Genomic DNA, 72,089 nt, shown 5'->3' with positions numbered 1-72,089 from the left:
GGGTGATATCCTAAGAATAAAGAACTACCTTCCCAGATCCTCCACAGTGGTGCCTAACTGGTGTGCTATGTTATCTATACCATCTGCCTTGCTCTAATACCTCATGGTGTGTGAGTATATTTCCTGAACCCTGCCTATTTACGTTTTGTGCATCAATAAATCTGTTATTTAGTTCATCAGTAAGAGCTCCTGGCATCCACCTGCTTAATTATTGCACTTTCACATACACGTTGCAGTGGGAGGTGTAGTTGCCAACACCCTCAATTTAGTAGCTTCCACTTTCTGAAGGCTCATTTTGAAGACAGAGAGTCACATGTGCCCTGTGCTCTATCACGAGCCGGACAGTTTGACTATTACAGGCAAATAGGGGAAAAGGTGATGTACCTTGCTAGACAGTCAAAATGTTACCCTGTAGCCAAATAGGGGTTACACTTGTCTTTACTGTCCGTTACGCAAGACAACATAAGGGTTTGACTTCACTATTGTTGAGTTATTAAGAATAAGACCCTCAGCCTCTAATATTAGGATATGAATCGCATTGTGTGCATTGCACTGCAGATATTCAAGTCTGTTAGTGTTAGAAATTCTAACTGACAGGATGAGAAGTGACAGGTTGGCAAAATCTTTTTAGGAACATTACATAACAATTATGTACAAAAGCAGACCTGTTGGTGAACAAATACCTACATGACCTATAGGTAACTTTTAATGTACATCAATATTTTGAAGAGTAGTTCTTTAGTGTCAGTATCACTTTTATCCATTGTTGTTTGGCCTGTTTTTTTTTTCTTCACATTATTATTACCCAGGCATGGTCTAACATCATTGGGGTATGACCAGTTAAACAACAGGCAATTGCTATCAATAGATCAATAGATATAGTTGCAGCAGGAACAAGCCCATAATTTTCCTTATAGTTTCTTGTAAGGCACGTCAGCTGTTGTTCAACTACAACTTCTAACATACCTTGATAGCATATTGTCTGCTGAAAAAATCTCACATTAGAATAGTACTCACATTAAAGTCTATACATAAACTTATAAACGGACCCCGTACTCCGTTGTATTGAAAGAGATGCTACTATTGCTGAAGTACGGTGACCACATGATTTGGAAAGATCATGGATAGAGATAAGAAATGAGAGTTGGGCTCTTGGACACAGGGAGATTAGTCACCCGCGACAAATCTCCCTGTTCGTGGGCGACTAATCTCCCCGAAATTCTATCCCACCAGCGAAAATGTAAATTGTTGCGGGCAACTAATCTCCCCGTGTGCCAGAGCCCTTAGTTGGGTTTTATTGGGATATAGGGGTTCTAAACCCACAAAAAATAAATTGATTAAAACTACTGAGGGTTGCTTCTCTAAACACTTTTGCAATTTATATTTTGGCTTCTGATATATTTGCAGTTTTAAACTGCTAATACCAGGTTGTTGGCTCAACAACATCTCTAGGTTTTACTGACTATGCAGGCAGAGTCCCTTACTTTTAAAGACAGCAGTTGAGAATAAGTCCTGGTATTAGCATTCTATAACAAATATCTCAAAAACCACTTAAAATAAATTACAAATGAGCTGAAAGAAGCACCCTGTGTAAGTTAACATCAATTTATTAATTTTTAATGGTTTAGTTTAACATGAAAGGGGCAGTGGCCTGCTAATATTTTGATTTTGAATGGCATTCCTTAGACTAGTACAGCTTTATGATATATTTACCATATAGGCCACTTTTTAAAACATTTTTGTAACCTTTATTTTTTTATAGCTTCAATTATGGATTATTGTTTATCTTGCAACGGTCTCAATTCCTTTTAGGGCAAGAAAGGAGGCAAGAGGGGAATAAATATTTGGAATGCTAGGGGCACCTCCTTTCATAAGGGTCCAGGGCAGCACAAGCTATAAATACACCTGTGATATTCACTATGATAATGTACATTCACTTGCTGCCACAAGCATATCCTTGTAATGTACAACACATTCTTCTTTCATGGAATATCTGTACAGACTGCTGCTTGAAAGTCACCATTGATCTGGTTGTCCATCTGGCCACAGGCATTTGCGCTTGTTTATTGTCACGGCTTTTCTAGCACTCATGACTGTTTATAGTGTAACTCCTCAAGACTCCAGGGAGGTTTGTGCCTCAAAGGGGCACTGTCATCAAAATAATGACATGTATTCTAGTTACACTAGTGATTTCTATTCACTACTTGTAAAAATGTTTGCTTTTAAGATGAACTGCTAAATTTTATTGCAGCGTGCTTGCAATTTTCTCTGATATCTGTAGGCTTCTGTAACATAAATATCCATCCAATCACTTTACAGGGAAGCCTTATATTAAACAAATTTATAGCTAGGGATGCTATATAAATGATAATATTCATGACTGATTGTAAAATATGATAATAATTATATGCAGTTTATGTTAGCTGTTTTGTGGCAGTCGATAGAAAATAGGATAGTTTAAACTAAACATCAGGGAAAGGAAATATGACAGATACTGTATACTGGAGTATACAACATAAGGATCATGCATAAAATTGGAAAATAGCATCCAAGAGAGGGACATTATTAGCTTAGTTCAGAGTTGATGAACTGAAGGCTCACAGCTTAGATGTGGACCTCAAAAATATTTTTGTGGCCCACAAATTGCTCAAGACCTCCAGTGACCAATTGGACAAATTTGTTATAATCCAGGCAGCCCTCTAACATGTAACATGGTAAACAGGACACATTCGCTCATCACTAGTGGAAAGTTATACTCGCTGCCATCCAGCTTTTGCTAAAGTACTGCGTTCTAAACTAAGTTCTGTTGGTCTTAGTTAAGTCTTTTGCACATGGATAGGGACCGGCTACAGGATCGGGGACAGAGGGTGGTTGTTAATGGTATTTTGTCTAAGTAGTGTAAAGTGCTCTGTGGGGTCCCTCAGGGTCCTGTACTGGGTCCACTTTTGTTTAACATGTTTATAAATTACTTAGGGGAGGGTATTATAAGTAATGTATCAGTGTATTAGTGCAGATGACACACAAGTCTACAGCCCAGTCAATTCTATCCAGGATGTGGCATCCTTGCAGCAGGATCTCGACAAACTGGCAACATGGGCAGCTAAGTGGCAGATGAGATTTAATGTGGATAAATGTAAGGTCATGCACCTGGGATGTAAATATGTGCAAGCCCCGTATACCCTTAATGGGACTGAACTTGGCAAATCCATAATGGAGAAGGACCTTGGAGTCCTTGTAGATTATAAACTTGGCTGTAGCAAGCAATGCCAGGCAGCAGCTGCAAGGGCAAACAAGGTATTGAGCTGTATTAAAAGGGACATAGATTCACGGGAGGAGGGGGTTATTCTTCCACTTTACAGAGCACTGGTAAGGCCCCATCTAGAATATGCTTTCAGTTTTGGTCTCCAGTGTTCAAACAGGACATTATTGAATCAGAGAGGGTACAGAGAAGGGAAAAAGCTGGTTAAGGGGTATGCATAGTCTCAAAGAAAGACTGGCCAAGTTAGGGTTGTTTTTACTGGAGAAGAGTCACTTCAGGGGGGATATGATAACTATGTATAAATATATAAGGGGATCATATAATAACCTCTCTAATGCTGACACAAGGCCACCTATTCCGATTACAAGAAAGGAGGTTCTTTTTTAATATTCAGAAATTATTTTTTACTGTGAAAGCTGGTATATTAGATAGCTTCAAGAAGGGGTTGGATGGCTGTTTAGCAAGTGAGGGAATACAGGGTTATGGGCAATAGCTCATACTTTTTATGTGGCTTTCTACACCGTTCTTCTGGCATGAACAGTTTTACACAGTATCATAGGCCCCTATAGACATGTCATCCTGGAAGTGGGGTAGGTGTTGCTATAGAACTGACTTGATTTTGTGGAATTTTGATCTGGAGGTCTCTTGGCACCTTAATGTGCTAACCCAGTGATCCCCAACCAGTGGTTTGTGAGCAACATGTTGCTCACCAACCCCTTGGATGTTGCTCTCAGTGGCCCCAAACCAGGTAGTTATTTGTGTATTCCTGAGTTGTTGGCAAGCTTTGGTTTAATAAAAACAAGATTTACTACCAAATAAAGTAAGCTGATAGTGTGCATAAAGGCTTCCTAATAGCAGTGGTGTAGTGTGGGCTTTCGTCGCCTGGGGCCGACCGGAAATTTGCCGCCCCTCTTTTTAGTTATTCTTAAAAAAAATAGACAAAATAAAAAAAGCAGCATTAAATTTTTTTTTTTTTTTGATTGAATTTGAAATGCGGTGCGCATGTCATAATTGTCAAAAGTGGATTTAGCTGTGCGTCCGTGGCTGCCCATGGTGGCAGGGCCGCCATCAGAAATCACGGGGCCCCTCCCATCAGTACAGGACACACAGACATAAAAAGTATTAGGGTCACCCTACCACAGTGCCCCCTAACACTATGCTGGCCAGGCTCCCCTAACGCTATTCTGGCCACGGTCCCCCCATACAACTGCCCCATAGACAGTACCCCCATACACAGTGCCCCCAATTGCCCCATACACAGTGCCCCCCACACACATTGCCTCCAATTGCCCATAGAAAGTGCCCCAATTTCCCCATAGACAGTGCCTCCAATTGCCCCATATAGTGTCCCCATAGACAGCCCCCTCCACACAGTGCCCCCAATTGCCCTTAGACAGTGCCCCCAATAGGAAGTGCCCCCATACACAGTGCCCCAATTTCCCCATACACAGTTCCCCCATAGACAGTACCCCCCAAAGACCTTGCCCCCCCCACAGAAAGTGCCCCCATACACAGTGCCCCAATTGCCCCATACACAGTTCCCCCAATAGAAAGTGCCCCCATACACAGTGCCCCCATAAACAGTGCCCCCAATTGCCCCATACAAAGTGCCCCCAATAGGAAGTGCCCCCATACACAATACCCCACAAAGACCTGGCCCCCCCCATGGAAAGTGCCCCAATTTCCCCATAGACAGTAGCCCCCACACAGTGCCCCCAATTTCCCCCATAGTACATACCCCCAACAGACCATCGGCGGCGGCGCCTTCTCTCTTACAGGCAACAGGCGCTTCTATAAGGTTGTGCCTCGTCGCTGACTTGTGACGTCATACGCACGGGCGCAACCTTATAAAAGCGCCTGTTGCCTGTAAGAGAGAAGGCGCCGCCGCCGCCCCTTCTGATACGCCGCCCGGGGCCATGGCCCCCTCGGCACCCCCCTCGCTACGCCACTGCCTAATAGCCAATCTTAGCCCTTATTTGGCACCTTCATGAACTTTTATGGTGCTTGTGTTGCTCCCCAAGTCTTTTTACATTTGACTGTGGCTCACGAGTAAGAAAGGTTGAGGATTTTCTAGCCTGCCCATTCCCCAGCCAATATTGTTTGGGCAGGGTGATTTGCCCCCAAACCTGTGCAAACAGGCCGCCAACATGGTCTGGGGCCACTAAATCAGCACTGAATGTTGGCAGGTGTATGGCTATTTAATTACAATACAGTATTTCACTGCCTGTTTTTTCTCCTAGTGATAGGCACAAAGGTTACATTATGTACAGACATTTTGGGCACTTGTACCGGGAAGGTATACTACTATTTATTGTACACTGCTGTGGAATATGTGAAAATAATAATAACACTTGGTGTAGTGATTCAGGCAAGCAAACCCCCCCCCCCCAAAACACTGGGGTATAAAGTCTACCATGAACCAAATCAAATTAAAATTTTATTCGTCACATACACAGTCATACACATTATGATATGCAGTGAAATGCTTAAACAACTACTATTGACCTCAATTTTCTAATTCAGTCTTTTTTTAGCAAAACTGAAAAAACACATAAAACAAGTCCCCCAGAAATGTGTTCAAACTTTAAATAACTTGCAAATTTTGTAAAAATGGGACTGGTATTTAGGGGGTGTGGTCGCAAAAATAGGCGTGGTCAAAAATGTGTAAAATGAGGGAAAATGTAAAATTAGGGTATGTAAAATTGAGGTTTGGATAGCACTGGCATATATTATAAAAAGTGTCAGAAGTTAGAATCTACGGCTGTATCCAGAGTATATTATTCTGGGGGTTAAGACTGATTAAGCTAATGATGTAATAGGCATTCCTAAACCATCATTGGATGAGCTGCATGTGTGGTAAGTAAGCAGATCAGAATATACTATATATAGAATGTTAAGGGTAAATATAAAAAGTGGGTCTGTATATTGAACATGATTCAAGGCCCAGTATAAAGGGTGAAGTGAGAATTTAGGGGTTTGCAAATGCAAGTGCAGTGTGCCCTTTTTACACAGAGTGCAGCATTTTCCCTTACAGTTCCTGCAACATTGCAGTTGTGAGGGGAAGTTTAGTCAGGTTGCCGCACTGGGAACCCTGGAATTGCCGCCATTATGAACGTGGCATTTGCTTCAGGCTTTCCCTGTGTTAGTAGGTCGGAACAGGAGAATTTTCTGCAGAACTGCTTCAGGACCCAGACTGTAGAGGTGTAACCTAGACTGGATTCTGAAGGTCTGCAGATCTCTAACAGAGCTCCATTTACTGCATTGTGGGTAGAAAGTCAAATTGTGATATTGCAGTGGATTTGGTCAACATACCTTTTTATTCCAGGCATTTGTGTGTCGTAAAAGGCCAGTTTTGCTTCATGCATGCACTGTAATTCTGATGGGCCACAACGTTCTGCATTGTGCCCACTTCTACAAATTGTTCAAGGTGGGCATTGTAAGCATCTAACTGGGATTAGCCATTTAGCCAATGACTCAAATTGTGTACAACTGTAATCTATGTAGGAAGCATGGTTCTTACAAGACAATCTGGGCAAACTGGCTGATTGTATGTTTGGTATCTGTTACTGTGCCCTATGGCATTATCATTTTAGCCCCCCCCCCCTAACTTTGGCAATGAGACCTTTTTCATAGACATATACTGTAAGTGCTTATCAGTAGCAAGTGCCGCACTGTGCCCCTATAGCTCTTGTACCCCCAGCAGTGGAAGGGGAGGGGCCTGCTGCATGGATGGAGGTCACACCTGTGCCCCTATAGCTCTGTACCCCCAGCAGTGGAAGGGGAGGGGCCTGCTGCATGGATGGAGGTCACACCTGTGGCGCTATTGCTCTGTACCCCCAGCAGTGGAAGGGGAGGTGCCTGCTACATGGATGGAGGTCACACCTGTGCCCCTATAGCTTTGTACCCCCAGCAGTGAAGGGGAGGGGCCTGCTATATGGATGGAGGTCACACCTGTGCCCCTATAGCTTTGTACCCCCAGCAGTGGAAGGGGAGGGGCCTGCTGCATGGATGGAGCTCACATCTGTGGCACTATGCTCAGCTGTCACACTTGTAGAGCTCAGTGCATGTTCATAAGGTGTGGGGAGAAACTCAGCCAGACACACCTGCCTTTGCTCTATTACTTCCTGCGCATTTTTCACATATTTCTAAAGCTGCATTTTGGATTTGTAGTGTTGGTGAACGTAATCAGAAGAAACTTGAGTCATTTTCTTGGCATCTTTCTTCCTCCCACCCAGGTCAAAATGTCTTCTCAAGCAAATATCTTGCAAAGGCTTTAATTGTAGTGACATTTTCTCAGTAATCCACTTGGCAGCTCTGCATTTATTGGACCAGCTTTGCCAAAGGTCTGTGCAGAAGTCTAACTGATTATGAGCTTTCAGATTTCTTTCTAGGTATGATATGTTCAGGAGCAGGGTGGCAGTGGTTTGATTTAATTTCCAAGCTGAAGAATAAATGCTTGGTGCATCGGGTATATAATCCTATATTATATTAGAAAGGAGTAAACATAAGATCTCGTGCACGTCCGCAAGTGCAGTTCCGGTCCCTGAAATTTTCCCATGATCAAGTTGTGCATAAAACTACTTTAATTAAGGAACATCAAAATGCATATTTCAGTCGCACGCCAAACACTGGAAATGATGCCTGGCAGGTTTAGATTGGCAATGAAGTGCAGCTGCAATAATTTTGGAGAATCTCATTCAATTGAGGTAGGAACAATGCAATTGTGTCAAGACCATCGCCCCTTTGCAACTTCAATGATGCTGTTGTAGGGAAAAACAGTGATTAATCTCAAAATTGCACTTTGCACTTTGCTCTTTGCACTTGCAGACGTATACGTGCCATCTAGACATTTCTGTGTGTGGTCAAACACAATTAATGTTGTGCAGACATCTAGTGGTTATAGCTAATACAGTCTTATTTCTAATCTAATGCTGTGCTATGCTGACATCTAGTGGCAGTAATTAATAATCTCATTTTGAAACGTACTGTGCTGTCATTTTGTGTCAATGATTGGTAAAGAGTTGTTTCTAAAGTGTGTTCCTTTTTGGTTCTTTTTCCCTTTTTTTTAAACCACAGACACTTTTAAAGGCATGGGTAACTCTAAGTGCGATATAAGTGTGATTTCCTTAACCATGAACAGCACATCAGCAATGACAATACTTTATGTGCTGTATCCCATGTGTTTGTGAATTAATCTGGAACATTCTATTGCTCTCACTGAAACCCCAAAGTACATATCATTTGGCAACAGTTTCTCTCCCTACTCTTTTAACCTTTAGAATAAATACAGTTCTAAATGTGTAATTGCCAGGAATCTGTCTCTTTAAAGGGGTTGTTCATGCTTGAATAGATTTACTTAAATATATCAAGCAGGAGTGGGCTGAAATGTTAGGCACCCCCAAGTGACTTACATTGCTTACCTTGTACCCCGGGCTGGTGGCCCGTTTGGAGAAAACTGCACCAGCCTGGGGCACCTGTAGCGGAGCGCTTCCTCCTTCCTACTTGGCTCGCGCGCATGCGCAGTAGAGTGAAAAGACGAACTTCAACTACAAAGTCAGCTTTTCACTCTACTGCGCATGCGCCGGTCCCGGGAATTCGCCGCAGAACGAAGCAGGAAGAAGGAAGCGCATCGCTACAGGGACCCCAGGCTGGTGCTGTTTTCTCCTTTGGGGTCACCCCAAACTAACATCAGGGTCCCCAAACTTTTTACACTTGGTCACTAGGGGACTGCAGTTTTAGATTTGAAAAGTGGGCGGAGCCACCAACAGCCAATCAAATTTCACCTATTGATTTTTATTGGTTTGATGCCAGATTTTCCAAACTTTGCACAGTCAGTCACTGGGTGACTACACTGGGTTCTTTGTTTTTTTTTTTTTTTTTTTTAAACTGCAAAGTGGGAGGGGCCAACAGCAGCCAATCATATTGTACCCAATGACTTTTATGGGGAAATTGAAACTGCTGCCAAACTTACAGCTTTGAGGCTGCACTCCCCAAACTTGAATCACAGTCATGAGCTCAGCCTGAATGAAAATTGTTGGATGCCCAAAAGTGGGCGGAGATGTGAACAGCCAATCAGATTTTACCTATTGACTTGGCGGAAATGCCATTCTCACACCGGGGTCCCCAAACTTTGCAGGGTTAGGCACCAGGTAACTGTGGTTCAAGGTAAGAAAAAGTGGGCGGAGCCACCAACAGCCAATCAGAGTTTACCTATTGACTTTCAATGGGGAAATTCAATCTGCTGCCATTCTCACAGAATTAACACCAGGGTCCCCAAACTTTTCACAGTTGGTCACTAGGGGACTGCAATTTTAGTTTTGAAAAGTGGGAGGAGCCACCAACAACCAATAAGATTTCACCTATTGATTTTTATTGGTTTGTTGCCAGGCTTCCCAAACTTTCCATAGTCAGACACTGGGTGACTACGCATTTAAGGTTTTTTGTATTTTTGTATGTGGGCGGGGCCACCAACAGCCAATCAGATTTCACTTATTGAATTTTATTGGTTTGATGCCAGAGTTCACAAACTTTGCACAGTCAGTCACTGCATGACTTTGTACTCAAGGTTAGAAAAAGTGGGCAGGGCCGCTAAAAGCCAATCACATTTCTTTCATTGTTTTCAGTGGGAAAATTTTAACTGCTGCCATTCTCACATGTTTAATGTCAGGGTCCCCAAACTTTGCACAGTTTGTCACTAGGTGACTATGTTCCAAGTTTAGAAAAGTGGGTGGGGCCAACAACCAATCAGATTTCACCTATAGACTTCTTATGTTTAAATTTTAACTGCGGCCATGCTTTAACTATTAATACTAAGGTCTCCAAACTTTGCAGAGCTAGTCACCTGGTAACTGCGGTTCAGAGTTAGAAAAAGTGGGTGGAGCCAAAAACAGCCAATCAGATTTTACCTATTGATTTTTTTTGGTTTATATTTAAAATGTTGCTTTGCTCACACTATTTATGTCAGGGTTCCCAAACAAGTGGGAGGAGCCACCAACAGCCAATCCATTTCCACCCATTAGATTTCATTGGTTTATATTTAAACTGATGCCATTATTTAAATATTAATTCCAGGGTTGTTAAAGTTTCCAGAGTTAGTCACTGGGTATTTGCCATTCAAAGTTAGAAAAAAGTAGGCGGAGCCACCAACAGCCAATAACATTTCACCTATTTACTTTCAATGGTGAAGTGTAAAATGCTGTCAGCCTTACAATTTTTATGCCTGAGTCCCCAAAATTTGCAAAGTTGGTCACTGGGGGACTGCAGTTCAAAAATAGGAAAGGTAGGTTGGGCCACTAACAGCCAATCAGATTTCATCCATTGAAGTTTATTGGTTTAAATTTAAAATGCTGCCATTCTCAAACTATTTATGCCAGGGTGCCCACTGGTTGTCACTGGGTGACTTCGACTCAAGGTTAGAAAAAGTGGGCGGAGCCACCAATCACAATTCACCTATTGACTTTTTTGGTTTAAATTTTAACTGCTGCCGTTCTTTAACTATTAATCTTAGGGTCCCTAAACTTCACAGAGTTAGTCACTGGGTAACTGCAGTTCCAGGTTAGAAAAAGGGGGTGGAGCCACCAACCGCCAATCAGATGTCGTTGACTTTCAGTGGGGAAATTTAAGTTGCTGCCATTCAGACACTATTAAAACCAGGGTCCCCAAACTTTGCACAGTGGTTTTTACTGTATAACTGTGGTCCAAGGTCAGAGAAAGTGGGCAGAGCCCATTCAGTGACTTCATGTTTTTCAACCCAACATGAAGTTTGTTCTCAAATTTAGCCTGTTATCTGTTTCTGAAATGCTGTCTTCTGGGTGAATTCTTTCCCTTGGCAGCCTCCTGGGTTCCATTAGTGTTACAGCTACTGAATTGTAAGCTCTGTCGGGCATAAACCTCCTTCCTCCTGTATTTCTTAGCACATGGCTCTTTTTAGTTTTCAAAATAAAATTGTAAAAAATATTTAAATAATAACACTGGTATAGCATCTGTTGTCTGAAACACTTGTGGCATGAGGTTTTCCATAATCTAGATGCCCATACCTTAAGTCTGATAAACTTATTTAAACATTAAATAAACCCAATTAGATTGTTTTGCCACCAATATGGATTCCTACACCTGTACTTACAGAATGTAGGAAGATTAATATGGTGGCTTTTTTAAATAATCAAAATCAAACCCTATAGTATGACATTAAAACCCTCTTCATTACCACCTATGGCTAATTAGTAATAGGTATTATTTTAAATGGATAGCTAGCTACAATGTAATTGTCTCTCTTGTCTCACAGTGGAAAATGGACATCATAAGGACAAGGCTTCACCTCCTGATACTCCCTAACTTGTATGGCTAAATAATGTACAAGATAGGGAGCAGGTGGGGGGCTACATGCTTCTCCCAGCTGCCTGTCTTGGCTGTCAGGACACTAGGAAAAAACCCAGTAGTTCCCAAACATCATGAGCCAGGCTGACCTATACCCAATTCCTGTCTGCCCCCACTACTGTCCCTCCCCTGATTGTGACAAAAGTAAGTATAAGGTGTGAATTGGGTGTAAGGGGCTGGTGGTAGGTTTGCAGGTGGGCCTCCCACTCCAGTGTCGATTGTGCCTAGGGAGTCAGTTCCCACTGCCTTAGGCTGTATCGATGTATGTGTGATGCCAGGACCCATTGCTTTTCACTGTTAAGGTCCCCATACACGGGCCAATAGTAGCTGCTGATATCGGCCCGTGCAGCTAATCGGCCCATGTATGGGCACTTCCGACAGGCTGCCTGACCGATATCTGGCCTGAAATCGCCCACATCGCCAAGCGAGCGGATCTGCCAGTGTATGGGGAGCTTTAATAAGGTGCCTTGTGTGTCAGACATTTTAAGGTAGGAGGGGACATTTAAAGTGGGCATGACTTGATATTTTAGCAGGCCACATATCGCCTTTCCCAAGGCCCCTATACCAAACACCAAGTGCTGCCTATGGCTCCTGATAGGATGGTGCAACAAGGGAAATTGGTGGTACTCATAGCATTACAGTGGCAGAACTCCCTGCAGAAATAGTAACACACCAAGTTTAGACTAAACCTCTCTACCAACAACACCAGTTTTACCCCTGTAGCATTTTGATCACCTCCCAGAAGTATACATCACCCCCGTTACACAATTGCTTAGCCACCAGGCAGGCACTGGAGCCCATTCCCCTTTCAATATTCACCGTACACATTCAAGAAAAACACAGAGACGTGGTTATGGCTAAATCTGTTGGAATCACAGGATTTATTAAAATAAATAGCTATAAATAAAAGAGGGTTGTACATTCTCTTATGCCAGCTGCGACTCCCAAACATGGCTCAACCAAAGGGCAGGGATTGGGTAGTGCGCCCATGGGAAACCTACCTTCTCCCTCTCCCTGACCTTTAGTGTGCAAATATGGCTCTAGCCCCGCCCTAGGGGTGAACCGATACCTTCTGGCTAGGCCTGCACGATGGAAGGAGCTGAATTGATGCCGGGAGCAGCAGCTGGCTGGAATGCACAGGGCCCTAAACAAACAATGATCCAGAGAAAGGCAAAAAACCATCCACTGCGGGGCCAATCTGCAGTAAATGGGAAAAATTCCTTTCTGACTCCAAATGGCAATCGGTTTTACACCCTGGATCATTGGTATGTGTTGCAAAGAAACACAAGAAATATAAAAACACAAGCAATAATTGGGGGTGGGAGACAGGGTGAGGGATCATGGAGGAGGGTCAGGGAGGAGGGTTAGGGAGGCAGAGGGTTTTAGACATGGGGAAATAAACCTGTAATGGCTCTTCTGGTGGAACGCTGAAAATAAAAGAAAAAACTGGTTTAAATATTTAAAAAGAGAATTACAGACATGCATTTATTTTTTTAGGATATTAAAAGCTTAGTCTGGGTCTACAGCTCCTTCCTAGAGGATGGGGCAATGGCACTAAAATTCAGCCCACTTTATAATCCTGTCATTTATTATGGGTGGTAGCACATAATTATTTTACTGAGATATTGAAGGAAAACTAATATTTTAGAAAATCCATTTCAAAATTTAGATATCCAAGTCACAGAGCTGCTAAAAAGCTAAAGCAGCCCTGTCAGAGTTAATATACCTCTCCCCAAACTGAGCAATTACATCTATAATCTCAGTTTGGGCAGAACTCTGTTCTAAGCCAGCAACCTCATACAACCTTATGCCAGCAAGCAGCAAGCCAATGTCAGCAAGCAGCAAGCCAATGTCAGCAAGTAGTGTGTCTAGTGCCAAACTTCTTTCCTGGTGCCTGCCCTGTTATGTCACAGGAGCGTCAAACTTAGCGCCTTTTATTACGTAAGGGGGTTAGTCTTCATGATTATGCAATCCTGAGGGGATCACTTGGTATAATTAAGGTTGTCTAAAAGGTAATATCTTTAAATAGATCCGTTACCCAAATCCTGCTGAAATTCTTGGCTATGGCTTTCATAAGCCTCCTCCTGGTGCTGAGCCTGGGCACCTCCACCACAGGGGGTTCTTCTGTTTCCTCTTCTTTGATTCTGATAAAAAATGTAAAAATCAGCAAGCGTTTTATTCTGTTTCAAAAGGTTTCATAATAAAAACATTATTAATGATGGCATTATATAATTTCAGCCATTCAGCACGATACTACTATTATACCTGCAACAAAACTGTGTCCACTGTGCAAAGTTGGGTAACTACTGAGCTAAATTTGCTATAAGTTACAAGCTCTGCTGTAGGGAAATTTTAAAACTCCAGTTACAGGGTTGTTCTATTACTGCTTACTTCAGAATTCTGACCACAAAGATGACAATTTTATTGCAATACAGGTGGTTAGCAAAAAGCAGGACTAAGTAAATGTCACATGTATAATACTTACTTAGCAGCTTCTTCCAGCTCCTTCTGCCTTGCCACGATGCTATTGTGCAAGGCTTCGAGCTTTGGTCCCAAAACCTGTAAGCAGGAAAAAAAAAGGGGGAAAGAAAAATACAGCATTACATAATGCATGCATACTGTATGTGGTGAGGTTCCTGCATTACCTTGCAATGAACAGTATTGGGGAAATTGGTATACTGTATATGCCTGCATTATAATTTACCCTTTGAAAATTTTTGGCAGGCTGAGGGCCAAAAAACACCCCAGGTACTTGATGCCCATCGGCTTTGATAACATTAAGTAACAGGTACTGTCTTATTGGTCCATAAGTTATAAGCTTTCTGGATAACAGGTATCAGATAACTGAACCCATACCAGTATGCAAAACTGGACTGGAATGGAGTGTTTGTCCATAATATGTAATTAGCAGTTTGTTATGGCACTACCCTTATCTACAATATTCCCCTGCGTAGAAGTACAAAATGCCTATTTTTTAACACAAAATACTACACAGTGGTCCCTATAGCCTGAGTGTGCCCTGCAGAGTTCAGCAACAATCACCTAGGAAAATCTTTTGGGACAGTAACAGTGATTAAGGAACTTACTCTTCGAGCTTGCTGCGTCTGCTCGTATTGGAAGAGGATATGGTCCACCTCGTGCTCCTCCTGTGCCAGAAGAGACTCTATATTAAACAAGGGCCTGAATTGTACCAATTTCATTAATGTGCCCCTGTGGGCAAAACTGCTAACAAGAGACATGTCATTTAGAGACACATATATAATGGCAGTTGTTTGGGATATGGTGAGTAATAGATCTCCAAAATAATTATAATAAGGGAAAAGGTGATACAGTATATAATAACCTCACTAATAATAATATAGATAACAATAAAAGCACTTACTTCCGATAAAGCCAGGACTTTGTGGATGCTGTATAGGGTAGTCTCCAGTTCTTCAAGTTGTTTCTGTAACATAAAGGAATGTGCCAATGTAAGAAAAGAATCTAATAATCAGAGATTATCACACAGACCCATGTAGTTTATAGATCCTGACTGGTTGGCCAGAGGAAAAGGAAAGTTGCAGTAGCAGGAATATGACACAATGCCACTCTGAAATTTCTATTCTGCTTCACTTATTTGCAGATTTTATTTGTAGGGGGCCTTCTGCACTTTATTGCTATTCCAGGGCACAGAAGCTAAAACTCATGTATGTTCCCCTTTTATTGGTTTCTGCCTACACATATTAGCTTTACATACACTGACACATGGGTCTAGTTAACCGCATTATTATTTAAACTGGATAATTGGAACAGTTTTAGTTGTATTCAGTGCAGCTCTGGGTGTACTTATCTAATACAATTTCTTAAGCCTTTTGCCATTTCATCATATGGACAAAGATGCACATTTACAGGTGCCAGAGCTGGCAATCTGAAATGCTTTTCTTTATTCCTTACCCGATAGGCATCCATAACAATGAAGAGGGCCATGTTCCGCAGATGCTCCACATCGTTGTCAATATAGTATTGACTGATGAAGTCTTCCCTAAAAAGTAAAATCCCAATGAAGCATTAATGGCACTTACTATCCACTATATTTCTACTGTACAATATGGGCAAGCATAAAATGTCCCACAAAGCATTGGGGGGGCGGTTCTGGAGCAAAATATTATATTTGGCTCCCTGTTTGGGTGTTGATTATTGTTTTTAATCCACACTCACCAGCACACCCTGGCCTTACCACGTATCTTCCACCTGGTGCACAATAGTTAGAGAGGTGTAACCCTGAAATGTTATACAGTTTGCAACTAATAAAATAGCAGGGTTTATTCTGCTTAGATAAGCCCTGTTGTGCCAGTATTTTTGCGCATTTTGAATTGTTTTTAACCAGGTTTGAATAATCCAAATATAAATCATCTAAGAAGAATTCATTTTTTTAGAAAATAGTATTTTTATAAGTAGCTAAAGAAGGAATATTCGGCTAGAATGGGACAATTTGCTTGTGCTGAGCTTCCCAAACTTCTTACAATCTAATGAGGGAAAGATAATAGATAAGATGATTTTCATGATACTTACATTTCGTCTGTGGCTTCTCGTTTCCAGATGTAGTGATGTTCTGCAAGGAAAATACATTGCCATTAAACAATAAGCAAACAGAGGGAAACTATTCACATATAATTTTCTCTAAAGAAAAATGCCCCAAAGACAACAGATCACAAGTAGATAGCAGTTAGTATCACTTCCAGACATAATCCATCAGTACTAAGACATCAATTACTTCTGCTTTAATTCTGTTGTCCAATAAAAAACATAGCAGCATTCTGTAGGAAAAGAGCCCCCCTCCATCCTCTGGTAATTACACCATTATGTCCCCTGCCCCAGCCATCCCGCCATTTGCCTGAAAATCCTGAACAGCATAAAGCTCACTGAAATGTTTGTGGGGTTAATACACTTCATGGGTGTGGCTGGGTGCAATGGAGTGTTACTAGAAGTTCAGCCATATTATTTACCATAGTAGTCGAGAATGGCCTCGTCGAACGTCGTCTCCTTTACGTAGTCCTCCAGGACAGCGAATAGCACCTGTAAGTGAATGGAAAGAGCATTAAGGACTCAATTCTAGACACATCTGAATGTTGCCGGGGCAGAGACTGTACCTGTGGGTTAGTGTGTATAGTATAGCATAAGGGTGTTACGGAAGGGGCTGAATCTGTGGCATAATGTGCATTATAAATGAATGATTGCATGAGGAAAAGCAGTGTAACCCAAAACCTGGAGTGGTGTTAGTACTGTATGTACATAAACATAATCAGTGCCTGCAATGAACTCATGGTTGTATTGTATGGAAATAACGAGGATTATGCTGTACTGGGTATTGAGGGAAATACTGGCAGATGAAGTAAATATGCATCATTAGTATAGTTTGTATAATAAGCAAAGATGTTCTTAAAGGAAGGTTTACCTGTGGCATAGGGTGTAAAGTAAGGCAAGAGAGTTTGGGATGAGGTGTCTGTACTGAGATAGAAAGTATAGTAAGGCAAATGTGGTAAAGTGTTTAAAGTAAGGCAAGAAAATGTCAGGGGAAGGAAAGTAGGATGGTGTGTATAGTAAGAAGAAAGTGATTCCTTACCTTAACGTCTAGCATTCTGCTGTCGCTAAGTACAGCCACCTAAAGGCAAGAGATACAAAGGGGCATTATATTGGCAGAACAGACACAGGTAGATTCAACAATACAATGTGTGTGTTTATAGCTTTCTATTCTCAGTCACATTTTGCATCTTTTTTTCTTATGTATGTAAGTATATTTTTATTGATTATGTGCTACCTATGTATGCAGCACTTTACAGCAGAATAATATATCAATTAATATAAATAATAATAGAGTAACAGAACAAACAGGGGTCAATACAATGATAAATACTAATAAATACTAGGTACAGTTACATAACAAGTACTAACTGTAAGGAGGCAAGAGAAAGGAGATCCCTGCCTCATTGTGCTTACAGTATATCAACATACCAGCAGCACTGTTGCACCCAGAGATATATGCCCCTTATTCTTGAAGGACCATGAAATGTAAGATTACTCAGAGGTACCAATATACTCGGCACCTCAGGTAACTGTAATCTTTAGCCTTCTACCCCAGGCTATCAGCAGAGCTGGAGGAACTGGGCCCAATTTGCAAGCCTCCCCTTTTGAATGTGGGGTAGATTTGATAATAAAAGCCCCCATAATATCAGGAAGATTACCTCTTAAAAGAAGTGAGCTAGACGGTGCTGTTGGAACCAGAAGTGCCAGATGGTAAATTCTTCTGGTTCGGGTATTGAGGGCCGGCACAAGGCCGGGGAACCCAAGGGAGACCCTCAGTAGATAGTGGCTTTCCCCAAGCTCAGATCAGAATCGAAAAGATTGAACTTAAGGGGAAGCCAGAAAATCGCTCACAAATCGCTTGTAAAAGCACTCGGTAGCACAGACCGCAATAGGTTCAGCAGGAACAGCACTATAGCAATCTGTAAATAGAGACAAAAGTACATAAATATATAGAATACTGAGTAGAGACCTGGCTATTTTCCCTTATTGAATTGTATGAGGCCTATTAAATATAATAATAGCCTATGATTAAGTGCGCATGCACGAAACGCATCAGGCAGAGGGGTTTAACAAACATGAATAAAGGTTACGTTTTACTGAATTTCCTGACTGTCTGGGGTGCTCTTTTGGCCATATTTGCAAAACTATTAAATATAAAAAACAAGAATACTAAAATTAATTTACTTAAAGGTCACAGGTTTTCAGACTTTTCCGTTTAAAGCATCCCCCCTTTGTGAGGTGCAGTTCAGAGCCCCAACTATAACAGGCTTACTGATATATTCATTACATCAAAGCTTGAGCCATTCTGGGCCTGGATTTATAAACATAGGTGCTAAATTAAACGGATGGATCAGAGCTGGGCAGCAATTTGGGGGCACAGGGAGTCCAACCCTAAGGGGCCCATCATTTCTAAAAACAATTAAAACAGTCTAATATACTATATATAAATATATATATTTAGCATATTTTGTATTTTATGTTTTTGATGGCAGCCCTGCCTCACTGCCAAATACCTGTGTCTCTCAGTCAGCGCCAGCATTAAAGTCATCTCCAAAGCCCATTTTTAGAAAAAAATGCCCTAATAAACTAAAAGCCAGTTCCTGCTAGTCTTAGGGGTACAGCAGTATAACAATTTCCCCCATTTTTTAAATAAAATAAGGATTACAATGCCAACCAACTGTGTAGTAAGTGTAGTAAGTAGGAGACAGGCAAAAAAGGGGAAAATACACTCTGGGCCTGGATTTATAAACATAGGTGCTAAATTAAACGATCACAGTTACCTATAGCAATCAATTACATCTTTGCTTTTATTTTATTGTATTGCTGGGTAGCCATAAGGAGAAGCAGATTTTTCTGTCACTTCAACAATTTTATTCAGTACAGCTCCCAACATGTACGCTACAGCCCCCCCCCCACTGCGCCCAAGGCAATTTTGTACAATATTTTAATGTAATATAATAACAGTGTATTAAACAGGGCTATGGCTAAATAAGTGTAATTCTGTTGGAAATAATATCCAATTTAGATTACTGCCTTAATATTACTTTGCTTTAGGAAACCGTTAATGGATCAGAGCTGGCAACCATTTGGGGGTACAGGGAGTCCAACCCTAATGGGCCCATCATTTCTAAAAACAATAATTAAATACAGTCTAGTATACTATATATAAATATATATATATTTAGCATATTTTGTATTTTACGGAGAAAAAAGTGTGTTTTCGGTTGCAGCCCTGCCTAACTGCCAAATACCTGTGTCTCTCAGTCAGAGCCAGCATTAAAGTCATCTTCAAATCACATTTTTAGTAAAAAATGCCCTAATGAACTAAAATCCAGTTCCTGCTAGTCTTAGGGGTACAGCAGTATCACAGTTCCCCCCATATTTTAAATAAAATAAGGATTACAATGCCAACCAACTGTGTAGTAAGTGTAGTAAGTTGGAGAGAGGCAAAAAAGGAGAAAATACACTCTGGGCCTGGATTTATAAACATAGGTGCTAAATTGAACCATCACAGTAACCTATAGCAATCAATTCGATCTTTGCTTTCATCTTATTGTACTTTTGTTACTAAATGATTGCTTTTCCCAACTGCCCTTGTAAAATGTAGCACCTATACTTTTAATCAACTCTTTCAGCATCAGAAAAGCGGGTAAAGAAACAGCCACAAACACCAAATCTAATTAATTTTAGGAGAAAATATGTGGGTAGTTGATGGCAGCCCTGCCCAACTGTCAAAGATCTGTGTCTCTCAGATGAGGCCAGCATTAAAGTCATCTCCAAAGCCCATTTTAGCAGAAAATTGTCTCACTGAACTAAAAGCCAGTTCCTGCTAGTCTCAGGGGTACAGCACTATCACTATAGCCTCTCTTTTTTTTAATAAAATAAGTGTTATTTGGCAAATAATCTCTCTGAAGGGAAGATCACTTACCTCTCACCACAATGCTCACCAACTGAATAACTGCCAAAGCCAGCGCTGTGGCAGTTATTCAGTTGGTGAGCAGTGATGTTACAGAGTGAAATGTACCCTGTTCATGAGTGAGGTTTATATGCCATTAGTTTGCCCTTATATGTGCAGAACCTACACAGCTTATTGTGTACACGAACATTGGAACAATGCTTTGTATGTGTGACCGTTTGAGTCACTACATTTACTGTTCTGTTGGAAGGATCCATTAATTCATCAGCCATGGGTTATCTACCTGCTGCTGCTAAATAGAGAGCAAAGATGGGGGATATACGCACCCTCAGGAGTAGGAAGGGGTTTGGCCTCAGATAATGAAATATTATATACAAGTTATGTATGGAGGGGGTCAGTTTCCTTCTAGCAAGGGTACCGGTGGGGGTAGGAACAGTGCAGCTTATTGATTATTCTGACCAGGCCGCTTCATAGTTGGTCATTAAACTACTCAGAAAGTATAAACTATTGCATCTTGGGAAACAGGAAGTGTTTCTGCATCCAGAGAGATGTGTCAGTAACATAATATGTCACACATTTTACAGAACTCCATAAAAAATATAATACACACACAAGTTTTTTTTTTCCACCATACTTTTAAGTCCTGTGGTTGCCCTGCTTTATATGACAGTCTATATTTATTCTCTCTAATAAGTAAATGCAGCTATTTTTTGCATTTGTGCAATAACATTTTTAAATAAAATAAGGATTACAATGCCAACCAACTGTGTAGTAAGTGTAGTAAGTTGGAGAGAGGCAAAAAAGGAGAAAATACACTCTGGGCCTGGATTTATAAACATAGGTGCTAAATTAAACGATCACAGTTACCTATTTTTTTGGGCAAAGGCACACTTGTTTCATGAAAAAAATCACGAGGCACACCACCATTAGAAAATGTTAAAAAATGTAACTCTGTGCCCAGCAGCAGTGCCCCCCTAGTACATTGGTGCCCAGCAGCAGTGCCCCCCTAGTACATTGGTGCCAAGAGCAGTGCCCCCCTAGTACATTGGTGCCCAGCAGCAGTGCCCCCCTAGTACATTGGTGCCAAGAGCAGTGCCCCCCTAGTACATTGGTGCCCTGCCTACGGCACACCAGGCAACATCTCGCGGCACACTAGTGTGCCGCGGAACAGTGGTTGAAAAACGCTGACCTATAGCAATCAATTAGATCCTTGCTTTCATCTTATTGTATTGCTGGGTAGCCATAAGGAGAAGCAGTTTTTTAGTTTTTTCTGTCACTTCAACAATTTTATTCAGTACAGCTCCCAACATGCACGCTACAGCCCCCTCCCCCCCTCCCCACTGCGCCCAAGGCAATTTTGTACAATATTTTAATATAATAACAGTGTATTAAACAGCCTGAATGAAAATATGATGATTGTTGGATGCCCAAAAGTGGGCGGAGCTGTGAACAGCCAATCAGATTTTACCTATTGATTTGACGGAAATCCAACCTGCCGCCATTCTCACAGTAATAACGTCTGGGTCCCCAGACTTTTTACACTTGGTCACTAGGGGACCGCAGTTTTAGTTTTGAAAAGTGGGCGGAGCCACCAACAGCCAATCAAATTTCACCTATTGCTTTTTATTGGTTTGATGCCAGGGTTTCCAAACTTTGTCAGTCACTGGGTGACTACGCATTCAAGTGGGAGGGGCCAACAACAGTCAATCAAATTTTACCCAATGACTTTCATGGGAAAATTGAAACTGCTGCCAATCTTGCAGCTTTGAGGCTGCACTCCCCAAACTTGAATCACATAGTCATGGGCTCAGCCTGAATGAAAATATGATGGTTGTTGGATGCTTAAAAGTGGGTGGAGCTGTGAACAGCCAATAAGATCTTACCTATTGACTTGGTGGAAATCCAACCTGCTGCCATTCTCACAGTAATAACGCCGGGGTCCCCAAACTTTGCAGGGTTAGGCACCAGGTAACTGTGGTACAAGGTAAGAAAAAGTGGGTGGAGCCACCAACACCCAATCAGAGTTTACCTATTGACTTTCAATGGGGAAATTGAAACTGCTGCCAATCTTACAGCTTTTAGGCTACACTCCCCAAACTTGAATCACATAGTCATGGGCTCAGCCTGAATGAAAATATGATGATTGTTGGATGCCTAAAAGTGGGTGGAGCTGTGAACAGCCAATAAGATCTTACCTATTGACTTGGTGGAAATCCAACCTGCTGCCATTCTCACAGTAATAACACCGGGGTCCCCAAACTTTGCAGGGTTAGGCACCAGGTAACTGTGGTACAAGGCAAGAAAAAGTGGGTGGAGCCACCAACACCCAATCAGAGTTTACCTATTGACTTTCAATGGGGAAATTAAATCTGCTGCCATTCTGAAAGTATTAACACCAGGGTCCCCAAACTTTTCACAGTTGGTGAACTAGGGAACTGCAGTTTTAGTTTTGAAAAAGTGGGCGGGGGCATGGGCGTCCACAGAAGGGGGCAAGAGGGGGCACTTGCCCCCCCCTGGAAAAGTAGCAAAAAAAACAAAAACCTTACTCCGTTTCTGCACTTTCCCCTCAAGCCCGTTTTTGCTGTGCTCCGATTGGATCTTTCTTCTTGTGGATTCACCAATCAGAGCACAGCTTCCTTGACAGACAGTAAAATTGACCAATCAGAGCACAGATGCACACAGGGATCGGGAGATTTTGCAAACTGGAAACAGAAATAAAGACTGAAAAGATGAATCTGCAGCTGTAACTTTACCTGAGAACCAACTCTCAACTTTTGCTGCAGTTTTCATCCCACAGGTACTATACACAGGTACTATACAGTTCTAAAGAATCACTAGCTGACATTAAATTGTTTAATTTATAATCTATCCCCTACCCTAACACATGGAGGGTAAGTTAACTCTTTCCCTCTGAAAAAGCTCATTGTGTGTTTATATATGTGTCGTTGTTTTTTGCACTTACTATTTTTTTTTTTTTTTTGTCATTGTTTTGTTCATTTATAGTAAGTTACAGTGGGGCCAATGTTGTGTATCAGTGCCAGTGTTATAGTGCCAGGGCCTGAATATCTGCCATCAGTACCCACTGCTTCTCATGGCATATAATGTGCTGGTTTTGTAACTACGGACTGTGTCTCACTGTATATAATGGGGAGTCAGTACCCACTGCCTTTCTTGCTATAAAACTAACATAAACACATCTAAAGGGGTGGTTCACTTTTAAGTTAACCTTTAGTATGTTATAAAATGGCCTATTCCTAGCAACTTTGCAATTGGTCTTCCTAATTAATTTTTTTGAATAATTTGCCTTTCTCTTCTGCCTCTATACAGATTTCAAATGGGGGCCAAAAAATATTGCTCTGTGAGGCTACAATTTTATTATTATTATAATTTTGTATTACTTATTTTTCCAAGTAGGCCCCTTAACTATTCATATTCCCATCTCTTGTTTAAATCACTACCTGGTTGCTAGGGTAAATAAGACCCTAGCAACCAGATAGCTGCTGAAATACCAAATGGAGAGCTGCTGAACAAAAAGCTAAATAACTGAAAAACCATTAAAAATAAAAGTGAATTCGAATGCGAACTACCCCTTTAAGCTAACTGATCCCAAACACAAATGTTTGCAGATCCCCTAACAGAAGTGCGCGTATGAATACTTTTACTACTAATACTAAACATTTTAGGGTAAAAAAAAAAAGCACCCCCACCCACACTTTTGTACAGTATCCCTGGGAGTCAGTGGGAACGGCAAGAGGTAGTTGGGAGGTTAACTTTTTACGTCAGCAGTGAATCCACTAAGTGTCACATTAGCTATAGGTCAGTCTGTGTATGGGCCATATTTAGCCTCCCCTAGTATCATCCTGCAAAAAAAAAAAAAATATATATATATTTATCTGTTGCAGGATGATGCTAGCTTACTTGCCCCCCCTTGGAAAATTTTCTGCGGACGCCCATGGGCGGGGGCCACCAACAGCCAATCAGATTTCACCTATTGAATTTTATTGGTTTGATGCTAGGGTTCGCAAAATTTCCACAGTCACTGCGTGATTTCGTACTCAAGGTTAGAAAAAGTGGGCGGGGCTGCCAAAAGCCAATCACATTTCTTTCATTGTTTTCAGTGGGGAAATTTTAACTGCTGCCATTCTCACATGTTTAATGTCAGGGTCCCCAAACTTTGCACAGTTTGTCACTAGGTGACTATGTTCCAAGTTTAGAAAAGTGGGTGGGGCCAACAACAACCAATCAGATTTCACCTATGAACTTCATATGTTTAAATTTAAACTGCTGCCATTCTTTAAATATTAATACTAAGGTCTCCAAACTTTGCAGAGCTAGTCACCAGGTAACTGCAGTTCAGAGTTAGAAAAAGTGGGTGGAGCCACCAACAGCCAATCAGATTTTACCTATTGATTTTCAATGGGGAAATTCAACCTGCTGCCATTCTCACAGTATTAACATCAGGGTCACTAGGGGACTGCATTTTTAGGTTTTAAAGAGTGGGTGGAGCCACCAACAGCCAATCAGACTTCACCTATTGTTTTTTTTTTGTTTAAATTTAAAATGCTGCTTTTCTCACACTATTTATGTCAGGGTTCCCAAACTTTGCACAGTCAGTCACTGGATCACTACATATTCAGGGTTAAAACAAGTGGGAGGAGCCACCAACAGCAAATCCATTTCCACCTATTAGATTTCACTGGTTTATATTTAAACTGATGCCATTATTTAAGTATTAATTCCAGGGTTGTTAAAGTTTCCAGAGTTAGTCACTGGGTATTTGCCAAAAAAAAGTGGGCGGAGCCACCAACAGCCAATCACATTTCACCTTTTTACTTTCAATGGTGAAGTGTAAAAAGCTGTCAGTCTCACAATTTTTATGCCTGAGTCCCCAAAATTTGCAAAGTTGGTCACTGGGGGACTGCAGTTCAAAAATAGGAAAAGTGGGTTGGGCCACTAACAGCCAATCAGATTTCATCCATTGAATTTTATTGGTTTAAATTTAAAACGCTGCCATTCTCACACTATTTATGCCAGGGTGCCCACTGTTTGTCACTGGGTGACTTTGACTCAAGGTTAGAAAAAGGGGGCACACCCACCAACCACCAATCACAATTCACCTATTGACTTTTATTGGTTTAAGTTTAAACTGCTGCCGTTCTTTAACTATTAATTCTAGGGTCCCCAAACTTTGCAGAGTTAGTCACTGGGTAACTTTAGTTCCAGGTTAGAAAAAGGGGGTGGAGCCACCAACCGCCAATCAGATGTCACTCGTTAACTTTGAGTAGGGAAATTTAAGTTGCTGCCATTCAGACACTATTAAAACCAGGGTCCCCAAACTTTGCACAGTGGTTTTTACTGTATTACTGTGCTCCAAGGTCAGAGAAAGTGGGCGGAGCCCATTCAGTGACTTCATGTTTTTCAACCCAACATGAAGTTTGTTCTTAAACTTCCCTTTCTAGTTGACATTGCCCTTGTTTTACAGTAAATTAAAATAAAAATAAAATAAGATTTGGTATAGCATTTAAACCGGTGTGGTGCTTTTTTCCCGTTGTATTTATAGCCTGTAGATTATTTTCTGTAACACGTAAGTATTCCATCTGTGGGCCAGTGGGGACTTGCTTATATTTATTCTTTAGCTATGCTTTTCCCCTCTTTTTCGCTTGGGGCGGGGGGGTTGTTCTTGAGTGGGATTGTGGGATTTTAAGTTTCGGGATCCACGTCAATCCATTTGTCCCATATTTTATTAAATTTCTCAGGACAACCTCTTCGCAAGAAGGTAATTTTGTAAAGGGGGATGTTTTTCCTATTAGTCGCTCCCAGGACCTTATAGTTGGTCTTAGTTGGGATTTCCAATTTATAGCTATACTCTTTTTTGCATATAGGCACAGTATTGATAATAGGGTTCGGTCTGCCCTTTTGGGAATAAACTCATCCATCTGGTTCAGTAGTAATACCCTGGGGTCGAGTGGTAGTTGTAAATCGGTTTTTACCCTGATAGTATGTATTACCTGTTGCCAAAATTACTGAATTTGTGGGCATGACCATACCATATGTATGAATCCCGCTGGATTATGACTACACCGTGGGCACTTCGGGCTTTGGGTTGGATTCATTTTGTGTAGTCTCAGTGGAGTAAAGTATACCCTATGTAGGAAATTTATTTGGGTCATTTTGTCTTTGCTACTTATTACCCCATCAAATGCAGAATCTAGTATATCATCCCAGGCCTCCTCCGTGAGCTGGGGGAGATCTTGCTGCCATTTTGCATACAACTTGCCCAGAGATTTATTTCCTAACTGCGATAATTGCCTATAGAAGTGTGACAGAGGTTTTTTAAGGTTAACATCGTCCCGATTCTATTCCCCTGGGGTTTGTGTCAATCGGTTGGTTGTTGAATTGGGCTGCTGTTGCGTGCCTCAGCTGTAGGTATCGGAATAACATTCTATTGGGAAGAATGTATTTTTGTTTGAGGTCTGGGAATGACAGTAGTTTGCCATTTTCCATTATGTCAGCAAGGTATTTGATGCCATATTGTGCCCATAGTTGGGGGTCTGGTATGGTGCTGAAATGTTGTAGGTGTATGTTACACCAAAGTGGGGTGTGGGATGAACAGTGCTGTTGATTTGTTGGGTAGTACTGGAGCACTTGTTGCCAGGCTTTAACTGTTGATTTCATTAGGGGGGAACATTTTTTGTTGTATTTAGTACCTCTGTACAGTAGATTTTTCAGTTCCTCCAGAGATCCCAGTATTTGTGCTTCTAGGAGGGTTGCTGCATTTGTCAGAGATGGGATGACCCAGTTATGGGCTACTGTAAATTGTGTTGCCAAGTAATATGAGTACAGGTTAGGGGCTGCCAGTCCTCCCTGGTCTGTAAGGAGTTGCAGCGTTCTCAAAGCTAGTCTGGGGAGGCCTTTGTTCCAGAACAGTGTCAGCATTAGGCTCTTTAGTTTAGTAAAGAGTCTATTTGGTAGGAGTAACGGGGCTTGTCTGAGTATGTAAGTTAGTTTTGGCAGTATGATCATTTTGAATATATTTATTCTACCTATTGTGGAGAGGGGAAGTTGAGCCCATGTTACAACTCTGGTTTCCATGTATTTTATTATTGGTTGTATATTAAGTTCGGCAAATTTGTTTAGATCAGTTTGTATCCATACCCCTAAGTATTTGAATGCTTGTACCCAATGTAGACCTTGTATGTGTGGTGGGATGTTGTTTGGGAAAGTGTCTATTGGAAAGATTACTGATTTGGACCAATTGATTTTCAGTCCTGAGTATTCCGTATGTGTATTTATCACTTTAAGTGCTAATGGTAGGGCGTGTTGCTGATTTGCTAGGTATAGCAATGTATCATTCGCATACATTGATATTATCTCTTCCCTGGGACCCAGTCGCAATCCGTTGTTTGTTAATGCTTGTTTAATTCGGCTGGCCATGGGTTCCATGGGCAGTGCGAATAATAGTGGGGAGAGCGGGCATCCCTGTCTTGTTCCTCTGCTAATTGAGAAGGGATCTGAGATCTTGTTGTTCGTTCTCACTTTTGCTACTGGGAGGTGGTATAGAGATATATCATTACAAGAGATATGAATTGTATTGCTGATAGAGATATATCATTACAAGAGATGTGTATTGTATTGCTGATAGAGATATATCATTTACAAGAGATATGTATTGTATTGCTGATAGAGATATATCATTTACAAGAGATATGTATTGTATTGCTGATAGAGATATATCATTACAAGAGATATGAATTGTATTGCTGATAGAGATATATCATTACAAGAGATATGAATTGTATTGCTGATAGAGATATATCATTTAAAGGGATATGTATTGTATTGCTGATAGAGATATATCATTTACAAGAGATATGAATTGTATTGCTGATAGAGATATATCATTTACAAGAGATATGTATTGTATTGCTGATAGAGATATATCATTTACAAGAGATATGAATTGTATTGCTGATAGAGATATATCATTTACAAGAGATATGAATTGTATTGCTGATAGAGATACTGTATATCATTACAAGAGATATGAATTGTATTGCTGATAGAGATATATCATTACAGGAGATATGTATTGTATTGCTGATAGAGATATATCATTACAAGAGATATGAATTGTATTGCTGATAGAGATATATCATTTACAAGAGATATGAATTGTATTGCTGATAGAGATATATCATTACAAGAGATATGTATTGTATTGCTGATAGAGATATATCATTACAAGAGATATGAATTGTATTGCTGATAGAGATATATCATTACAAGAGATATGTATTGTATTGCTGATAGAGATATATCATTACAGTGCTACAAAAGGATTACCCACTTTTGTGATGTTATTAAGAAGTGGTTACTTACTTGGCTCACAATTGGGCGGTCTAAAGTCATGGAAGTCATGAAACACATAGGGCGTGATTGAACTCTTGTGGGATGAAGATAGTGTGCCAATGTATAATGCTGCGTCGTTCTGCCATTCAGACAAGCAAGTTAGTGAGTGCTGGTTGGTGAAGCCTCAACAGATCCCTGTACAGTTCCTATTTCTCTAATTAGATGAAAGTGCAGTCAGACCCCGGACACAAGTACTTTTTGGGAAGTATGGAGCATGCCATTTATTTTTCTAGCACTTGCACCCAGGGTAATTCCCCAACCAGTGGCTCATGATCAACATGTTACTACCACCCCCTTTTGATGTTGCTCCCAGTGGCCTCAAAGCAGGTGGCCATTTTTACATTTCTGGCTTAGAGACAAGTTTTGGAAGCCCAGAGACTCAGTGTTATTCCAAGCAGAGCCTCCTGCAGGCTAGTAGTCTATATGAGGCTGCCAAATAGCCAATCACAGTCCTTATCTGTCATCTCCAAAGAACTTTTTTCATGCTTGCGTGGCTCACCAACACATTTTACATCTGGGTGTGGCTCACATGTAAAAAAGGTTGAGATCCCTGTTCTAAATGATCGCTACTGTGTTTGTAAATATAAATAAATATAGTTATATTAAAGTATTATTTTTAACTGTTTGGAAGAAGGGTTTTTCTACCTATATGCACAATACACAAGAGTTTTTTGGTTGTCTGTTGGTAATTGTATCATTTTAAAACCACTGTCGCCATATTTTGTTTTGAATAAGAACCTATTTGCTGGGACTCTGCAAACTCTGTATCACTAGTTAGGAATGGTACCCACTTACCTGTACTTCTTAGAAGGGATTAGAGCTTGCAGTTTCAGTCTTGATGTAGCATCATATTCATACTGAGGGTCCATTGTTTCTCCATGATCAAACTGGTCATTTACTGATGGCAGGACAGTGTGCAAAGTACCAAAAACAGGGAAAAGCCACCATATTCTCAGTTTGCACTCTGCCCCATCGGCAGCACATCTGTCCATGGATCTGAGCGAAAGGACCTGTGTTCCCTGCATTAATAAAGCTCATTGGCACCATTGTATTTAACAGGGCAGATGGGGAGGCACATACTGTAGGTATGCACTAAGGGGTGCGATTTTGCTCTATTCCATTACACGAAATGTATTCTTTCTTTTGCATGACATTCCAAAGGACTGTATTCATTATTTTCTTTTGGCTAAAATTCCAGGATTACTAATGCTCTTATTTTTATTGCCTTTGTACAGGCAGAAAAATCGTTTGCATTTTATAGCTATCTTAATGACTTGGAGCAAGGTGTGTTATTACAGCTCACATAATCTTTTATGGCATTTTATAAACATTTCTGATATATATATATAAATATATAGCTTTTCCCCATGAGGATCACAGCATTTTACAACCCATCTTTAGGGAGCCATGTTTTAAAGGTCAAGGCCTGATCCTTACTGATAAACAGCTGCTACCTGCATGCTTGCCAACTTCCTCCTATGTTACGTCAGTAGTTATTTCTCTGTCTTAAGAAATGTTCTTCCTATACAAATGTCCTTGGTTTAAAAAAAATAAAAAATGACAGATATCTATGTTCCTAAGGCCAGGATGCTCACTAGATAAGCTACAGTTCATGAAAATGGGTGATAAAAACAATAACAGTGTAATCATGTCCATCTGGTATTATGTGTGGAGGAACTGTCACTCTATGTTTATTTTAGAGCAAGTCTTGTGTCACCTACAGGCCAAGCAGAAAAGTGTCCTTATTCAATGCTAACACAACTGTGTACCTGTATGGGAACCAGTAATAATGTCACCTTGCAATTATTACTGAACCAGTAAAGATGTTAGAAAGAGATATTGGGGATCAGATGACCATGGTTACAACCTCACTGCTCTCATTGTAAAGAAGCATCTACATTGCTTCAAATGAAAGCTGATATTTTCTATGGGAAGAATACCTCTTTCTCCAGAGAAAACAACCCCAAACTTTACAGTTTAACCTCATAGTTAAATCTTCCATCCCCTTTATCAGTTTAGTTGCAGTCTCTGCACTCTCTCCAGCTCATTAATATCCTTCTTAAGGACTGGAGCCCAAAACTGCACTGCATACTCAAGGTGAGGCCTTACCAGGGATCTAGAAAAATTATGTTTTCATCCCTTGAGTTAATGCCCTTTTTTATGTAAGACAGCACTTTATTTGCTGTAGTACCACCAAATGACTGTGCCTAGAATTACACAGCTTTTTATCCACACCCCCCCCCCCAAATCCTTCTCAGTTAAGAAACATACTAACATATTAAGTGTGTAACAACTAACTATAAAGTTGCTAGATGCAGGACATGCCTTCTGATTCCATGGAGGTTGTTCAGAGATGCTGTACAATGCAGCCCTTGGCCAATTTGTTGGTCTGGTTCCCATATTTATATATACACACAGTAGATCTATTGCATTATGCTGTACAAATAGGAATACTCTCTCTGCTTATATCATAAGATTTTTTTTTTATGCAGTGTATAAAGGTACAGAAACACCATAGTCAAATGAGTATCACTGCCCTATTTGATAGTTTCCTGCTGGGAATGGACTCTGGACCTGCTGACTTCCAATAGATGCAGATTTATTTTCCCCTTTCTGCTAAATTTTAACTTTGCCTACACACATTAATGCAACACAGCAACAGATACCAGTCAGTCTGATACTGGATTCATAGGATTCTCCCAAGATGACTTGCACTGAGCGTTGGTCCTCCTGCAATGGATTCTTCCTTCTGATATTATCGTTATTGGCTATTGCATTTAACTTGACCCCACTGATTGCAGATTATGTGGAAGATGGAAGACTCTTTGTTAGCCCTATCTCATGCTACGAGTGGTGGCTGCCCGGTTTGGTCGGAGGAGGACTACTGGTAAGCAGGTTTTCTTTTCTGTTTGACCCCATCTACATAAGGACGACCAACTTGGCAGAAATAGCTTGCATCAAATAGAACCCTTCCCATTACCCTGGAACGTTTTTGAATAGGGCTCAGCACAACCTAGGTGGGATCTTAGATTAAGTTGGTCTCTCCTTTACGGAAGAGCAGTGGGGCCACCAAAAAAAAAAAATCTGTTGAATTATGACATTTAATCTCATAATTATGACTTTAAAATGTCGCAGTTATGACTTTTAAACTCATAATTATGACTTTTTAAAGAGTCGGATTTTTTTTCTGTTTTAAAAGTCATAATTCAACAGAATTTTTTTTCTTTTCCGTACTCCTTTCCCTACCACCAGCACAGAAGTGTTTTGGTGTAGCTATTTAAGGATCACAGAGACATTTAATGGGGGTCCAGTTATGTTCTAATAAGGTAAAACCAACATGAAAGTTAAGGCTTAAGGCTATTATCACTCAACTTTTGTTAACATGGCTTCTCCTGAGAAAAGATGAAAAGAATAATCACGACTTATGTGTCCAGAAGTCATTTAGACACAAAAAAGCCTAAGCTATTCCATCGGGAAACACCAAGAACCCTATTTCTTGCACTCTAACCACCAAGTAAATACATTAACTAATCAAGGTATGAAATGTCAATTTTACATTACAAAAAAGTGCTCTGTAGTGCGGAAAAACAAGGCAACACTATTGATTGACTTCTTTCATTGATAATGGGTGATCTAGTCGATAACTATAACAGAGTTAATAAGTACAGCACTATAACCGATAATGAAAGTCTCATGAATTAGAACATAAAATGTATTTACAATTATTTACAATACAAATGTATTTTGTTAGGAAAAATTAAAATTGGATAAAGGAAAAGCAAAGAGAACTGGGCTATTTTGAATGCTAAACAACATGTTAGATACAGCTGCAGTGCTATTCAGAAACCATATCCAGATGTTGGGTTTTTTGTCTGAAGAAAAGCAACATTAACATCTTTCTCTAATACAACTCACAGGTCCTACCGGCTGTATCAATGACACTGGCTGCAAGGAAGAAGGGGAGCTGTAATTCCAGAGGAGGGGTAAGTGCTGGACACATTCATAATTGATGGCCCATATATTAATGGATTTGCTCAGGCAGACCTACACTGTATTGTCACTGTGAATTGTGACAGCCTGTGCTTCTATCCCACCCCATGTATAACCTATAACAATATGGGAGCTTCTATCCCACCCCTTGTATAACCTATAACAATATGGGAGCTTCTATCCCCCCCCCATGTATAACCTATAACAATATGGGAGCTTCTATCCCACCCCATGTATAACCTATAACGATATGGGAGCTTTTATCCCACCCCATGTATAACCTATAACAATATGGGAGCTTCTATCCCACCCCTTGTATAACCTATAACAATATGGGAGCTTCTATCCCACCCCATGTATAACCTATAACAATATGGGAGCTTCTATCCCCCCCCATGTATAACCTATAACAATATGGGAGCTTCTATCCCACCCCATGTATAACCTATAACGATATGGGAGCTTCTATCCCACCCCATGTATAACCTATAACGATATGGAAGCTTCTATCCCACCCCATGTATAACCTATAACGAAATGGGAGCTTCTATCCCACCCCATGTATAACCTATAACGATATGGGAGCTTCTATCCCACCCCATGTATAACCTGTAACAATATGGGAGCTTCTATTCCACCCTATGTATAACCTATAACAATATGGGAGCTTCTATCCCCCCCCATGTATAACCTATAACAATATGAGAGCTTCTATCCCACCCCATGTATAACCTATAACAATATGGGAGCTTCTATCCCACCCCATGTATAACCTATAACAATATGGGAGCTTCTATCCCACCCTATGTATAACCTATAACCTATAACACTATCCAATAACCAATATCTCTTGCTGGCATGCAGATTTGCAGTGGCTCAAAACATGGTAGTGGGATAGTATGTAGCTAGTTTAGTGCACCACAGCAAATCCACACCAAACATTTTAAGCTATTCTCAGCTATAAGGCCATAGACTTTCAAACTAATGTAAGCTGTTGGGTTAAACAACATTATGAATTTTTGGCTAGGCTGCTCAGCGCAAGAGAGCATTGTGACCAACCAGTATAGCTCTTTGACTCCCTTTGGCACAGTTTCCCAGAAATATGTTAGTGACCCCAATATTACATCACATATTGGCCCCAAAAATATGGGACATTGGCTCTAGCATTTCATGACACTGTGGCCCCATCAGTATACTGGACCCACAAAATATGGCAAAAATTGTCCCCACCATTTGGGTTTTGTGCTGCCTGTGTCTAGCACTCATCATTTGCTCCCATCTGTTTAAATGTTCTCATTTGGGTCATCATCTAACTCAATGGATCAATCCTATTTGGGCATTCATGTTGATAGAATCATTGGGCAGTATCAGCTGTGGGTCAGTCACATTGCAATAAAGCAGGCTGTATTATGGGTTACCATTGTCATTAATTACTTTTTATACACGTCAGCAAATGGCTTCTGGTCCTTGAACAATACCTGATTTTTCCCAGATGCTGGCGTCAGCCCTTCTGAGTGTGCTCAGCATTATCGGAGCTGTTTACTGCACTATCATCTCCCTCTTTGCGGTTGCCAAAGGCCCTTTGGTTTGTGAGACTGGAAGCCACGAGCTGAGCAGTTGTGATTACACCTTAGCCAACCTCAGGTAACAGCCAGCTTTCCTTTTGTCTTTTTGCCAGAATCCATAAAAACATAAGTTGACTTATTGCTCAATGGGGCACATTCAGACTGTATGCTACCTATTTTGGGCAGGGGGCCTTTCACTGCTTTGTTACCATAGCAGAGCAATGTTTATTTTCAAGCAGCAAATACCATGTCATCTCTTTGATCAATGCAGCACAGCCATCTCTAGCTTACGTGTGCTTATTAGCAGGTGCTCCTACTAGTTGTAGAATTCTTAGTGTATCAGATGGAAGTGTGGGACTGGCCAGACTGGGGATGACTTTGACTTAGCTGGCCAGCCTGAATATTTTGGTAGATTAATGCACAGAATGTGTTTACATTAATTTATAGTATGATTTAGCGAGTGCTATTCTGATGCAATTTCTTCATTTTTTATTATTTGTGGATTTAGCTTTATGATCATCAACTCTCCAGTCTGGAATTTTAACAGCTATATGGTTACTAGGGAACCCTAGCAACCAGGCAGTGGTTTGAATGACCAACTGGAATATAAATGGGATAGGATGACCAGATCACTTGAAATTTCAGACATGTCTAATAAATCAATGTTGCAGGCCAGCACTGATTGCATTTTAATTAAACTACAATCAGTTCAGCCCTGATGGCTGGAGTTTCAAGAATTGTCCTAGAATTTTCAAGTGATCTGATCAACCCAGAATAGGAGTGCATCTGAATAGAAAGGTAAGTAATCAACAGTAAGAATAACAATGCAACTGTAGCCTCACAGAGCAATAGCTTTTTGGCTGCTGGGGTCAGCCCTTTTGAAAGCTGGAAAGAGTCAGGAGAAGGAAAATAATTTAAAAAACGATAAAAAATAAAGACCAATTGAAAAGTTGCTAAGAACTGGCCATTCTAAACTTTCTAAAAGTTAACTTAAATATGAACCACCCCTTTAATGTCCTTAACTTATTGATAATGGGTGAGTGCAGAAGATCCCTTGCTTTGGTCTGAATTCATTTTATGATTGTGCATTGCACAGCAGGAACCCCCATATATATGTAGGGATTCTACAAACATTGGGTGCCCTTACCGAGTCTGTGGCTTGGAAAAGGGGTATCTTGGTATGGAAGAACCTCCCGCTTTGCCTTTACCCCCCTCAACAGCTAAATGCAGCAAAATACACAGCCTTGTGTAGCTGGTTGACGCTGCTTGAGACTGTTTACTTTAAAACTACTAGCAGAAGGCATACAATGCTTACTGGATGGAGAACCGTCCCTCGGCCATGGCTTTTGTAGCCACAGTAGCCCGAGTCTCATCAGGACAGGCTGCACTAGATCAGGCACCTTACTCACCCATGCTGTCCTGGGCTAAAAGTTTAGATGGAAAGATGAGAGGTGATATGTATTATATTGTCTGCAATACACAGTGTGATAATGCTTGATCTCTGCTACAGCTCTAACTCCTTCAAAGAGCTCCGGTTTGATCTGGCCTGGCTCCTGAACTCCACCTGCAGCCCAACAGTAGATCTTGGCATTACAGCAGCACAAGGAATTATTCCCAAGAAGGACCTTTCCATAGAACTGAATGAAGACACACAGAAGATAATCCACATCACTGTGTTTGTAGCGCTGGCCATTATCGGGCTAGTAGAGGCTTTGGTGGCCATCAGCCAGGCTGCCGCTGGGTTGTTTGGCTTCATATGTGGAACATCCAAGAGAGGACAAAGCCAATATGCCTAAGAAATAAAGGACAATGAAATATAAAATCACCACAGGGATTCCAATTAGTTTGGAACCCCTCAGTGACTTTAGTGGCAAACCTTCTGCCCAGGGCTTACTCTCCTTTTCTTAAAAAATATTATTGTTGGATACTGTTGTGCATAGTATGCCAGGCTCCCAGGTACCCCTTGAACTGCTGTCTAACTGGGCACACACACAGGCCAGGGCAATACACGGGATACCTGGAAGCTCCGCACAACAGTACAGTCGGTGCACTTTTTTTACTGAAGAAGAACCACCAGGCCTAGGGTATGAGGTTTGTAATTAGTCAGTTGAGCTCTAACAATTTGTCCCCCTGCAGTGATTTGATGTTTCATTTTAAGTAGGGATTGCTATAATATCACACACTGTAAAGCTGGGTAGACATGGTAAGATTTGCTAGTTTGGCAAGGTAGCCACTTAGCTGATTAGTTTTACTCAATTTGGCAACCATCATGGCCACATAGGACAGCATCAACATGCCGATTTGGTGTTTATCCGATGGAATATTCAAACCTGCCAGCTATTCAAACCAGCTATTCTGGCAGCTATTGATCAGACAGGACCTCCCAAGGGCCTCATAGAGAGGCTGATATGCTGCCCAATTGGCAGTTTGTATTGGTCTATGTATGACCATCTTAAGAATTCATTAGGCATTTCCCAAAATATGAACTGCCATCTCCTCCGGTGACAGAGAGTTGACATATTTTGCCACATAAAGAAATTATTATATTGACAAAGTAAAAAAACAAAATAAAAAAAAAATCTAGGGGAAGAATTATTTCACTCCCTCCCATTGCCTAACCAGTTGTAACAAATGAAAGAATCTATTTTCAATATCAACACAGAGCAACCCAGCAGACTGTCTCAGATCAGCTGGTGCTACAGAAAAGCCCAATACTGCTGTTTAACCCCTTGGGCCTCACAGGCTCCAGCACTGTAGAACTTACGAGTGATAAACATATGTGCACTGTATGAATGTATACTGCACTGCTGCTGTGAAAACACCCATCTTCCTGCTGTCACTGCTCCTGACATGAGATGGTAATCGCCCTGGCATGGAATAGAGACAGGCTGACCTCAGCACCAAACTGTTTGCAGACAAAATGTACTACTGGCCTTAGGCCAGGCTGCTGGTGGTATTTGGTCAACTTCATAAAAATGATGTGTGGCGCTGCTTGGTCAATATGTACCCAAAGGATTTACAACAGAAGAAGCTACTCTATTTGTAACTTCTAGGAAATTCCGAGCCTCCTTTCAGTTTGAGACCGACTCTTGTACTTGCTAAAGAAAATGTAATTAACGCTATTAACACTAACAATATCTGCTATTTAAATACTGTTTATTCAAGCTAGGCCATTATTTATAAATAAGGCTTACAATGATCTACTTTTCCACATTCTTCATATATATTTATCCACATATTTTGTAAAAATGTGTGCTTGGTTAATGTGAAATTAAATCTTGCCATAAATCTTGCTTTTTAGTATGTAATAAAATATCCTATTTGTTCCAACTGGTCATAATTTTTTGGCTCTACAGATAAAAGTTGTGGTCTCTGCCCCTCCAGACCAAGTAAGCAGCTTATAAACCACTGTAAATGGCCACAGGGAGACTGCATGACCATAATCCTATGGGTCTTTGTAAGACCCTCTGTAATCCAACTGTAAGCCCCCCAGTGGTGAATGATCTGATCAAATTTAACCTAGAACAGCTTTATAGACATGCAAGCATTAACTGTTTGATATAAGGATATGGCTATTTATTTGTTTCCTATCAGTGGTACAATTAGTACAAAAACAAATGAGAGAATGACACTGGTTACAACATTCCTTCTTTGCTGAGGAGACAAGGAAATGGCATTTTAAAATTTTGCCAAGATGAAATGTACAGCCAGATTTACTGGCCACTGCTTCCGGTCTGGAACTGAAGCCAAAAACACCAATAAGTCAGTTTTCTTTCCCATATGTGGTCAGGAAAGGGAGTCATAGGCAGGCTCTAGCTCCTGTGTATGGCCTCTTTTTCTGTAATCTCTGGAGAGGTGGAAGAATAATCCCATGGCCTCCTGTTCTCTGTGAATCCAAACATCTTTCTCAGAGCCACGCGGGCAGCCTCCTCTTCTGCCGCAGAGATAGATTCCCCGGGACCCTCGGCAATCAGTTTTTTATCACTGCAAATTAAAGAAAGAATGCTCAGCAAAAGTCATGGTAATAAAGTAAATATCATTTTTAAAGTAAGGCAACATCACACGGGGCACTTTTGAAGGCTAATGCTATCAGACAGAAAACAGTGGGGGTCAAAATGCCCTGCTCTACCTGTCTATCTATATAGAGTACGCTTCTGAACACTTTTGCATTTTACATTTTTTTTTTCTTTTTTGATTTCAAACCTATTAAGCTTTTTAAAATTGCTACTATAATGAATTTTGGAACAATAGTGCCACCTGCTGGTCACTTATCCAACTGTACAGTTACCGTATATACTCGAGTATAAGCCGATCCGAATATAAGCCGAGGTACCTAATTTTACCTAAGAAAACTGGAAAAACTTATTGACTCGAGTATAAGCCTAGGGGAAATGCAGCCGCTACTACTAAGTTTTTTTTTAACTGTCAGGCAAGTTTGGGAAGGCTAAGGAGGCTGCCATACTAAGTAATGATAAGATGGAAATTCAAGCAACTGGCAAGCTTTGGTTAATTCTGTTTTTCTGCCCCAATGTCCTGCTAAGGGTACCATATATGCGGATTCCCAAATCAGTGCCTGCTGCCTCTTCCATTGGCTTGGCCTGTGAGTGAAGTATACGGTGTTCTGCATGTGAGCCACACTGAGTGGCAGCATTGTGTGCTAGAAAATATTGGCCTCTTAACTCTAAACAGTAACAGTTAACTGTTAACGGTAGATATAACTCAGCAAAAAAGGAGAAAAACAGCAATGGGTTGTTGCACTTCTTTAACACCCCATCCCTTTTCCCCTGAAACACCTGTATGGCACAGGTGTGGAACAGACCCCTTAGTCATGGCCTGGAATGCCCCCTGAGAAAAAGGTTAAAGTAAGACACTGCCCAATCAGGGCCCTGCGTTGCGTCCCACACACAGACAACCATCTTACCCGCTTGCCCCCCTCCGCTTGCTTATCAGGTAGAGCAGGAAAAGAGACGCGCCAGCTACAGACGCCATGGTCACTGTCAGGGGAAAGGGCGGAGCTTAGACAGAAGGGAAGCCGGTCACCCACCCGCATCATTCTGGGAAAGCAATAACCCCGGCCACAATTCTTACCACATTGCTGTCACCATGGAAACCGCTTCAAGTTTCAGGTGCCGAACTTTGAATACAATTTACTTTCTCTGCGCGCTAAATTTGGACGGTCACGGCACAGCCTAGAGCAGAACTGGGCTATTGTTACGCGCCCTTGCGCACTGAGTTTTCCCAATACCGGTGCTGTGTGCTGCCGGGTTTTAGTTGCTGTATGCGCTTCCGTCCTTCGGGGGGGGGGGGGGAATGGGGGTGTGTGCGCAGCGAATGCCATCTTCAAACACTGCAGTTCTCCCGGCTGGCTGCTTTGCTGTTTCAGGAGTCATGACCAGCAGTGCAAAGAATATACATTGCAAAGACAGATGTGGTTTTATGTATATACTCGAGTATAAACCGAGGGTGCCTTTTTCAGCACATTTTTGGTGCTGAAAAACTCTGCTTATACTCGAGTATATACGGTATAGAGAACACATTCAGAAGGAAAACTGTTGTAATTTTGCTCTGTTCTGGAACAATATGAGAAAGGCTCTCTGAGGTTTCTGACCATGGCCATCCTCACACTTTAACTGAATTAGTGAAGGTGACTGCACAACGTGGATTTTGCTGTTTCAGGGAGAACATGCAAACTGCTTACAGACAGTGCCATGGTTGTTATTGAAGTCAGCATTGCTATCCATTGCACCACCCACTTTTTTAAGCATTCTTCATTTAGATTATGACTGTTATAAAAAATAAGGCATTAAGGCTAAATCTGCTCCAGTGTCTGCAACGGAACTATGGGTGCACATACAAAAGGTAGGAGATAAGCAGAGGGGCTGTTTCTCTGCCTGCGCTTATACACAGGCCAAGAAACAGCCCCATGTGGCATTAGCCATAGAGGTACTCACCAGTATAATCCAACAAAGTAGACTGGTAGAACAGTAGCAGCTCCACATTCTCTAGTCAGCCTGGGTTCAGGAAGAGGGAGGTTTCTATGGGAGAGCTCTTGCACCAGCAAAGACATGGGGTCTGCAATTAACCATATATCAAAGAGGTCCTTTCCGATCAGCTGTGCGAGTAGAAAATCCTAGAGAATAGCAGAGGGTGGTGAGAATTGTGTTTGTAATGAGATACAGCAAAATCAGAACTAGAACAGGAACCTTCTATCCATAGTAGAAGGCAGAATCACTGAGGGATGGGCACCTCCCAGGGAATCTAATCACTTACTTCAGATAGTACTCATTTACTCAATAGTAAAACACCTACGTCCGGCTCATGAATCCTCCGGTTACACTGAGTAGGAGAAACAATATCTTATCCGAAAGCAGTTGTATTGTGCAGTGCTGATTCTTTATGAAAGAACTCCGGCACAATGCACTGAGATGGCATCTACACACCAGTATTACAGCTAACTACAGTCAGGCCCCAGTTGACCTGAGTTACTGTGTGGGACTGAATGCATATGACAAAAGCCAGGGTCACACAAAAGCACATCATGTTACCCTGCAAGTAAAACTAATACATACAGCAAAGATCATAGGAAAGAGCGACCTACCCTGATAAACAAACCAGCTCTCTGGGTGCCACTGCTCTGCAGCAAAGCTCCAATGATAGCAAAGAAGGTTCTGTAAACAGTTAGTGGGTCCAGAGGACACTCTGAGCCAAGTGCCAAGTCCTCCACTGCTAAATTCTGAGCAACATGGTTTATAACCTCCTGGCTACTAAGGTGATCAACCAGAGATTTGATGCCATCAGGAGGCAGGTTAGGGAAGCCGTGCTCGAGGGTTTTCTGCAGATATGTGGCAGTGAAATCAGAGCCTACACCAGCAAGCTCCTCATTATCCTGCAGGTTCAACATGGCCATCTCCTTGTCAAGGCCAAGCTCCTGACGTCGCTGCTCCTCCTGTTCAACGTAGGTCTTATTCACAAATGCAGTCTTTAGTAGTTGTATTGAGAAACTCTCATTTAAACGCTGGGAGAAAGCCAGAACCTCTGCATGGTAGTCAAAATTTGGCTGTTGCGACCTGAAACAAAACGCAGGTTAAAGTGCTGATTTCCATATGAGAAAAATACATAAAAGATTAGCTGCCAGGCCTATCCAAGTGCTTTCTTTATGCCACTGGCTGGCGTGTTTTACAAGCCACTTATGTTTAGCAAAACCATTGGCTCTAGGACAAACAGGTAAAGTCTCAGGTAAATAAGAGGATAGTTTATCATCCCATGTATCTTACTGGGGTCTTGCTCTCCCCCCCCCCCAACCCCTCCCCATTTCCAAAAAAGTTTGATACTTTGTAAGATAAAATGAAAATGGGATGATTTGAAAATGATTTAAACCATATCAAAAGCTGACTTATTTTAATCTGATGCCAGCAGCACATTTCAAAAAAGTTGGGAGAGGGGGAACCAAAGATTGGAAAACTTGTATAATGGTAAAAAGAGCAGATCCCAGAGAGCCTGGGTCTCTCACAAGTAAAAACCGTGCAGGCAAATATTGCAGCAAATTAATGATAACAATCCTCAAGTAAAACTGAAAATAAAGAATTCAGGGATTTCATCATCTACATAATACCATAAAATAATTCAGAAAACACAGAAAAATCTATGTACACAATGGACAAGATAACCAATGGGACAGCTGTGATCTTTGGGCCCTCAGGCGGCACTGCATTAAAAACAGGCCCAGTTCTGTAGTGGGATCACTGCCTGGGCTCAGGAATACTTCCCAAAGCCACTGTCTGTCAACTCAGTTCCATAAAGGCAAGTTCAAACTGTACCATATAAAGAAGAAACTGTATATAACAGGGGTGGGCAAACGTTTAGGCTCAGGGGCCACATTGACTTTTAAAATTTGACAGACGGGCCGGGCCAGCACCGTCTCCGCTCATCAGTCCCCTAGGTTTTGTGTCGCTGCGCTTACATGCAGTCTTGATGCCAAGTCTTGCGTGATAAGACTTGCGGAGTCGGGATTTTCTGAAAGAGAGAAGATTGCAGACTGCGGTCTCTGTTCGGAAAAGCGAGACACACCAATCCTCGGCGGGCCGGATTAAAATGACCAACGGGCCAGACGTGCCCCGCGGGCTGTAGTTTGCCCACCCCTGGTATATAAACACAGACACCTTTTTTGGCCCCAAGCCCACTTAAGATGAACGGAGGCAAAGAGGAAAACTGTTTGTTATCAGCATTAAAGAGTCCGGATACTAAACTGGCACATTATTAAAGGAAAAATACGAAAAAGGAGAAGCTCAAATCCTGTATCAGGCAAGAATGGGGCAACATTTCCCTTTCAGAACTCCAGCAATTGGGAGACCGAACCCTCGGCCAACTTTTTTGAAAAATGTTGCTGGCATCAAATTTAAAATGTAGTACAGGTACAGGACCTGTTATCCAGAACATTTGGGACCTGGGGTTTTCCAGATAAGGGATCTTTCTGTAATGCGGATCTTCATAACTTAAGTCTGCTAAAAATCATTTAAATTTGGAATAAACCCAATAGGATAGTTTTGCCTCCAATAAGCATTAATTATATCTTAGTTGAGATCAAATACAGGTACTGTTTTATTATTATTACAGAGAAAAGGGAATCATTTAACCATTAAATAAACCCAATAGGGCTGTTCTGCCCCCAATAAGGGGTAATTATATCTTAGTTGAGATCAAGTACAGGTACTGTTTTATTATTACAGAGAAAAAGGAATCATTTAACCATTAAATAAGCCCAATAGGGCTGTTCTGCCCCCAATAAGGGGTAATTATATCTTAGTTGGGATCAAGTACAGGTACTGTTTTATTATTACAGAGAAAAGGGAATCATTTAACCATTAAATAAACCCAATAGGGCTGTTCTGCCCCCAATAAGGGGTAATTATATCTTAGTTGGGATCAAGTACAAGGTACTGTTTTATTATTACAGAGAAAAAGTAAATCATTTTTAAAATTGGAATTATTTACTTATAATGGAGTCTATGGGAGAAGGCCTTCCCATAATTCGGAAATATCTGGATAACGGGTTTCCGGATAAGGGATCCCATACCTGTATTAGTACATGTAATACTTGTTGTAGTATATAAAAATAAGATTTCTCTTTTTTTTAACATTGTGTGTGTTGCATTTGTGCTGTTTGCAATGATATACAGGGCTTAAACAATTTGCAAACCATCCTATTCTCTTATTAATTTTAGTTTACACAGTGTCCCACTCTTTCTTTTAAAAGGGTGTTGTAAATAAGCTGGTATAACCTAAAAAATAAAAGATGGTATTATTTGCCTGAGTTGCTAGGGTGAGATATTATACATGACTTAAAAGTTAAATATTTAAAGGGGTAGTTAAACTTAAAATGTACTTTTAGTTTTGACAATTAGCTATTGACTTTAACATTTGTGACTTTTGACTTTGGCTGTGGCGCAGTCAGGCTGGGGGCCAGTTATCTGGTTGCACACAATGAGCAGCAGCATGAAAATAAAAGATGTTAAATAGATTCGGCCAGATATTATCTGTATTCATCTAAATCCAAAACATGATGAATTAGGAGCTGTTACTTAGGAATAAAGGACTGTGTGCCATTGCTGTGTAACTAAGGGCAAGCAATGGCCTCACTCAGTGACAGGAATCTGGGGGACTGTTCCCTCCCCGCACAGCTCAGTGTAGGAAGTGCAGTGAGTATATTAATGCGCTTATATGGGGAATGTGATTGAGTGTAGGGATCTATATGTACCGGAACAATCACTCGGTTTAGTTCTCCGAGTCTCAGTACCGCCATTCTCAGGCTGAAGCTGACTCTCACACCGAGCTGTCACATGTGCCATTCTTACCTTGGAATGGGCTCCGGGGGCCCGGCCACTTCCCGCTGCCTCTCTAAAGCCCTGAGGTACGGCTGCAACCAGCGCTTCTTCCCCCGGACTGGAATCCAACGTGGCCCGGACACTGCTAGAGACCGGAGTCCCAGCAACAGGGACGCCATGGTATAGCCAAGGCCAATAGGTCACGTCACTCCCGGAACGCTTAAGCTGAGGACCGGTTGCTTGCAGGAAACAAATTTAGGAACACTTCCGCTCTCTACTCTGTGTCAGGCCCGCTCACGTGATTACATAGTTTTAGGCTTTACTAGTGTTAGTGGCGGTCCTGGGGCGCAGGGTTTAGCACTTGTATAACAGACTGTGTAGATCAGGGGCCCTCAAAGTTATCCGTGAGCAACATTTACATATAAAAAAAGTTGGAGAGCAATGCAAGAAAGAAAAAGTTTCTTAGGGGGTGACCAATAAGGGCTGTGATTGGTTAGTTGGTAGCCCCTATGGGAACTGGCAGGTTACTGGAGGTTCTGCTTGGCAGGACACTTGTGGGCTCATTCATTAAAGTATGATTAGGAATACAAAAAAAAAAAGTTTTCATTCTGCATTTTTTTCACTAATTTGTGATTTTTTTGTACTTTGAGTCAAAATTTACACAACAAAATCGTATTTGTCGCACCGAGTATCAAAGTTTCGGATTCGTTTAAGTTTAATTATTGTGACTTTCCTTGGGCCGGGTTGGAGCTGCAGAGTGCCATTGAGCCCTATGGGAGGCTTTCCTTGGGCCGGGTTGGAGCTGCAGAGTGCCATTGAGCCCTATGGGAGACTTTCCTTGGGCCGGGTTGGAGCTGCAGAGTGCCATTGAGCCCTATGGGAGACTTTCCTTGGGCCGGGTTGGAGCTGCAGAGTGCCATTGAGCCCTATGGGAGGCTTTCCTTGGGCCGGGTTGGAGCTGCAGAGTGCCATTGAGCCCTATGGGAGACTTTCCTTGGGCCGGGTTGGAGCTGCAGAGTGCCATTGAGCCCTATGGGAGGCTTTCCTTGGGCCGGGTTGGAGCTGCAGAGTGCCATTGAGCCCTATGGGAGACTTTCCTTGGGCCGGGTTGGAGCTGCAGAGTGCCATTGAGCCCTATGGGAGACTTTCCTTGGGCCGGGTTGGAGCTGCAGAGTGCCATTGAGCCCTATGGGAGGCTTTCCTTGGGCCGGGTTGGAGCTGCAGAGTGCCATTGAGCCCTATGGGAGACTTTCCTTGGGCCGGGTTGGAGCTGCAGAGTGCCATTGAGCCCTATGGGAGGCTTTCCTTGGGCCAGGTTGGAGCTGCAGAGTGCCATTGAGCCCTATGGGAGGCTTTCCTTGGGCCAGTTTGGAGCTGCAGAGTGCCATTGAGCCCTATGGGAGACTTTCCTTGGGCCAGTTTGGAGCTGCAGAGTGCCATTGAGCCCTATGGGAGACTTTCCTTGGGACGGGTTGGAGCTGCAGAGTGCCATTGAGCCCTATGGGAGACTTTCCTTGGGCCAGGTTGGAGCTGCAGAGTGCCATTGAGCCCTATTGGAGACTTTCCTTGGGCCAGGTTGGAGCTGCAGACTGCCATTGAGCCCTATGGGAGACTTTCCTTGGGCCGGGTTGGAGCTGCAGAGTGCCATTGAGCCCTATGGGAGACTTTCCTTGGGCCGGGTTGGAGCTGCAGAGTGCCATTGATTCCTATGGGAGACTTTCCTTGGGCCGGGTTGGAGCTGCAGAGTGCCATTGAGCCCTATGGGAGACTTTCCTTGGGCCAGGTTGGAGCTGCAGAGTGCCATTGAGCCCTATGGGAGACTTTACTTGGGCCGGGTTGGAGCTGCAGAGTGCCATTGAGCCCTATGGGAGACTTTACTTGGGCCGGGTTGGAGCTGCAGAGTGCCATTGAGTCCTATGGGAGGCTTTCCTTGGGCCAGGTTGAAGCTGCAGAGTGCCATTGAGCCCTATGGGAGACTTTCCTTGGGCCGGGTTGGAGCTGCAGAGTGCCATTGAGCCCTATGGGAGACTTTCCTTGGGCCAGGTTGGAGCTGCAGAGTGCCATTGAGCCCTATGGGAGACTTTCCTTGGGCCGGGTTGAAGCTGCAGAGTGCCATTGAGCCCTATGGGAGACTTTCCTTGGGCCGGGTTGGAGCTGCAGAGTGCCATTGAGCCCTATGGGAGACTTTCCTTGGGCCGGGTTGGAGCTGCAGAGTGCCATTGAGCCCTATGGGAGACTTTCCTTGGGCCGGGTTGGAGCTGCAGAGTGCCATTGAGTCCTATGGGAGGGAGGCCAAAATCATGCACAGAAGGATCAAAGTCAGAAAGGTTTTTCCGCCGTTTAAGATCGTTCGGATACGAAAATTTTGTGACTTTTGGATCACCAATACGATATTATGACTATTACAATTTTTTGTAAGCATTTTCGGGACATTTCCGATCATCAGAAATTATCGTACTTTGATGAGTCTGCGAGCTAGAAATTCAAAAATAAGCAACTGCTTTGAGGCCACTGGGAGCAACATCCAAGGGGTTGGTGAGCAGCATGTTGCTCAGGAACCACTGGTTGGGGATTGCTGGTACAAATTTTGACGAAGTGTTAGCCCGTTACACAATTATCCAAGACTTGGTCACATATAGATGTTTTATAAATGTTTTAATCTGACAAAGACTTTAGATTGAACCACCTGACGCTGGTACCACAGCTGGTTCTTGGACTAAAGTGCTTTAATATACATTTTTCAAGCCAAGAACTGCATGTGTTAGTGACATCCATTTTCATTGAAATCAAAGGGAGCTGGCAAGAATAGTCAGTAGCTCCTCTGATGGTGGATTAAGAAAATGCTCTTTGTTAATCAGTCATAAGAGACTGTTTACTTGCTGATTAAACAGTTGCTTCCAGTTGCATGTATTTGTGGCTAAATAAAGTCTATTTTTGTTTTCAAAGTATATATTATCTTAACCCTGTGTTGCCCTATAGCAGGAGGCTTGTGTATATGTAATATATACACACTGAACATGAACACCAGTAGTAATAGGGTTGTCACCTTTGCTAGTGGCTATACCTGAACAATGGGGGTGGGGCTGATGGTATCAAGGGTGGGGCAGTAGAGCTAGGGGTGGGCATGATAATATCAGGGTCAGGCAGATTGGATGGGGTTTTAATGTTAGGGTGCAGTTATTGGATCACTTACAATTGGCTGGAATTCCATTCAGTTTTTTTAATGGAAAACTGGTATGTCTGATTGAAAACCAGATGATTGGCAACCCTAGTTCTGTCTTTATTCTGCCTGATGAGTAAGCCCAATCATTTAATTGTATGTGGTCTGTTATACCAGTTAGGCAGAAAGCTCTGAAATTTGCTTTATTATTTCTGTAATAAATTAATTGGAACTTGTTGATAGAAATATTTAAATACTTTTCATTTATTGTTCAGATTATTGTTTGGGTTTCACAAGGCTGAAAACCGAACAGACAGTAGAGACCCAAACAGACCTAAGGAAAACCAAACTGGTCGGGTCAGAGCTGAACAGGTGGCAACCCTATATGCAGGGTTCAGGGACACTTTACAACACATAATCCCAGTGCGGTGCTCATCCATGTTTTGTCAAAATTCCAATTAAGTAAGTACTTTTATGTTACGATTCCCACTAATCTATCTATACTTTTTCTTTATTCTTTCCCCAACAGTGAACTTAGTAACAGTTTAACCCAACCTTGCCCCTTCTGAAGTTTAAATTTGCCACTTGAAAGCTTATTTGCATTGAACTTCTGGGTGGGTGGAAGGGGGTGGAGGTTTGGCTTCTGGGTGCATATTCGGTTCCTGTGAAGTTTTTTTGTTGGGGGGACCTGGGGTGAACAAGGTATTCCACCATAATGTATAGAATAATACATGTCCGTGGGGCTAATCCGTGCTTATCAGTTTCTTTGCAACTGCATAAAATAAACCCTCATCTTAGCAAAGACTGTTTTAGACAATGTGGCTGAACCGGCTCAGTGATGCATATCTGGTGGGCAGGGTCGGACTGGGGGGTGAAGGGCCCCCCTTAATTATGAAAAAATCATAATTAAAAAAAATGTTTTACACGTACACTTTAGAATAAAGCGAGCAGAAGAAATGACAACAAAAGAGAAAGTTATGCGCCTAAATGGAGGATATCTTCAGTAAGTAATAGGGTTTTAAAAAAAATGGATAGTTCAGGCAAACTAATTTTACATTTATTAAAAGTGTTGTATGGGAGCCTTTCTACCTTCCCACTAATACTGAGTCATTTTTTATTGCAAGACCTCTGTTACTAGAACGTTTAATATGTTAGTTTTTCCCACCCAGCTTTTTAGAATAAAGGAACTTGGCACCTATGTAAATAAGGCATTAAATGGAAAGGTATTGTGTCTGGTTGAAAAACTGGGATGTCTTGTTTAAAACTGGCCAGGTGGCAACCTTATTAATTACACGCAGATATAAAACTGCAGGGTGCTGTTCTATGAGCATGATTCTTAGTGTCTCCTTTAACTTTAACACATCATAGATGAATCTTTCACATACTGTACTTTTAGTGTAGGTGGGGCGGAAGTATTTTCCTGTACATATATACATATATACTCACAGAAAGTGATCAGACTAGGTTGCTATGGCAGGGTGCTGCAAGCAATACACCAGTGGATGGAAATTTCCCACAGTTCTTCTCTGCCTCTATGGATTATTTGCTAATCTTAAACCTTTGGATCCATTTTTTATTGCATATCTTGTTGGACCACATCATAACCTCACAACTGAACAGGTGGGTAAATCATTATTAAGTGGTATTTTAATGCATTTACACTTATTTGTCACTGGTAATTTACTGCAGTACTACCTGTAAAATTTGGATTTTAATGTGTTAATTAAAGGGCTTCTTTGAAATTAATTTATATGAGGCATCAGATCTGGTACCAAGTTGAAGCAGATAAATAAAAAGTGGTAATTTACAATGGCACTGGACACCAAGTGCTAGAGCAATGATCAGGGGTTTTGCGAGAGAGCCATCATCTTCCGTTTTCTTCTATTTTTGGGATCCCGGGGCCCGCGCATGTGCAGAAGAGTCTTTTTTGTCAAAGTTTGGCTTTTCACTCTATGGCACAAGCAGCAAGAAAAAGGAGGAGAATCGCTCTCTCACAGCTGCCCCGGGCTGGTGCGATTTTCTCCTTACAGGGGCACCAGCCTGGGGTAACATTTGGCATCTCCTAACATTTGGCACCCCCAGTGATTTTTACCTTTCCTTCTCCTTTAATGGGCTTTAACACAGGTCAGTTGTTTTAACTAAATAAGAGAAAAGAAAAAACAAAGTTCCAGCCTGGTGGTTATTCCAAGCCTCTCAGTGAAGGTCCCCATACGCGGGCCGATTATAGCTGCCGATATTGGTCCCTTGGACTGATTCGGCAGCTTATCGGCCCGTGTAGGGGCAGAACCGAGGGGCCTGGCCGGCCGATATCTGGCCTGAAATTGGCCAGATATCGATCGGCCAGGTTAGAAAATCCAGTCGGATCGGGGACCGCATCGGCTCATTGATGCGGTCCCCGAACCGACTGGGGCCAAACGATCGAATTCGCCTACATGCCTCCCCGATATCGCCCACCCGATCGGTGGGGATATCGGGTGAAGATCCGCTCGCTTGGTGACGTTGCCAAGCGAGTGGATCTGCCCGTGTATGGCCAGCTTTAGATCATACAGGCAGCTTCCCTTTGTCTTTTCCCCAGACAGGAGCTGTCTATTTGGGCCTAAGCTGCCTTTTACTTATCTACCAGAGATGCCTCAGGTAGACATAAAACATCCGGACTGGACCAGCAGTCCCAAAACGACTCTATTAATAACCTGGGAGATAGTGTCCTTACCACAATTTTATATACATTTGTATGAAACCCTGTGTGCGCTGGCATTACTCCTGCAATATATATATATATATATATATATATATATATATATATATATATATATATATATTCCTCTCTCCACTGGTGTAAATACTGTGGCAGTTAAAAAAACACTTTACAGTTGCATGATTTGGGGCCAGAAGCTGCCATATGAGCTCCTACAGTTGAATGCTGTGCCTGTCAGTGTTGCTGGAACATGGGGCAGATGACAAAGTTTGACATGTTGCCAGCAGGAAAAAATGCCAAGTATGACATTAGTCTTCTATTTTCAGCTGGGAGAACAAGTTCATTACTCAGCTTACTGTTACAGGCTAAATTCCAATTAAAAGTTGGTGGCGTAACTATTGATGAGGTTTTGGGGCCGGGGGCTCACAGGTAACCTGTGATGTTGAGGTCATCTCCAATTTTATGTGGGGGGGGGGGGGGGGGCGGGTCACTGATCACCCTGGGCAAAAAACAGTTTGTGTGTGAGAACAATAAAGCTGTGTGTGTATGTTTGCAATGCAGTAAAATGAATAACAGCAGGCATAGATTCTCTATCAGTACATGACTAACTATTATCTGTGGCTCCAGGGAGATTTGTGAAACCAGAACAATATTCTGGCCAAGAAATGAACATAACATTTATATATAAAGATACTCACTGTGATTTTGTTCTATCAATGTAGCTTAATTATCATCAAGTACAGTCATTTCTTATTAGAACAGAAAGAAGAAACAAATCAGTCAAAAATGAGGAATTGTTATGCTAAATTAGCATTGCTCCATTTCAGAGCTTTCTGGATAACCGGTTTTTGCATAATAGAATCAATTCCTTTAATTAAAGGATTAGACTAAAGATAGCGTTGGGGTTGCCACCCCCCCCAATTTTGAATCAGACATTCCAGTTTTTCAAAAAAGCCTGTCCCTTTAAAACTTTCTATCTAGTTTAAAAACATTGAGAATGGGGAGAAATCCAGCTATTTGTGTCTAAGTGATGCAATAACTCCACCCTGGCATCATTGTGGCACCCCCAGCATCCACCCCTGATGCCATCAGCTCCACCCCCCTTTGTTTGGGTTTATCCACCAGCAAAGGTGGCAACCTTAGCCCCCCTAGGGAACCCCCCATGTCCCCATCTTCCTGGAGCCAAAACAATATTGGGTTTATTTAATGTTTAAATTATTTTTTAGCAGACTTTAGCACAGGGGTGGGCAAACTACGGCCCGCGGGCCACATCCGGCCCGTTAGCCCTTTCAATCCGGCCCGCCGTCTCCGGCCCCCTTAATAGAATGACGGGCCCTGATTGGTTGCGCCCCGTGTGTGCGCACAACGTCAGCACGCACGGGTCGCAACCATATAAAAGAATGCATGAGGCAAGAGAAATGCCGCTTGCAGTTCCCCCCTATCTCAAAGTGCACTGTCTCAGTCTTACCCGCCAGAAGCAGTATCCCGCACTGAGAAGATCTGCAGGCTCTGCACCATCCCTTCCGCCTCCCCATAGAGAAGAATCGGTGCCGGTGCCTCTTCCATGTTCCCTTGTTTGGTGCTCTCGGTGGTCTTGCTTATGGCATCACTATGAAAACACAACGCTGTTTTACAGCGCATGCGTGGCATCTCTCATTTCCTTGGTAACGGCGCACCTCCCCCAGACATGTGCAAACAAGCGTTCTTTTTTGTCAGGATGCGCATGCATGGAGGCGGTTTCCTATTCAAAGGTAGTGATTTGCTGCGTTACCGGAAGTAGTGTAAGCTCTGGTTTGAAGTGCCCGTCAGAGGTTGTGTAACAGGCGGAAGTGCTGCTTCTGCCATGTTGGCACACCTTTGTGTTTTATTGAGTTGTTTAATGTCCTTGTGTGAGAGCTCTCTGTAAGATACTTGAGTGGGTGGATAAATAAATAATAAACATATTATTAAAGGCTGCATAAGATTGTGATTGTACTGTTGTCAGACTAACCAAAATATATAGCTTATTGTATCTTTATATATGTAAACTGCATGTATTGGGATCGTATCGGACTGGCCGCCAGCATACATAGTTTGAAGAGTAGGCTTATAAGCTAAGGTTTTCAGGTGGACCCCTGGTTTAGAAGTGTGACTGATTGAACAGCAAGAATTATAAATGACTCGCTTTTGCGCACAGTTGCCTGATGTTTGCATTAGGTACTTTATTGAGAGTGTGCGCATTATAAATCAATATGCTACACAATATCTCCCCACATTTAAAAACCTTCAAGAGGGATCATTTCCACTCATTAATAGAATGACGGGCCCTGATTGGTTGCGCCCCGTGCGTGCGCACAACGTCAGCACGCACGGGGCGCAACCATATAAAAGAATGCACTGGGGAGCCGGGGAACAGAAAGACGGGACGGAGGAAGCAGCGGGTTGCTGGAGGAGGGAGCAGCGTAATGCTGTCCCGGCCCGGTCCGGCCCGTCCGTTAGTCAATGTGGCCCCTGAGCCAAAAAGTTTGCCCACCCCTGCTTTAGCAGATCCAAATTATGGAAAGATCCCTTATCTGGGAAACCCAGGTCCCGAACATTCTGAATAAATGGTCCCCTACCTGTACATGATATTGGATATTTGGGTATTGGTAATGCACTGCTGGTGAGCAGCAAGGTATACTTTTGAAGGTGGTGCACAGGTAATGAAGAAAATTGATTTCTCTAACCTCCTTCATATTGCAGGTGACAGGCGTTGTGTTTCCAGTGTGGACTTACAGCTACCTGGCATTGCTGGTTCCTGCATTCCTACTAACAGATTACCTGCGTTACAAGCCAGTCATAATCCTGCAAGGCCTTGCAATTACCACCACATTGCTCTTACTCCTGTTTACCCATGGTGTTCCAGCTATGCAAGCAATGGATTTTGTCTATGCTGTTTGTACTGCCTGTGATCCAGCTTACTATGCCTACATCTACAGTGTGGTTGGCTCAGAACATTACCAGAGGGTGACTGGTTTCTGCCGCAGCATAACGTTGGTGGGTTGTACTCTTGGCTCTGTGATTGGACAAATGCTAGTGTCCTTGGCTGGGGTGTCATACTTCAATCTCAATATAATTTCAGTGACATCAACGTCGGTGGCTCTTTTGTGCTCTTTGTTTCTCCCCATGCCCAGTAAGAGTATGTTTGTTCACAGGACGATGGCAGAAAACACAATAGAAATGCCACCCGTAGAGCTAGAATCTCCTCATTCAGAGCAAACACAAAGTGCCACTGGCACAGAAATTGAGAGCAAGAGTACGGGCAGTAATAAATGCCTACAGGTATTTGGGCGCCTGGGTAAAGAAATGAAAGAGTGTTACTCCTCTATGAAGATCTTGTACTGGTCCTTGTGGTGGGCCTTTGCCACAGCCGGATATACCCAAGTAATAAATTATATTCAGCTTCTATGGGAACACGTGGAACCTTCTCAGAAATTTTCTATATACAATGGGGGAGCTGAGGCTATATCCACATTTCTCGGTGAGTGCACCCTCTGTTGATATTATTTCATTTAGGATTTGGGCTATACCATTTTGGTTTACTGTAATACCTTGTTGCTGATTTAAATCAAATGGCTGATTTATTAAATAGGGCATATAATGAAAAATCCCCCTAATTTTGTAGGCAATAATGAATAATATATGTATCTGATTTGACTCTGGGTTAAAAATGATCATTAATTAAAAGAAGGCCCCTTTATTGGAACTCCCCATAGATCCTCTCTGGTTCCTAACCCTGTTTCAGATGAGGGGTGGGTGTGTCCAAATGGTCCCTACCAGAAGCACAGTAGGAGAGGGGTATCCAATCACAGCTGTGCAGGCAAACAAGTAAACATAGGCTATTGTTCGCTGTCAGGTCCGCACAGTTGCTGATTAGTTCCTATCCTACAGTTCAAGTGCTGAGTACTCTGACGAGACAAATTTCCTTTCAGGTGCCATTTTGTCTTTCTCGGTGGCATATGTGAAGGTGAACTGGGACGTGTTTGGAGAACTGGCTCTTACCATTTTCTCTGCCATTGATGCCGGAGCCATCTTCTTCATGGTTTACAGCAGAAATATCTGGATGTGCTATGCTGGATACATCATTTTCAAATCCTGTTACATGCTCCTCATCACCATTGCAACGTAAGTATGAGTTTTTGAGCAAACAAATAAATAAAAAATAAATAAATAAGAAAGAAAGAAATAACTAAATAATGCTAAATTAATAGTGTAGCAGCCATTACCCAAAGCTGTGGAACATACTGCATCACCCAACAGTACCCAGACCTGACACATTACTTGTAAAATAGAGGGCAACAAAGTTGCACCTTAAGTGCAGGGTTTATTTGCAAGGTTGGACTGGAACGACACGGCACCGAGAAAAAGCCCAGTGGGCCCCAGCCCTTGTGGACCCCGTAGCCCTCACTGCCCCAGTCTCCACCCTCAGCCAATTGCGAGCACCGGCACATCTCCCCTCTATTGCGGCTAAAAGGAACAAATGCAGTACGCGTGGGGGAGAGGGGGTTTGACGTTTGTGACTTTGGTGGGGGGCCCCAGGACAACGGTCCCAGTGGGCCCATGACACACCAGTCCAATCCTGTTTATTTGTACTAACAGCTCTGTGCTCTGCACCCAATGGCCCAGGATGCAATTGCTCTGTAAATGAGAACTAAGGGGTGTGATGTTGCTGCCTTTATTGTCTTGCACTTCTGGTGCATCTAGGGCTTTAATAAATGTGACCCATTACAGATGCATAAAGGTTGGCCAGAGAAAAACCCTATTCATATCTGGATAGTCTGTCCTACTTACTGTCCTAGAGAACTAGAGTCATCAATTATCCTGTCTGCCCTATAAAAAGGGGTAAACTTAGCCTATAAAAAAAAAATCTAAAAAATGATATACTAGTTCTTCTCTCCAGTAAGTTGTTTCTCCATTTTAGGTACCAGCTTGCTGTTAATCTAAGCATGGAACGTTATGCACTGCTGTTTGGCTTCAACACCTTTGTTGCTCTGGCTCTTCAGACCATCCTGACTCTCATTGTGGTGGATCCTCGAGGCCTGGCATTGGACATTGTAACACAGGTATGTAGTGAAATGGAGTCTCTGGGGTTTATTTATAAACCAAGGTGCTAAATTACACCATTGCACTTTCCAACAGCAACCAAGCAAATCTTTGCTTACATTTAATAGCTATTAAACTAATTGCTGACTGGTTGCAATTGATCATTTAGAAACAACTTTCCCCCCTAAAAACCAATAAGATGTTTGCTTTTAAACAGTTGACAAATAAATGCTTCATGCTGATTGGTTGCTATGGGTTACTGCACACACCAGGGTCCCTACATCTGTGGCGCATGCAATATTTATTCTATACACTTGTCCCACTTACTGTATATGTGAGAACAGAAAAACGAGTTTGAATAGAGGCGGGCGGGTGCGACATCTATTGTCTGCCACATACAATGCGGTTTTTGCACCTCTTCCTGGAAGGTTTAATAACACCTGAAGGTGCCAATCATGCTAATACAACCAACACCTTACCTTCATGAGATCCCTGATCCCACACTGGTTATGATAATCAGATTATGCTGATTGGAGCAACATTCCAAGGTATTTATTCCAGGAAGAACTTTATACAAGTCATTTTGAACTGAGAAAGCCAGTTGGATGACTGGTGAAACGTCTTCAAGAAAAAAAAATAGCAAATCCAGTTGATTTGACTTATTACTACAGATATACCATGACCTGGATGAATGAGAATCTTCACATCCCACATATCAGTTCACATAATTTGTGTGCATTGGTGCATTCCATGGCTACATGGCAAGAAAGTGCAGGGCTTAAACATTTCACATGACTGTCTTATGACCCTCTAGAAGCACCATAACCCTGGGCCAAACATCCTATGAAAACTTACCTTATTGGCCAGCTTGGCAGCCTGCGTTAGGCTGCATTCAAATCAAAAGGGGAAGGAGGGAGGAGGCAGGTAAACTTCATCCTCTACCCACCCCACCTTGCACGTCATTCTGAGGCTCGAGGTAGGACCAGTGTAGCGTAAAGTGGGGTGCACGTACTGCTTGAATGAGCTCTAAGCAGTGCTGTTGGGCATTTGTGTGCCAGCCATTAAAATGAAAAATTAACCATTCTTACTCTCAGTCACCCAGGTATGTTATCACTAACAATGAATGGCATTACTAACCATGGATAGAGCCTATATCAGCGCATAGGCGGATTCTCAATAAGGCTAGGGGAGGCTTAGCCTCCCCACACCTGCTTTGGCACCTTAAAAAAAACAAAATAAAAACCTCACTCTGTTTCTGCACTGTCCTGGAAATCTTCTCTTGTTCCTTCAAGCTCCGGGTTCTGCTGTAATAAGCGGTGCTCTAATTGGATCTTTCTTCTTGTGAATTCTCCAATCAGAGCACAGCTTTCTTGATAGACAGTAAAATTGACCAATCAAGGCACAGATGCAGACAGGGATCGGGAGATATTACAAACTGAAGGCAGTGCAGAAATGAAGACCGAAAAGGAGAATCTGCAGCTGTAACTTTACCTAAGAACCAACTCTCAACTTTTGCTGCAGTTTTCATCCCACAGGTACTATACTGTATATGTTCTAAAGACTGACCCACTAGCGGAAATTAAATAGTTATTTTTGTCACCTGACATCTATAATATCCCTATCCCCTACCCTAACAGCTGAATGGTAAGTTAACTCTCTCCCCCTGAAAAAGCTCATTGTGCTTTTAAATATTTGTTGTTGTTGTTGTTTTTTGCACTTACTTTGTTTTACTTTTGTCATTGTTTTGTTCATTTATAGTAAGTTACAGTGGAGCCAATGCTGTGTATCAGTGCCAGTGTTATAGTGCCAGGGCCTGAATATCTGCAATCTGTACCCACTGCTTCTCACTGCATATAATGTGCTGGTTTTGTAAATACAGACTGCGTCTCACTGTATATAATGTGCCTGGGATGTGGGTACCCACTGCCTCTCTCTATAAAACTAACTTAAACACATCTAAAGGGGTGGTTCACTTTTAAGTTAATTTTTAGTATGTTACAGAATGGCCTATTCATAGCAACTTTACAATTGGTCTTCCTAATTATTTTTTTTTATAGTTTTTGAATAATTTTCCTTTCTCTTCTGCCTCTTTCCAGCTTTCAAATGTGGGTCACTGACCCTGGCTTCCAAAAAGTATTGCTCTGTGAGGCTACAGTTTTATTTTTCCATGCAGACCCCTTAACTATTCATATTCCCATCTCTGGTTTAAACCACTCCCTGGTTGCTAGGGTAAATAAGACCCTAGCACCCAGAAAGCTGCTGAAATACCAAATGGAGAGCTGCTGAACAAAAAAGTTAAATAACTGAAAAACCCTTAAAAATAAAAGAGGACCAATTGCAAATTGTCTCAGAATATCAATGTCTACATCATATTAAAAGTTAATTTAAAGGTGAACTACCCCTTTAAGCTAACTGATCACAAACACAAATGTATGGAGAACACCTAACAGAAGTGCACGTATGAATGCTTTTACATCCTAAGCACTTTAGGGTTAAAATAAACACTCCCACCCGCACGTTTGCGCAGTATCCCTGGGAGTCAGAGGGAACCGCAAGAGGTAGTTGGGAGGTTAATTTTTTACGCCAGCAGCAAAGTCTAAGTGTCACATTGGCTGTAGGTCAGTCTGTGTATGGCCCATCTTTAGCCTCCCCAAACAAAAAATTCACCCTCCGCCTATGAGCAGGGGGTACCCTTTTTAGTTAAAGAAGCAGTTTATTTGGGTACTGTATACACAATCCTAATCTTCCACCTATCACAGACCAAAGATAGAATAGGAAGAGGTTAACAAAGTTGCCATCTAACTGGCAGGTAACTAAAGCCATTTTACAGTTGCTTGTAACTAGTCAGTTTCTTACTCATTACCACAATTCAAGAAGATGGATCTGAATTAACACAGAAAAGCTGGGAACCCAACGTGAGAGTTGTCTGGATTGCATGTTGAACATGCCGTACTAGCACTTTTATGCATCTCACTGGATAATGGCAGCTCACTTGGAATATCAGGGACACTTGTAATACTGTCAATGGAGTAAATCTGCGGCACACGTTACTGAAAGTAATAATTTATTTCCTCTCTGTTCTTTTTGCAGTTTATCGTGTATGGAAGCTGCTTTTCTGTTATTGCTGGGATCATTCTTGTGAGGAGCATGTACCTCTTGATACCCCTGTACTGCAAGGGACCCGTCAGTCACCTACACAATGCAGTAACAGCCAGAACTAATGATTGTGGGCTAAATGCCCCTGCACCCGCCTGAACCAATACTGCTCATACAGGGCACATACAGTCACTGGGACATCATTCCCTTGTCTAGGTCGGCACTTTATAGCCCTTAATGTACCCTTTAATCTTATGAGATAAGGGAGAACTCTTGTTTCAGGTGGTAGAACAAGTGAGCCGGCTGTGCTACAGGAAGTTTTTCCTTTATAAACCTGCTCAGCTACATTTTAAGTAACTGGTCTGTGCACTGGACTGGTGGCTGAGACACAAAAGCCATAAATAACCTGTAAAATATATAAATGTATTCTTATAAACAGTATTAAAGGTACTGCACATGTTGGTACCAGCTAGATTGAGTGACTATAATATCTCCCAGGAACAGTAACCTTTATTTACTTAAATGAATTCTGCCACGGAACAAAACCCATCAATTAATAGAGCTTCTCCAGCAGAATTCTGCATTGAAATCTGTTTTTCAAACATATATTTAATTTTGAAATTTCACATGGGGCTAGCCATATTCTTCATTTCCCAGGGTGCCACAGCCATGTGACCTGTGCTCTGATAATCTTCAGTCACACTTTACTGCCAAGCTGCAAGTTGGAGTTATATTACTCCCTCCCTTTCCCCCCTAGCAGCCGGTCAGCAGAACAATAGTCAAGTAACAAGATAACAGCTCCCTGACACCTGTATAGCTAAAAATGCTCCCACGACCCACCTAGTGGTAGATATGTGAATAGCACTCAATAGTTAGAAATCCAAGTCCGGCTTGGGACTCCTCCAGTTACATGGGAGTAGCACAAACAATAGGTTATCTAAAAGCAGTTCTTATATATAGCGCTGGCTCCTTCTGAAAGCTCAGACTCACAATGTACTGAGATGGCGCCTACACACCAATATTACAGATAAAAAATACATTTGTTGCTTCAAGAATAACATTTTAAATTGTAGAATTAATTATTTACAATGTACACAGTGTCATTTAGTAATAAAAACAGCACCATAACATTTATGGTAGAATCCCTTTAAGGGGTTCCTTTATATACATGGAATAAATATATCCCTAACTGTGAAATATAATAATATTAGAAATCAGTCTGGAGCTCCATCCCCATATATAGGCACGAGGCCAAGTTCCAGAATACCAAAATGTATTATATTTATTTTGCAAAGGTATGATGATACCAACTTACGTATAATCTGCCATCTGTAGTACGTGTGTCACTATATGAGTACAGCACCTGTTGTTTTTAGACTTATTTACTGCATTAACTGTAGATTCTCTGTATTATGACTGTTTTACATTTGCTTCATTTTGCTTTGTAATAACCCTCCACCCCTCATCCTCTACTGAACTCTTTGAATAAAGGGCCAGAAAATGACACATCAACACTGTGAATGTTTGTGACATTTTGTATATTTATATTGTATGTTAAAAACTGAATTAAAAATTAAAATATTTATATTAACACATTGATCAAATGTTCTGGTGCTTAAAGACATGAAAAAAGAAAGAATTGACTCTATCCTGTGTCCAGACACTTAGGGGGTGATTTATCAACGTTTGAGTTTGATTTTGTTTTTCACGATTCAAGTATTTTTGCACTAAAAAAGTTGAATTTAAATTATGGTTCAAAAACTCGAATGTCTGGTATTTATTAAGTGCAAAAAACCCGAAAACTGAAATGTAAAACTTCGCCATCTAAAAGCTTTCTATAGAAGTTAATGGGAGTTGTCCTAGGAAAAGTCAAGCCATATTTTCAGTTCAGGATATTCAAGTTTCAAGTTTATTGTCATATACAAATAACAATGAAGCATCATTACTGTAATGAAATTTTTTGACCCGTGTTCCTCCCAACTTTACATAGACAAAAAAAAAAAAAAAAAATTAAATATAATAAAAGTGTGCAATAAAGGTACAAGTATTTACAATAATAAAATGCAATGAAATATTTGAAATTGTGCAGTGAGGATTTAAAGTGGCTTTGCTTAAAGTGACACTGCGAAGAGTCCAGTAGTTATGGCAGAATGTCAGCAGTTCAGAAGCCTGATGGCTTGTGGGTAGAAACTGTCTCTGTATCTGCTGGTGCGGGTCTGGATGCTCCTGTACCGCCTGCCTGATGGTAGGAGCGTGAAAAGACTGTGGCTGGGGTGGCTGGGGTCAGAGAGGATCCGCTGCATCTTCCTCCTACAGCGCTGTCTGTACAGGTCCTGCATGGCCGGCAGTTCAGTCCTGGTGATGCGCTCTGCTGATCTCACCACCCTCTGCAGAGCTTTGCGGTCCAAAGCATTACAGCTGCCATACCAGGTGGTGATACAGCCGGACAGAATACTCTCAATGGTGCATCGATAGAAGTTTGTGAGTATTCTGGAGTCCATGCCGAAACTTCGCAGGCGCCGCAGAAAGAAGAGCCGCTGTCTTGCAGCTTTTGTGATCACACCAACATGGTGAGACCAACTCAGATCCTCACTGATATTGATGCCCAGGAATCTGAAGCAGCTGACTCTCTCCACCTCTGCTCTCTCAATGTGAATGGGGGTATGGCCTCCTCCCTGCAGTCTCCTGTAATCCACAATGAGCTCCTTATTTTTGCTGACGTTGAGCAGCAGGTTGTTGTCCCGGCACCATGATGTCAGGGCTCTCACCTCTGCCCTGTAGGCCGACTCATCTCCATTAGAAATGCAGCCGATGATGGTGGTGTCGTCTGCAAATTTGATGATAGTATTGGAGCTGTGTGTTGCTGTACAGTCGTGGGTGAACAGGGTGTACAGCAGGGGGCTGAGCACACATCCCTGGGGGGCACCGGTGCTAAGTGTCAGTGTGGATGAGGTGATGTTGCCGATCCGAACCACCTGAGGTCTGTTTGTCAGGAAGTCCAGGATCCAGCTGCACAGGGAGGAACCGATGTTCAGGTCACGGAGTTTCATGACAAGTCTGGATGGTACGATGGTGTTGAAAGCGGAGCTGTAGTCAATGAACAGCATCCGCATGTATGGGTTTCTCTGGTCCAGGTGGGAGAGGGCAGTGTGAAGTGCAATTGCTATTGCATCATCAGTAGGTCTATTTGACCTGTAGGCAAACTGGAGCGGATCAAGTGAAGCAGGGAGTAAAGATGTGATGTGAGCCTTGACTATACGCTCAAAGCACTTCATGGCAATGGAGGTGAGTGCTACTGGGCGATAGTCATTTAGGCAGCTCACATTCATTTTCTTAGGGACAGGGATGATCGTGGTCCTCTTAAAACATGTTGGGACAGCAGACTGGAGCAGGGAAAGGTTAAAAATGTCTGTGAAGACATCTGCTAGCTCATGGGCGCAGGCTTTGAAAACACGACCTGGGATGTTATCTGGTCCAGGAGCTTTCCGTGTGTTTACTTTTCCGAAGTATTTACACACGTCTGCCTGAGATATCTGATAAGGGCCACCGTCCTCTTCCAACAAAAGCTCCTGAGATAGGTGTTTATCAAAGCGTGCATAGAAGGTGTTCAGCTCATCAGGTAGAGAAGCAGTTACCTCCCCCACTCTGCAGCTCTTTCCTTTGTAGTCTGTGATGGTCTTCAGTCCACTCCACATGTTCCTGATGTTAGAGTTGCTATAGCACAGTGATCCCCAACCAGTGGCTCGTGAGCAACATGTTGCTCACCAACCCCTTGAATGTTGCTCTTGGTGCCCCCAAACCAGTGAGTTATTTTTGAATTCCTGACTTTTTGGTTGAATAAAAACAAGATTTCCTACCAAATAAAGCCCCTGTAAGCTGATAGTGTGCATAGAGGCTGCCTAATAGCCAATCTTAGCCCTTATTTGGCACCTCCATGAACTTTTATGGTGCTTGTGTTGCTCTCCAAGTCTGTTTACATTTGACTGTGGCTCACGAGTAAGAAAGGTTGGGGACCCCTGCTATAGCAGGACTCCACCTTTTCTCTGTACTGTCCCTTAGCTGTTTTTATTGCTTTCCTTAGTGCATACCGGGATGATTTGTACTCACTTGGGTCTCCGGATTTAAAGGCTGCAGTCCGCGCTCTGAGCGCTGCGCGGACCTCTCCGTTAACCCATGGCTTCTGGTTGGGGTAAGTCCGTACATTAACCCACGGTACGACGTCATTGATGCATTTGTGAATAAAGTCCGTTACGTACTCAGCGTAGTTGTTGATGTTGTTGTCAGCGGCAGTCTGAAAGACTTCCCAGTACGTGATGTTGAAGCAGTGACGCAGGGTGCTGTCTGACTGGTTGGTCCAGCGCTGAACCGAACGCATCATAGGTAGCTCGCGTTTCAGCTTCTGCCTATAGGCTGGCAGCAGCAGGACTGAGGAGTGATCTGATTTGCCGAAGGCTGGTCTAGGGCGGAGTGCGTACGGAGTGTAAACATGGTCCAGGATGTTCTCACCACGCGTTGGAAAGTTTACATGCTGGTAAAACTTTGGCAGAACTTTCTTCATGTTGGCTTTATTAAAATCACCAGCCACGATAAAAGCAGCCTCCGGGTGTAATGTTTCCTGCCGGTCGATAGCATCAAACAGTTCATCCAGTGCCCGTGTGGTGTTGGCGTGGGGAGGAATATAAACAGCGGTACAAAATATTGCTGTAAACTCCCTGGGCAGATAAAAAGGTCTGCATCTGATCATAAGATATTCAAGATCAGGAGAGCACCCAGATGAAACTGTCTGTACATCAGTACACCACCGTTTGTTGGTCAGTACACACCGGTCCAGTCCCGGCGGTGAATGGAGAGTCCCTCAGGCACAATGGCAGAGTCAGGGATGGAAGGGACAAGCCATGTCTCTGTAAAAACAAAGACGTTGCAGTTCTTAATGTCCCTATGAAAAGTTATCCTGGCTCTTAGTTCATCCAGCTTGTTTTCCAAAGACTGGATGTTCGCTAGAAGAATGCTGGGAAGTGGGGCGCAGTGTTGTCTGTTCCTCCAGGATCCCGGCTCTTTTCCCCCTTTTCCTCCGGTGTTTCTTCTGCCCAGGTAGCCAAGGTAAGTCACCTCCGTTCACAAAAAAGTCAGTCTGTGAAGGTCCGGATTGTGAATTTTGTCGAATGTCCAGGAGAGTTTGTCTGTCATAGGAGATGAGAGCATTGCAGGTTGCAAAAAAACTAAAAAATAACACGACAAACATAAGAAAAAAGCAAAGTTGAGGAGGACACTGTGCAACGGCTGCCATCCTCACCGGCGCCATCTTTTATATTCGAGTTTTAATTGAGTTTGTTAACTCGAAAACTGGAGGTATTCAATTTTTTTTATTCAAACAAGTTTACCACATTAATAAATAAGTGAGCATTCGCTATCCGAGTTTATTCGATTTAGAAAAACCAACTGAAATTTACAAACTCAAAATTGATAAATAAGAGAGTAATAAGAGTTTCCTTCATATACATAGTATACAAATATATATATTGGAGATGAGCACACCGAGCGACTTCATGCACTGAATTGCCTTTATTGTAAGCTCAGTGTTTCAGTTACAACAACCTTCCTTTAGATACAACTGTATTAGATTTTGTATCTCCCCTTTTCTGATGTCTCTCAGAGATCGGCTTATTGACCAATGGAGGGTTCGTTGGAAACCTTGTGTGATGCACCACTGCCAGCTGTAGGGGAGTTTAGTCCATAACCCTGGGACATGGCCGTGATTGTACTGTGTAGGTCACTGCCTGGGCTCTTGCAGTAGTGGGACATGAGCAGGTATGTGGTCCACAACATGAACATCACTGCCACAACAGAAAAGTAGCTTCCGTACACCAAGAACTGCAAGCAAAAGTGAGAGACATCAGGCTTGGTGCACAGAATAAATCACTGTTTCATTTCTTTAATTAGGCTGTGGCTGCCAAGGGGCCAACCAGACACTTAAGATTTGGCCTGAGACAGACTGTTTCCCCCTAACCCTACATTACTTGTGCAGAGAGCACATAAAAAGAAAACATAATTTCAGCTCTTAAAGTTCCCTGTGGTGTTTTTTTCAGGTAACCTGCAGCACACTGGCACCTTAGGCAAGGTCCTTGCTAATTATGAGCTATAGTAAGTATGCACATATTTCCTGTTATTCCCTTACGGTCACACCTGGTTTTGTACGATAACATTGGCGCCTGTATGGCCACATATAGGCATGCATGAATATTTATCTGCATTTCTTTCTAAACTCATTTATGCAAGCACAAAATCAAATGCAAAACTGAGCTCCTGGAAATTTGCACCATGCAGCAATTCTCCAGTTCTGTCTCCTTTAAACAACAAGGTGCAGAGTACAAGCTGCAAGAAAGCCATGAAATTGCCTCCTGCCTTGAAGAAGTGTCACTAGGCGCCCTAGGCGACCCGGTCAGCCACCTCGCCCCCAATACCCGCCGCGCGTGCACGCAAACACAGGGACACCTTTAGTGGAGGGAGCGCGTGTAGATGCTGGCAGGGAGTGCAGGGAAATGAAGGGTTGGGGTAAGAGATCCCGGACTAGGGGTGGCAACAGAGATACCTACCTAGCGCCCCTTCACTGTTGCACACTAGGCAGGTGTCTCTTCTGCCTACCCCTAGTTCCGGCCCTGAAATACACCTTTACTACTCTGTAACAGAGTCCCTGTTGCTTCCAGCTGAATAAATAAGAGTATAAATCATATACCTGAGTGGTAAGGTCCAATCCAAGCCGGCGGTGATCCACAACCACAGTCAGGAGGGTCTGAATAAACAACGCAACTAATGTGTTGAAGCCAAAAAGTAGAGCGTTCCATGCTCAGATTAACAGCAATGTTGAATCTACAGACAGAACAGCATTGCATTATAGTTCTAATAGTGCATTTTATTTTCTTATCATGGCTGCAATGCCAGTACTCTAGAAATACTTTTATTTTGTATTGAAAGGGACACTCTCATCCAAACAATCTTTCATTTATTCCTGAAAACAGCACGTCATGTTTAATAAATTATAGTAAAGGGATGGTCTGCCTTTAAGTTAACCTTTAGTATATTATAAAATGGCCTTTTTCTAGCAACTTTGCAATTGATTTCACTATTGAAAGCTGGGCCCAGATATGGAAACCACAGCTGTTCCCAAAACACTTCACTACTAGAAACACCATACAAAGTCCTTATTTGTTGGTATATGGTTCCCTCCCGTCTGCATAAAATAAACCCTCAGCTTAGCAAAGACTGTTTTAGTCGATGTGGCGAAACCGGCTCAGTGATGCATATCTGGTGGGATTGCCTGAATGTCCAAAGATTTTGGTCCAGAATATATAATATTATCTATTTAGTAACACAAATAAAGTTGAGGAAAAGACAGTCAAAATGCTTTATTAAATGTTATAATTCCAAATGCCTATAGTTATACAAGATCGTTCATAACTTGTATCTTCTCGGGAGCCAAAATAATGATTGCCAAATTCTGGAAATTCCCATCTCCCACTTTAAAAATAAAATGAACTAGATTATGGTTAATGAAAGGCTAACTAGTATACTTATAGATAAGCATGATATATTCAGGAAGGTATGGGAACCCTGGTATATTTTTTCTTTACCGACTGCAGAAACTTTATCCACATTGGCATCTTAGACTGATCATTGAAATAACAGGCAAGGCACATAAGAGTCATTAACAATTTTTATTTGGGTTATACATAATCTGCTCTCCCACAGATGCTAACCTTTCTAAATTTCATTTATAATATGGGACCTCAAAGGCAACATCATTCTGTAAATTTTAAGAGAACTGGACTTAAAGGAGAATGCAAGTCAAAATGTAAAAAGCATACTGCCCAATATTCCTCCTATTGTTTAGTAAAAACGCCACACTTTTGGCTCACCTAATCACATATTTACTCACTCACACTTACTTCACATTTTCTAGAACAGGCAGCCATCTCTAAAAAGGTATTCTCCCTTCCTTTCCCTCCTTGCTTCATACTGCACATGTGTTTCATTCCCTCCCCCCTCCCCTCTGCCAGATCCGCTTCTGATTGGCTGGTGGGCATGTGTAGCTCAGAACAGCAGACATGATCAAGTTACACACATGCTCAGAGAATAGGAAGGCTGCCGCTGGCACCTACAGGAAGGGGAGAGAGATTTCAGTGATGTCACTGTAGGCTTCACACTGCTGTAGGCTGCCAGCACCATATCTCAGAGAAGCAAGCAGGGATCTGGGAATTTAGATATGCAGTAAGTATTTAAAAAGAATGCCTTTAAACTTACTTTTAATTTATATTAACCTTTCCTTGTCCTTTAACCACAAGAAAGCCATCAAGTTAATTTTGTAGTTTTTTGTTCTGTCTCTTTTTATTCATTCTTAAGGCCCCCATACACGGGCCGACTATAGCTGCCGTGTCGGCCCCAGGGCCAAACGATCGGATTATTTTTTTTTTAAGTCCCTTGCTACCCGATATCGCCCACCCGTAGGTGGGGATATCGGGTGAAGATCCGTTCGCTTGGCGACATCGCCAAACAAGCGGATCTTATAGTGTATGGGGACCTTTAGGCCCCATTATTTACTAAAAGTGGGACCACTTCTCTCCCTTTTTCTTCCTTTTTATGGATAGATACTGTTCAGTACAGGTATGTCTCAGAATGTTATCCAGAATGCTCGGGACCTGGGGTTTTCTGGAATTTGGATCTCCATAACTTAAGTCTGCTAAAAATCATTTAACCATTAAATAAACCCAATAGGAATGTTCTGCCCCCAATAAGGGGTAATTAAATCTTAGTTGGGATCAAGTACAAGGAACTGTTTTATTATTACAGAGAAAAGGGAATCATTTAACCATTAAATAAACCCAATAGGGCTGTTCTGCCCCCAATAAGGGGTAATTATATCTTAGTTGGGATCAAGTACAAGGAACTGTTTTATTATTACAGAGAAAAGGGAATCATTTAACCATTAAATAAACCCAATAGGGCTGTTCTGCCCCCAATAAGGGGAAATTAAATCTTAGTTGGGATCAAGTACAAGGAACTGTTTTATTATTACAGAGAAAAGGGAATCATTTAACCATTAAATAAACCCAATAGGGCTGTTCTGCCCCCAATAAGGGGTAATTATATCTTAGTTGGGATCAAGTACAGGTACTGTTTTATTATTACAGAAAAAAAGGAAATCATTTTAAAAAATTAGAGTTATTTGTTTATAATGGAGTCTATGGGAGATGGCCTTTCTGAAATTCGGAACTTTCTGGATAACAGGTTTCCCGGATAAGGGATCCCATACCTGTTCAAAATTGTTTTCTTTTGACATCCATTTTGGAAACGTTAACATACAAATAAAATAATTGAAAAGAAAAAATCATAATAAAAAAAAAAAAAATTACACGTACACATTAGAATAAAGCGAGCAGAATGACAGTGCTCCCAAACAAAAGAGAAAGTTATGCGCCTAAATGGAGGATATCTTCAGTAATAGAGTTTAAAAAAATGGATAGTTCAGGCAAACTTAATTAGGATTCAGATTCGGTTCGGCCGGGACCGTGGATTCAGCCGAAACTGAATACTTCAAAAAAAGGCTGGATTCGTCCCAAATCCCGAACCGAATGTGGGATTCGGTGCACCCCTAGTTGTATGGGAGTCTTTCCACTAATACTGAGTAATATTTTAGTGCAAGACCTCCGTCACTAGAACGTTTATTATGTTTTAAAGGGGCTGCTGCTAGTTTTTCCCACCCAGCTTTTTAGAATAATGGAACTTGACACCTATGTAAATAAGGCATTAAATGGAAAGGTATTGTGCCTGGTTGAAAAACTGGGATGTCTTGTTTAGAACTGGCCAGGTGGCAACCTTATTAATTACACACAAAACTGCCGGGCGCTGTTCTATGAGCATGCTTTGTGTCTCCTTTAGCTTTAACACATCATAGATGAATCTTTCACTTTTAGCGCTTTTAGTGTAGATGGGGCGGAAGTATTTTCCTGTACATATATACATATATACTCACAGAAAGTGATCAGACTAGGTTGCTATGGCAGGGTGCTGCAAGCAATACACCAGTGGATGGAAATTTCCCACAGTTCTTCTCTGCCTCTATGGATTATTTGCTAATCTAAGACCTTTGGATCCATTTTTTATTGCATATCTTGTTGGACCACATCATAACCTCACAACCGAACAGGTGGGTAAATCATTATTAAGTGGTATTTTAATGCATTTACACTTATTTGTCACTGGTAACTCATTGCAGTACTACCTGTAAAATTTGGATTTTAATGTGTTAATTAAAGTATATGAGGTACCAGATCGAAGCAGATAAGTGGTAATTTACAATGGTGCTGGACACCAAGCGCTAGAGCAATAAGGAGTGCATAATATATACTATATATATATACTGTATATATATTGTCAGGGGTTAGGTAGCTGGGACCAGCTTTCTGTTGGGGGTTAAGCAGTGGGATAAAACCGCCCCAGCCCGGGGTAGCTGCAAGAGAGCCATCTTCTTCCTTTTTCTTCTATCATTGGGATTCCGTGGGCCAGCGCATGTGCAGAAGAGTGAAAAAGCTGTCTTTTTTGTTAAAGTTTGGCTTTTCACTCTATGGCGCAAGCAGCAAGAAGAAGGAAGAGAATTCGGTGTGCACAGTGCAGCAAATGTTTTGACCACGCCCACATTTGTGGCCACGGCCAATTGCCACACCCATAGTAATTGGGTATTACGGAAATGCGGGACATTCATTGAACTATCCGGGACAGCGGGATGCCTTATAAAAACCGGGACTGTCCCACGAAAACCGGGACAGTTGGGGGGTATGCACCAGCCTGGGGTAACATTGGGCATCTCCTAACATTTGGCACCCCCAGTGTTTTTACCTTTCCTTCTCCTTTAATGGGGTTTAACACAGGTCAGTTGTTCTAACTAAATAAGAGAAAAGAAAAAACAAAGTTCCAGCCTGGTGATTATTCCAAGCCTCTCAGTAAGATCATACAGGCAGCTTCCCTTTGTCTTTTCCCCAGACAGGAGCTGTCTATTTGGGCCTAAGCTGCCTTTTACTTATCTACCAGAGATGCCTCAGGTAGACATAAAACATCCGGACTGGACCAGCAGTCCCAAAACGACTCTCTCCTTATAACCTGGGAGATATATAACCTCTGTCCTCGACTTTCCCAGGGATCCTGACAGTTTCCTTACCACAATATATACTGTATATATATATATATATATTCTTCTCTCCACTGGTGTAAATACGGTGGCAGTTAAAAAAACACCAAAGTGCTTTACAGTTGCATGATTTGGGGCCAGAAGCTGCCATATGAGCTCCTATGAGCTCCATATGCTGTGCCTGTCAGTATTGCTGGAACATGGGGCAGATGACAAAGGTTGACATGTTGCCAGCAGGAAAAAATGCCAAGTATATATATATATGTATAACTTTATTTATAAAGCGCCACAAGGGTACACAGCACTGTACAATCTTACAATATACAAAATTACACACAGGAAGAACAAGTGATATAATAAATAAATACAATAAATATATATATATGTGGTATGAGACACAGTAGGAAGGAGGTCCCTGCCCCGTAGAGCTTACATTAGTCTTCTATTTTCAGCTGGGAGAACAAGTTCATTACTCAGCTTACTGTTACAGGCTAAATTCCAATTAAAAGTTGGTGGCGGAACTATTGATGGGGATTAGGGGCCGGGGGCTCACAGGTAACCTGTGATGTTGAGGGTCATCTCCAATTTTATGTGGGGAGGGGGTTAGGCCCCCAATGTTACACTCCTGTCAGCGCACTGATCACCCCGGGCAATACTTATTAGGACAGAAAGAAAAAACAAATCAGTCAAAAATGAGGAATTGTTATCCTAAATTAGCATTGCTCTATTTCAGAGCTTTCTGGATAACTGGTTTTTGTATAATAGATTCAATGGGGCCGATTCACTAAAGTGCATTAAAATGAGCGCTATTTATAGCATGCGTTAAAAATTTTTGCGCTTTTTATTTTTGCGACTTAACACACGATTCACTAAAAGGATACTTGTGTTAATTTAGACGCAATGTTGTTTGCGTTATTTAAGTCGCAATGAGGGTTTTACTCGTGTTATTTTCTGTGCGTGCGTTAATTCCCGCTGCGCGCAATATATTTCGCCACTTGCTATATTAGCGCATGATTTAACGCACGTAACCATTACGTTCGTAAAACTACTTTTCGGAAAATGACCATTTCCCTGCAAACTGGCGGCTGCATCACTCTAGGGCCAACACAGACTTGAATAAATCCCACTGCAAAGTCCATGTTGTGTTGCCAAACGCTCAGGAACCGCAATTTTCTTTAAGTACCGCCTGCCCCAAGTAGGTGTTAATATTCGTACAGACTATATTTAGCGCGTTTAACGCTTCATATGTGTTTGTGAATCATGCGTTAGTACTATTTCTATTCGCTAATTAACGCATATACATGGAGTAATGGGGTGGCTAAGTCAGAAAAAGCTAGTAGGTTTGTAAATATGCTAAATGACAACTTTTTATTTCAGGCGGTTCAAGAACCCACTAGGAATGACTCTATTTTGGACCTGGTGATATCTAATAATACTGAACTTATCTCTAATATTTGTGTGGGTGAGCATTTGGGGAACAGTGATCACAACATGGTCTCCTTTGAGATAATGCTACAGAGACAGCTCTATAAGGGAGTAACTTTTTCATGGGGTTAGACACAGAAGGAAAATGGAACATCTTTAAAACATTGCTTTGTAGGTATACACAACAGTATATCCCCCTTGTAAGCAAGGAGAGGCATCGCAAAGCAAAACCTTTATGGCTGAATAAAAGTGTTAGTGTCGAGGTTGGTAAGAAAAAACGTGCTTTTAAAGCATTTAAGTTAGCTGGGACAGCGGAAACTTTCATCAGGTACAAGGAAGCAAATAAAGCATGCAAAAAAGCTATCAGGCAAGCTAAAATAGAGATGGAAAGGGATATTGCAGCTAGGAGTAAAAAGAATCCAAAATTATTTTTTAATTATGTGAATAGTAAAAAAATGAAGCAAGAAGGGGTGGGAACTTTATTATCACGGGGGGGTAAGTTGGTTGATGAGAACGGGGAAAAAGCTGAAATTTTGAACTCTTATTTTTCATCTGTCTATACATCTGAGGAGCCAGATAATGAAGGCTTCCCTTGTAATATGCCCAGTTCTAGTAATTTAGCTACTGACGTGTGGGTCACTCGGGAGGAAATTCAAAAGAGACTTGAACATGTAAAGGTAAAATTTTCTAATTGGACCAGTGTGGTTAGTGGAGTACCGCAGGGGTCAGTCCTTGGTCCTTTGCTTTTTAACTTGTTTATTAATGACCTGGAGGTGGGCAGAGACGTGCAACTAAACTGGTTAAGGGGATGGAAGATTTAAGCTATACTTAATACTAATATCTACAGTTAGTACTAGTGGTTGTATTTATAGTTTATGTATGTGAGTGTATAGATTGGTAGGTGTGGGTTAGGTGTGCTGGGTTTACTTGGATGGGACACTGGTCTTTTTTCAACCCTATGTAACTATGTAACTATATCGGTAGCACGCTATTTAGCACATGCGATATGCGTCTTAACGCATATTTTAACTTTTAACTTTCTGTCCAGTTTAAAACATTGAGAATACTGGGGAGAAATCCAGCCAGTTGTGTCTAAGTGATGCAATAAGCCCACCCTGGCATCATTGTGCCACCCCCAGCATCCACCCCTGATGCCATCAGCTCCACCCCCCTTTGTTTGGTTTTATCCACCAGCAAAGGTGGCAACCCTAGCCCCCCCCCAGCCAATCACCATGTCATAGCAGCCCTTGTGATGTCATGTCCCGCCCCCTGCACAGATCTATGGGGTACATGAGCAACATCACTGGGTGTGGTGCTTTTTGAAACCACCCCCAGGACCCGCTTCCAATGCGAAAGAGGTAAGTGTGGAGAGAGCAAGGAGGTTGGTATTGGGGCTTTCTATACCATGTACACAAGCATTTAAATTAGAATTTATTGCTAATATTTGAGGTGCCAACGTGCCGTTTTATCAAAGCAAGTTGCTGTCCCAAAATGTTAGCACTAAAGTAGGATACATTTCATTACTTGTGTGTCCTGGTTTACAGTACAGGTATGGGGTCCATTATTCAGAAACC

At 42.0% G+C, this 72,089-nt stretch overlaps 4 protein-coding genes across 5 annotated transcripts in view; 3 read left to right on the top strand and 1 right to left on the bottom strand.

The window, feature by feature from the left end:
- Positions 1–30,828: 30,828 nt before the first annotated feature.
- Positions 30,829–37,408, top strand: tm4sf20 (transmembrane 4 L six family member 20). The gene is made up of 4 exons (XM_004917813.3): positions 30,829–31,410; positions 32,441–32,506; positions 34,006–34,157; positions 35,589–37,408. Exons 1-4 carry the CDS (start codon positions 31,228–31,230, stop codon positions 35,872–35,874), a joined length of 687 nt encoding a protein of 228 aa, XP_004917870.1. The 5' UTR covers positions 30,829–31,227; the 3' UTR covers positions 35,875–37,408.
- A 224-nt stretch (positions 37,409–37,632) lies between these two features.
- mrpl44 (mitochondrial ribosomal protein L44) lies at positions 37,633–44,093 on the bottom strand. The gene is given in 4 exon segments (NM_001011374.1): positions 37,633–38,062; positions 40,030–40,208; positions 40,677–41,145; positions 43,930–44,093. Coding segments are annotated over 4 exon segments (969 nt in total). The 5' UTR covers positions 44,079–44,093; the 3' UTR covers positions 37,633–37,890.
- A 3,020-nt stretch (positions 44,094–47,113) lies between these two features.
- LOC100489903 (thiamine transporter 2) overlaps positions 47,114–72,089 on the top strand; it is a 29,469-nt gene continuing 4,493 nt past the window's right edge. Inside the window, exons 1-5 of one of the 2 annotated variants that reach the window (XM_018094468.2) lie at positions 47,114–47,521; positions 52,476–53,253; positions 53,705–53,897; positions 54,694–54,835; positions 57,906–58,358. In XM_018094468.2, coding sequence (XP_017949957.1) covers positions 52,641–53,253; positions 53,705–53,897; positions 54,694–54,835; positions 57,906–58,070 — 1,113 coding nt within the window. In that variant the 5' untranslated portion in view covers positions 47,114–47,521; positions 52,476–52,640 and the 3' untranslated portion in view covers positions 58,071–58,358. Of the gene's footprint in view, positions 47,522–47,712; positions 48,680–52,475; positions 53,254–53,704; positions 53,898–54,693; positions 54,836–57,905; positions 58,359–72,089 lie in introns of those variants that run through there. The other variant, XM_018094467.2, reaches the window with a different exon arrangement.
- Positions 67,811–72,089, top strand: part of slc19a3 (solute carrier family 19 member 3) — an 8,686-nt gene continuing 4,407 nt past the window's right edge. Inside the window, exon 1 of the mRNA NM_001006754.1 lies at positions 67,811–68,112. Coding sequence (NP_001006755.1) covers positions 67,963–68,112 — 150 coding nt within the window. The 5' untranslated portion in view covers positions 67,811–67,962. The remainder of the gene's footprint in view (positions 68,113–72,089) is intronic.

The sequence above is a fragment of the Xenopus tropicalis genome, chromosome 5, assembly GCF_000004195.4.
Source record: "Xenopus tropicalis strain Nigerian chromosome 5, UCB_Xtro_10.0, whole genome shotgun sequence".
Taxonomy (NCBI): Eukaryota; Metazoa; Chordata; class Amphibia; order Anura; family Pipidae; genus Xenopus; species Xenopus tropicalis.
Note: the sequence above shows the minus strand (reverse complement) of the source record. Positions and strands in the feature narration are given on the sequence as shown.

Bases quoted from the DNA above. Each gene is read 5' to 3' on its own strand.
- tm4sf20 (XM_004917813.3), top strand. From the start codon at position 31,228: ATGACTTGCACTGAGCGTTGGTCCTCCTGCAATGGATTCTTCCTTCTG. The intron at 31,411-32,440 runs GTAAGCAGGTTT...TACAACTCACAG, and splicing joins TGGTCGGAGGAGGACTACTG to GTCCTACCGGCTGTATCAAT. The intron at 34,158-35,588 runs GTAACAGCCAGC...TCTCTGCTACAG, and splicing joins TACACCTTAGCCAACCTCAG to CTCTAACTCCTTCAAAGAGC.